This window comes from Staurois parvus, unplaced genomic scaffold (assembly GCF_062004578.1).
Source record: "Staurois parvus isolate SC_StPar_1 unplaced genomic scaffold, SC_StPar_1.0 ptg000574l, whole genome shotgun sequence".
NCBI classification, from domain to species: Eukaryota; Metazoa; Chordata; class Amphibia; order Anura; family Ranidae; genus Staurois; species Staurois parvus.
In genome coordinates, this window is record NW_028318370.1 from 7,325,873 (window position 1) to 7,397,961 (window position 72,089).

The 72,089-nt window shown below is 47.2% G+C and overlaps 1 protein-coding gene across 1 annotated transcript; it reads right to left on the minus strand.

Moving 5' to 3' along the window:
* Positions 1–18,082: 18,082 nt before the first annotated feature.
* On the minus strand, positions 18,083–50,679 carry LOC149450499 (zinc finger SWIM domain-containing protein 5-like). Its single transcript, XM_089691960.1, has 10 exons — positions 50,644–50,679; positions 45,223–45,274; positions 43,642–43,788; positions 40,889–41,026; positions 40,498–40,758; positions 35,266–35,401; positions 28,745–28,902; positions 26,699–26,862; positions 23,570–23,651; positions 18,083–19,384 (listed from the first exon to the last, which is right to left on the minus strand). The coding sequence occupies exons 1-10, from the start codon at positions 50,677–50,679 to the stop codon at positions 18,522–18,524; spliced, it is 2,037 nt and encodes a 678-aa protein (XP_089548086.1). The 3' UTR covers positions 18,083–18,521.
* Positions 50,680–72,089: the final 21,410 nt, after the last annotated feature.

A 72,089-nucleotide genomic window follows, 5' to 3' on the forward strand; every position in this document is an offset into this window, starting at 1 on the left:
TGCAGGGGTCACATCGCGGGAGCGAAGGACAAGGTAAGCTCTGCAGGGACTCCCTGAGCAATGCCGCATGGTAAGCCCGAGTGTAGCTCGGGGTTACCGCTTTTGGTACTGAAATTTTACCCCGAGCTACACTCGGGAATACCGCCAGGGAGGTTAAATTGTTTTATTAGTGATTATTGATATTGTTTTAATTTGTATTTTTTAGGTTTAAATTTAATTTTATTATAATTATAATTTTATATGTGATTTTATATATGTGCATTGTTTGTATGTAAATTTATTTATTTTAGGGTTAATATGATTTTAGTCAATGGTATCTCTATTATGTATTGGAATTTGCTGTCATTTGTTTATTGTGCACAAGATGCCGCTAAGGATTGGCTCTGATTCCCTTGTATACTGGTATCATATTGATCCAGTTGTTTGCGATATGTCCCATCTTGCTGTGGTGCTATGAATATAACTAACCAATGAAAATGTGAGCTGCTCTTTAAGAGCTCGCGCCACCCACTGCTGACCACACCCTCGGACGAAGTCGTGCGACGAAACGCGTTAGAGCGTGATCCAGCAGTGACGTCATCACGCACGCCGTATCACGTGTCCGGACCACGTGACCGCAACCGCGTCATCTGTTGCAGGCTGGTGAGACGCCGCTGTAGAAGCAGGGAGCACTGTGTATAACACTGCTGTGGGAAAGATTTTGATTATAAGGCTTTTGATGTACTGACACAATGTGAGTGCGGTTTTTATGGGGGTTTTCGATGGAATAAATTGTTGAAACGGTATTACGCTATGGAGAGTGTTCTTTATTCTATTCTCATGTAAACTATGGAGTTTACTGGATCCTTCAGGTGGTATACAAGAGGGATAAGCTGTGGAGTGTATTACATCTACTGAGTTTATAAAGGATATGCTGTAGTTCAGCAGTATCTGGTGAGTTTGCACTTTGATGGGGTGTTGAGCACTGGAATATTTATTGGTGAAGGCAAAGATTCTATAACTTCATTTGACTGAAGATCATATACATGATATGTGGACTTTATTGAATGGACTTTAATGAGGATCTATTATTTAATTTAATATAATTATTTTTCCACATATTTTAATTTGTTTTGATGGTGGAGTAACAATATTATTATAATTATTATTTATATATTTATTTATATATAGTATTGATTATATTCTGGGAGCGCTATTATTTGTGGTTATATTTTATCATCGCATATTGGATAACTAATGTTTCATTGGCTAAAACAAAAACGCTCAAGCCTGAGAATGCGTGAAAAACACGCGTGCAGATGCACAAAAAGAAAAATCGCCTGAAAATGCTCACGCATTGGTGGTTGAGGCGCTAGGTGTGAATGAGCTCTACCTCCCATCCTGCTTGTTCCAGTTTAATGAGGTCAGAGGATCAGCATGAAAGCCCTGGTACCTGCGCCTTTAAAAACAAGTGAACAATTGCAGCTCCTCTATTTCTACCAGGGGCGGACTGACAACTCATGGAGCCCCCGGGCAATAGGGGATCATGGGGCCCCTGTGTCCTTGCCCAAACTCAAAAAAGCCTATGAAAAAGGTATCAGGGGCATCTCATGGGGCCCCCTACTGACCCCGGGCAGTGCCCGAGTTTCCAAATGGTCAGTCCGCTCCTGATTTCTACCCTTACAAGATCACTATTGTTCACACGGGCCGTGGTAAGAATAGCTGGTTTTACTGCCCCCGTCTGCCCATCTAAAAGACTGCATGCAGTTGCTTGGGCATACCTCCCAACTTTTTGAGATGGGAACCAGGGACACCTATTAACAAATGTATGTAGTCATAGGACACCCCCCCCCCTGCCATGCCCCCTTAAAGGACCATTAGAGCAAAAAAAAAAAAAGATTAGTTTAACCTTTGTGCTTTTTTTTTTACCATTACTATTCTTTTATATTGGTTTATGGAGTTTACAAATGCAACAATTTAGAAATTGGATGAAAGGTTTAGCACTTGGAAACACTTTTTGAAAGATAAATAGTGCATTTTATATACAACTATATACACTTGCCAAAAGTATTGTTCTGCCTGCCTTTCCACGCACATGAACTTTAATGGCTCCCCAGTCTTAGTCCGTAGGGTTCAATATTGAGTTGGCCCCGCCCTTTGCAGCTATAACAGCTTCAACTCTTCTGGAAAGGCCGTCCACAAGGTTTAGGAGGGTGTCTATGGGAAGGTTGGACCATTCTTCCAGAAGCGCATTTGTGAGGTCAGGCACTGATGTCGGGGGAGGAGGCCTGGCTCTCAGTCTCCACTCTAACTGATCCCAAAGGTGTTCTATGGGGTTGAGGTCAAGACTCTGTGCAGGCCAGTCAAGTTCTTCCACCCCAAACTCCCTCATCCATGTCTTTATGGACCTTGCTTTGTGCACTGGTGTGCAGTCATGTTGGAACAGGAAGGGGCCATCCCCAAACTTTTCCCACAAAGTTGGGAGCATGAAATTGTCCAAAATGTCTTGGTATGCTGACGCCTTAAGAGTTCCCTTCATTGGAACTAGGGGGCCAAGCCCAACCCCTGAAAAACAACCCCACACCATAATCCCCCCTCCACCAAACTTTACACTTGGCACAATGCAGTCAGCCAAGTACCATTCTCCTGGCAACCACAAAACTCAGACACGTCCATCAGATTGCTAGACAGAAGCATGATTGGTCACTCCAGAGAACACGTCTCCATTGCTCTAGAGTCCAGTGGCGGCGTGCTTTACACCACTGCATCCAACGCTTTGCATTGCACTTGGTGATGTAAGGTTTGGATGCAGCTGCTCAGCCATGGAAACCCATTCCATGAAGCTCTCTACACACTGTTGTTGTGCTAATCTGAAGGCCACACGAAATTTGGAGGTCTTTAGCTATTGACTCTGCAGACAGTTGGCGACTTAGCAGACTTCACAGACGGTTGGCAAATCCACTCTGTCATTATACGTGGCCTACCACTTGGTGGCTGAGTGACTTTTGTTTCCAGTTGCTTCCACTTTGTTATAATCCCACTAACAGTTGAGCGTGGAATATTTAGTAGCCAGGAAATGTCACAGATGGACTTATTGCACAGGTGACAACCTATCACGGGACCACGCTTGGAGTCACTGAGCTCCTGAGAGCGACCCATTCTTTCACAAATGTTTGTAGAAGCCATCTGCATGCCTAGGTGATGATTTTATACACCTGTCACCATGGAGGTGATTGGAACACCTGAATCCAATGATTTGGAAGGCTGGACCAATACTTTTGGCAATATAGTATAGATCAGACCAAAATGAGGGACAAATGAGGAGGAAGGAGGGAGAGAGGGACTTTGTTCCAAATCAGAGACAGTCCCTCGAAATTAGGGATAGTTGGGAGGTATGGCTTGGGCACTGGTGTATTTAGGTTTCGTGCTGCCCTAGGCAACAAAAAAATTGGCTTCCCTCCCCACGGAGAGACCCTGACACCAACCAACACCCCCCTCCCCCATAAAGAGAGTCTTACATTGACCAACAACACCCCAGCCCCCCCCCCCCCCCACCCCAGCAAGACATAAGAAGACAGTCATCTTCACAGCTCCGGACATCCCCAGGAACAAGGGTCTGCATACACCATCAAGCAGCGCGCAGCCTCTCTCAGATCCCACCTGGTCCCCATGCTGCTTGTGTCCCTTCTTTCTTTCCTTCTGTCAGGGGACAGTGCTGCCCCCTGAAAAATGCCGCCCTAGCCAAATGCCTTGTTTGCCTTGTGGTAAATACACCCCCTTGGGGTCTTACACATGCCGCATATGGCAGGCAGCATCACTGCCAAACATGACCGAGTGAAGTAAAGAGGTCTGTACCGCATTTGGCTCACGGTTGTGGTGCATTGTTTAAATAATAAACCCCCATTTGGCATTTAAGGGGTGGCAGTATCGCAGTCAGTGCTCTGTCACCCTCTGAAAAGCAATCGGCCGCAGATGGCTTTTTTAAAGGGGCAGTAGAGGCCTTCACAGGTGTGAATGAGCCCCTAAAAATTTTCCATGACAGCAGAGATATGTTTTAGAAATGGATGTGTGCAAACGTATGAACGCTGCCATAGACTCCAGGTTTTAAAGGATGCAAAGGGACAATTGTTTGCGCTCTCCATTGTCCCGGAGCCGCCATGCGGTGTCACAACAATAGCGCAGGCAGGGAAAGGATGTCTCCCGGCGGCGTCAGCTGCCATAATGTGTCCAGAGAGATTCTGCTTCGCTGTAAGTACATATTGGCCACAAAGATAGTGATCAGGGAAAATAACTCTCATTTCGCTGTTGTCGCTGGGATGTTTATTGATTTTTTGACGGCCAAGCAATTTGCACTCCCGACAAAATATATCTTCTATGGCGCATTTAATGCCTCCGCCATTAACGCCCTGAGTGCCGGCATCCATGATCATGCCGCTCAGGCACATGTGTCTGACACTTGAAGGGAATCTATAATGTTTTCTTCAGGCTTTTCAGATAAACATTTGAAGTGACCAGCTGGATTTAACCACTTGCCCTCCAGAGGAATTACCCCCCTTCCTGGCCAGGCCATTTTTTGCTGTTCGGTGCTATTTCAACTACGCGGTCGTGCAATGCTGTACCCAAACGAAATTTACGTCCTTTTTTTTCACACAAATAGCACTTTTCTTTGGTGGTATTTGATCACCTCTGCAGTTTTTCATTTTTGCGCTATAAAAAAAAAAATGCAAATTGTGAAATTTTGAGGAAAAAAAACTATATTTTTCACTTTTGGCTATAAAAAATATCCAATAAACTCAAAGTTAGTCATAAATTTAGGCTGAAATGTATTCTGCTACATGTCTTTGGTAAAAAAAACTCAACACATGTATATTAATTGGTTTGTGTGAAAGTTATAGCGTCTACAAACTGTGGTATATATATTGGAATTTGCGTAGCTTTTATTTTCTGACTGCCTATCACATTTCTTGAGGTGCTCAAATGCCAGGGCAGTACAACCCTCCCCCCCCCTCAATAACCCCTTTTTGGAAAGTAGACACCTGAAGGATTTTGCAGAGAGGCATGTTGAGTCCATGGAACATTTTATTTTTTGCCACAAATTTTTTTGAATAAGACAATTTTTTTTTTTACACATAGTTGTCACTTTAATGATATGTTGCTCATGCATGCCATGGTTATGTGAATTGCACCCCAAAATACATTCTCCTAGTTCTTCCGAGTATGGGGGTACCACATGTGAGAGACTTTTTGGCAGCCTAGCTACATTCAGATCCCCAAAATCCAATGACCAGATCCAGGCTTTGAAAGGGCATATTTCCTCATATCACTTCCGCACTACCTATTACAGTTTCGGAGGCTCTAAAATACCAGGATAATACAAACACCCCCCCCAAATGACCCCTTTTTGGAAAGTAGACACCCCAAGGAATTTATCATCAGATTTGGCGTTTTGTTTCCCCACTTTTTGTGTCATCCCAATACAAAAAAAAGAAATAAACATGAGAATGCCTAAACATTTGTAATTGCAACAATTTTCTGGGCAAAGTGGTGTAGGGGTGTTCAATTTTTATCGCCCGACGCCCGGGACATGCAGTTCTGGATGCCGGGCAGGTAGTTTTTTTTACCTTTTAGCATCTGCTGCGGGCAAGCAGCAGGGCTCACCTGTCAGGTGAAAGCATTCGGGCGGCAGTGCTGCTGCCCGATTGCTTCCACACAGCCCACTATGGTGCCAGCCTCCGGTCCTCTGCCCGCTGACTCCCGGACTCCGCTTGTCCATCTGTGGGCCCGAGACCAGTCAGTGGCGTGTATAGGGGAGGGAGGAGAGCAGCACATCCACTCCCTGCCCCTTCTTGTACTGATGCGGAAGTGATATGACATCACTTCCAGGTCCCTATTGACAAATTCCTGACCATAAAGGCCAGAAAACAATGTAATGCAGCGTGATGTATGCTGCAGTACATCCAGTGGTGCACATGGGAGACATGCAGGGTCTGGACTGCAATGGAACTTCTAACGTATTATCGATGGTGCCCAAAAGAGACCAGAAGGCACCTGCCCAGGGTCATATGAAATGGAGTACGCCAACTCAAAACCGAGTGACTAAAGCACCCTCGGTTGGTAGACTTCAGAATAAAGCTTATACCCAAAGGACTTGAAAAACAACCAAAAAGAACCTCAGGTCTCGATCCTTCTAGACTCCCACCATCATGTAGGATGTAATATAACCAGTAAGATTTGGTTAGATTACATCCTACATGATGGTGGGAGTCTAGAAGGATCGAGACCTGAGGTTCTTTTTGGTTGTTTTTCAAGTCCTTTGGGTATAAGCTTTATTCTGAAGTCTACCAACCGCGGGTGCTTTAGTCACCCAGTTTTGAGTTGGCTTACTCCATTTCATATGACTCTGGGCAGGTGCCTTCTGGTCTCTTTTGGGCATCTTTGATAATACATTAGGAGTTCCATTGCAGTTAATAGACGTTTGTGAATGTCCCTGCTTTGGCATGGATCTTGACGAAGCGATGTGAGTGAAACGCGTTGATCCTGCACGCATATTTTCAACACAGTGGCATAGCGATCTATTGTATATGCACAAACTGATATCACCTGCTATCATATCGAATATTGTTCTGCAGATTACGTTTTTAATGTTTTTGTGATACTATGTCTTGTAATAAAATTTCATTTTTTGTTTTTAATTATTACAGTATATGGTTGTATTTAAATTGCACACAAAAATCCTGTTCTCTGTACTCCAGCCCCCCTGTTTAAGGAGGCTTGGTAGTATTATTACATTTGCCATTGTTTATGGGGATTGTGCCTGTTTATAGATTGTAGGTCCTATCCACATCTATTTTTTGATACCCCTATAGTACACTACAGCGTACACAGTGGCTGCATAAATATGTAGTGGAAATAGAGAAAAAGAGTTGTGGATTATATCCTATGCAGTAGAAGTCATTGGTTTGGCCTAAAAAAAACTATTTACGATGATATGAAACCTGGAATTCTACTTTAATCGATAAATTACAAATATTTATTGCATTATTTTTGATAGCCAGTCGGTGGTGGTATGGTAGAGATGTCCTGGACATTGAGCAATGCTCCCATTTATCTTTGATTAATGTGTTACTAAACTCCAGACCCTGCATTCACTATATCTGGTCTGCCCAGTCCCTGCATTCACTATATCTGGTCTTCCCGGACCCTGCATTCACTATATCTGGTCTGCCCAGTCCCTGCATTCACTATATCTGGTCTCCCAGGATCCTGCATTCACTATATCTGGTCTCCCCAGACCCTGCATTGACTATATCTGGTCTCCCCAGACCCTGCATTGACTATATCTGGTCTCCCCGGACCCTGCATTCACTATATCTGGTCTCCCCGGACCCTGCATTCACTATATCTGGTCTCCCCGGACCCTGCATTCACTATATCCGGCCCCCCCCAGTCCCTGCATTCACTATATCTGGTCTCCCCGGACCCTGCATTCACTATATCTTGTCTCCCCAGATCCTGCATTCACTATATCTGGTCTCCCAGGACCCTGCATTCACTATATCTTGTCTCCCCAGATCCTGCATTCACTATATCTGGTCTCCCAGGATTCAGCATTCACTATATCTGGTCTCCCCGGACCCTGCATTCACTATATCTGGTCTCCCCGGACCCTACATTCACTATATCTGGTCTCCCCAGACCCTGCATTCACTATATCTGGTCTCTCCGGACCCTGAATTCACTATATCCGGTCTCTCCGGACCCTGCATTCACTATATCCGCCCCCCCCCCAGTCCCTGCATTCACTATATCTGGTCTCCCCGGACCCTGCATTCACTATATCTGGTCTGCCCAGTCCCTGCATTCACTATATCTGGTCTCCCAGGATCCTGCATTCACTATATCTTGTCTCCCCAGATCCTGCATTCACTATATCTGGTCTCCCAGGATCCTGCATTCACTATTTCTGGTCTCCCCGGACCCTGCATTCACTATATCTGGTCTCCACGGACCCTGCATTCACTATATCTGGTCTCCCCGGACCCTGCATTCACTATATCTGGTCTCCACGGACCCTGCATTCACTATATCTGGTCTCCCCGGACCCTGCATTCACTATATCTGGTCTCCCCGGACCCTGCATTCACTATATCTGGTCTCCCCGAACCCTGCATTCACTATATCTGGTCTCTCCGGACCCTGCATTCACTATATCTGGTCTCTCCGGACCCTGCATTCACTATATCCTGTCTCCCCAGACCCTGCATTCACTATATCCTGTCTCCCCAGACCCTGCGTTCACTATATTCGGTCTCCCCGGACCCTGCATTCACAATATCTGGTCTCCCTGGACCCCGCATTCACTATGTCTGGTCTCCCCGGACCCCGCATTCACTATATTCGGTCTCCCCGGACCCTGCAGTCACTATATCTGGTCTCCCCGGAACCTTCATTCACTATATCTGGTCTCCCTGGATCCTGCATTCACTATATCTGTTCTCCCACAGTACACACAACAAGGAAATGCAATTATTTTAGTAAATATAAACTGCTAAATACCTTTTCTCATCAGCAGTATATAACAGTCTTGTGACTTCTATCAGTGTCCAGCTGAGCACTAGCTAAAGCTTGTAGGAGGAGCTCTCTTTCTGCTCTAGTTGGATGCAGAACCCCTGACCACTGTCTGGACAGTGCTGATTGGCCCTGTGCTGATCACATGCACTCTCCCAAGAAAAAAAAAAACAACACCTCTCTAGCAATACACACCAAACTGAGCATGTGCAATATGCCTACGGTTCAGTCTGTCTTATCAGGAAATAAGAGGTGGTCACTTGAACAAGGGGAGGAACAGAGCAATCAGGATCAATGGCCTTTTTACACAATGCAGAGGATTAACCCCTTAGGTTCCACAGTGAGTATAACAAGCATGCTTTACTGCATATACAGACTGATTGTACTGTTGTGGGTTTAGTAACACAAGAGAACGGGTCACTTCTTGCAGTTGCAGGAGACACCCGTCCAAAGCATCTTCTATATACCTGGGAGCGCACATTGTCCACTATACTGTGTACATAGAAGGAGAGTGAGTCATGTTTACCTGCAATGCATGAAAAACAGAACACAATAAAAACACTACCGGTACCGGATGCCAAAATGGTGGCTGATCACAGCACTCCTCTGCTGTCATAAAAACCTCAGAGTCCATATTTGTACTACCCTTCCCGGGTGTGGCACCTCTTGGGCCTGGCCACGTATGAACATTCTTATGAAACCTTTCAGTACATTGGATGCCTTGATGAATGTTTCAAAGTAGTTCAAATTTTCATTTGTTTTTACCCCCTTCCTGCCCAGGTCCAAGAATGTCAGCACAGTACAGATATCCCCCAAATGTCAGGACAGTACAGATATCCCCCAAATATCAGGATGGTACAGATATCCCCCAAATATCAGGACGGTACAGATATCCCCCAAATATCAGGACGGTACAGATATCCCCCAAATGTCAGAACAGTACAGATATCCCCCAAATGTCAGAACAGTACAGATATCCCCCAAATGTCAGAACAGGACAGATATCCCCCAAATGTCAGAACAGTACAGATATCCCCCAAATGTCAGAACAGTACAGATATCCCCCAAATGTCAGGACAGTACAGATATCCCCCAAATGTCAGGACAGTACAGATATCCCCCCAAATGTCAGGATAGTGCAGATATCCCCCAAATGTCAGAACAGTACAGATATCCCCCAAATGTCAGAACAGTACATATATCCCCCAAATGTCAGGACGGTACAGATATCCCCCAAATGTCAGAACAGTACAGATATCCCCCAAATGTCAGGACGGTACAGATATCCCCCAAATGTCAGGACAGTACAGATATCCCCCCAAATGTCAGGACAGTACAGATATCCCCCAAATGTCAGAACAGTACAGATATCCCCCAAATGTCAGAACAGTACAGATATCCCCCAAATGTCAGAACAGTACAGATATCCCCCAAACGACCCCTTTTTGCAGAGTAGACAGTCCGACGTACTTCATAAGAGGAATGGCGAGTTTTTTGAAGTTGTAATTTTTTTGTCCTAATTTTTTGGAAAATGAAGAAATTAAAAAAATGATTTTCACTATTTTTTTTTACATACTGTCACCAGTGCAGTACAGCGTCATCATATAACTGGCATGGCGGTGATCAGGGACACTGACTGGTGACAGTACAAAAAAAAAAATTGAAATTTTTTAATTTTTTAAAAAAATTTTTATTATATTTTATTACATTTTTTTCTCTTTTTTTAAGATTTTCTTTTCATATTTCACTATGACCAAAGTAGCACAATGTTACCATAGTAACATTGTACTACTTTGGGGAAGTGATCAGTATTTTTTTTTTTTTTAGCAATTTGCTTATAGCAAAGAATTACTTTGCTATAAGCAAGCATTTACCTGAATGAAATCGATTCATTCAGGGATTTTTTTTTGTGATTAGCTGTGATTTGGCCACGGCTAATCACATGACACGGCTGGGCTGCGATTGGCCCAGCTTGTGCATGTGATCGCTATGACCATTCACAGCTAGACACACTTGTATACTATGGATGGCATGAAAGGAAGCCATCCATTGTATACAACTGTCATGTGACCTGCTGTGATTGGTCATAGCAGATCACATGGTACCGGCAACAGGGCCGGTACACAGATCTGTCATTGGCCGTGTCCGAGGTTCACGGCCGGTGACAGACCTCACAACAGCGCGGCCCTGTAGGCATGCCCAATGCGCGTTCCGGAAAGGACGCATATGGCGTCCACCCGGAGGGACGAACTGTTCGCCCCGGCCGTCATCTGGCTATAGGCTGGGAGGCAACTGGTTAAACTATGGTTGACACCAAATGCAATTTCAAAGTCGTGTGATTTGGTCCAAAAAAAAAAAACCCGGAAAATTTGGTGTGACCCAGGGCTAAGGCTGCATTCACACTTCAGCGTTTTGCAGCTTGAAGCTCAAAGCTCCAAAAAGGATCAAACTCAAAAAATCAATTGTTCTCTATGGTGCCTGTTCGCGCGCTCAGGTGTGAACAGGCACCATAGAGAACAATTGATTTTTCAAGTGTGAGCTTTTTTTGGAGCTTCAGGCTACAAAATGCTCAAGTGTGAACACAGCTTTAAAATCAGCAGCTACAGTTTTTGTAGTTTACACCGCCGCCACCCACTTTTGTAACTTTTCCCTACAGGTAAGATTATAATAAAGCTTTCCTGTGGGTAAAATGAAAATCTCCTAAACGTGCACCCTTTAGGAGATAAGGAACGCATACCGAGACTCCCACGTCTATGCGCGGGAGTGACGTCATCGTGGCTCGGCCAGTCAGAAGGACATATGGAAGCTCCGCAAGTGGTGACAGTGCGCCGATGGAGGGCTTCGTTTTAAGGTATGTCTTTCATAATGTGCTAATTATTTGATGCATACAAGCAGATTATGACAATACCTTGCGGAGGGATTTTTTTTTTTTTCAAGTTGCAGTTTACTACCGCTTTAACCACTTGCCCTCCAGAGGATTTCACCCCCCCTCCTGACCAGGCCATTTTTTGCGTTACGGCGCTGCGTTACTTTAACTGACAATTGCGCGGTCATGCAACGCTGCACCCAAATGAAAAATTTACATCCTTTTTTTCCCACGAATAGAACTTTCTTTTGATGATATTTGCCTGTGCGCTTTTATTTTTTACACTATTAATACCCAAAAAAAAAAAGACCGACAATTTTGAGAAAAAAAACAATATTTTTTACTTTTTGCTATTAAACAGTAAAAATTTTTTTTAAAAAAATCACATTTCATCATAAATTTAGGCCAAAATGTATTCTGCTCCATGTCTTTGCTAAAAAAAATCCCAATACGTGTAAATTAATTGTTTTACGTGAAAGTTATAGCATTTACAAATGGCGGTACACAGTATTTTTACAGTACTTCCAAAGCCCCTATAGGTCATCAGTATAGTGTACAGAGGAGGTCTAGTGCTAGAATTATTGCTCTCAGTCTGGCATGCAGTGCGATGTGTAACATGTGTATCGCATTTAACATTTTCATGCGTAGGCACCCCAATGTGTGCGTTTACGTTCGTACATGCATATATGTAATGGTAGCGGTGGGGCTCAAAATTTTGAGATGGGAATGTTATGTGCTTGGGTGTAACTTTATTTTCTTTTGTTTACAAAACTTTTTTTTTTTAGACACATAGGGGACACAGAGTCCACTATGTGATGATTTTATGCTGACCTGTTCTCTTTATTGAGACCTGTAGGGTCTAAAAGACCCCAATGTCATCCCTGGACTCCATTAGATGTATTGCAATGCAAAGCCCATTGTAATACATCTTTACCCTCCGGGAAAGTGACAGCGGTGACGCTGTGGACGTCACCTTCCAGGTCACACAAAGAAGGGGAGGGGACAGGGGCGGACTGACAACTCATGGGGCCCCCGGGGCAATAGGGGATCATGGGGCCCCTGTGTCCTTGCGCAAACTCAAAAAAGCCTATGAAAAAGGTACCAGGGGCATCTCATGGGGCCCCCTACTGACCCCAGGCCCTCGGGCAGTGCCGAGTTTCCAAATGGTCAGTCCACCCCTGGGAGAGGAGCGAACGGTCATCCACTCCCCTTTAGTAACACCTCTATATTAGTCTTGTTCAAAAGAGTAGACCGCAGGAATAATGGGTTTAGGATATACAACCCCAGATTATACATAAAAATAGAACACTGGTAAAATAGGAATAATCAATTAGCAATGTTTAGCAAATTATACAGTTATGAGTAGTAAGCTTCAATTATTAAACTTCAACACCAGCAGTAAGAGGGGAAGAAAAGGCTTGTTGACTTATCAGCTATCTCCAGACCACCAGCACTGCAATGGTGGATGCAGAGCAGGGGCGGACTGACAACTCATGAGGCCCCCGGGCAATAGGGGATCATGGGGCCCCTGTGTCCTTGCCCAAACTCAAAAAAGCCTATGAAAAAGGTACCAGGGGCATCTCATGGGGCCCCCTACTGACCCCAGGCCCTCGGCCAGTGCCTGAGTTTCCAAACGGTTAGTCCGCCCCTGATGCAGAGTATACTCCGATATATATAGATATTAATTTGAATAACAATGACCTTAGAAGAGAGGGTCCCTTTTAACTAGAGATTGCAATTTGAGTCCTGTGATGTTTAAAGTTCCTGATATGGTGGTATCTGCTAGCAATGGTGGGGCCCATCAGCATTAGTGAATACTGGTAATTCAATTAAGTTAAACAGATAAGCCGTGCACTGCTCAAAGCAAAGGTCTCTTGATACTGAGGTGTAAAGGTGTCTGCATGCAGTGTCTCTAGAGTGATGACAGAAAGAGGTTGGGCGTCCGCCCGCTCACCAATCCCATGGATGGCGTGGCCTCCTAGGTACAAGAGTTCTTGCGCAGGCTCTTGGCTGTTTGCAGGGATGTGTAGATTTACCACCTGACAACCTGTCAGCGAGGTGAGCAGAGATGTCTGTGTGAAGATCGGACAGGGACATTCCAGATGCAGACTCTGGTGTGGCAATCAGCATCACCGCAGTGCTGAACTGATGTGCAGAGTCCCGCAGCAGTAGGCCAGCAATCTGTCTCTGGAGGAAAATGGCAGTCCCCCTGTGTTCAGCTCCATATCCCGTGCCAAGAGAGAGTGAGCAAGTCCCCTGCTGTAGAATATATCTGCCCACCCAGCATCCTTCTGGTTTCCCAGCTCTCTGGTAGTTGTAGTTGAATTAGCACTCAGAAATACAGGATGTATTGGCTATAGGACTACAAGTCCCATGATCCTTTACTGTCAGAACTGGATCCACACCGCTCACAGGAAGTGATGTAGCAGTCCCAGTACTGGGCACTAGGGGAGAAATGGATTAACCCTGGTGTCATCTGTAAATGTCCCTAAAAGGCATAATGATATAGCCGACTGCATTTGTTTTCATTTTTGGGGTTTTTTTTCCTTTAAAACCAGAACATGCTGTGGAAAACCCGCGTTCAGTGCTTGTTTCCTGTTTCCAGTTGCGATTTGCAGCGGGTATCAGTGTTAGGACAACCCAAACGCAGGTTTCAAATGCAGTGTGTTTGCCTGCACTGGATTGCAGGGTACAGAAGTACCATACAATCCGGTTGCAGTGTGATTCCAAAAGTAGAGCAATACTTTTGGTGCGGTGAGGTGTGGTGCAGTGAATGAATGGGCTCCAATTGCACCGCACTGAACCCCATGTGAAGCACACATGAATGCACCTGTATTATCACCTGATGATTCAGCCAGTAAAGGCTAGTACACACGGGCCGAATGTCGGGTGGCATCAGTTGTTTCGATAGAAACTGTCAAATGGGCATGACCGAAAAAGGTCTGCCAATCGGCTCTTCTCTCTTTTTTTTGGATTCTATGTCATTTAAGTCATTGGACCATCATTTGGTCAATTGGTGAGGAGGTGCCAGCGGAGTGAGGTGCAGAGCAGGAGGTACAACTAGGTCCTTGGGTGACCACAAAGCACAATATGACTTTTCTTGTTGTATAACAAGGAGGTCAATGGAATCTGGTGAGTGAGGAGAGTTTCCAATCACTGGTGGTGGAACACTTCACAGTGGGATCGGTGGATAGAGCTTTTCTTTCATCTCCTATGGACTTTCTTTTTATTCAGTTGTGTTGGAGTTGATGGAAGCACACATTATTTGGGACTCCGCACTTGTAATTGTTTTGAGGAACTATTTTGGACTTCGCACTTATTAGTGGATATGAGGATATGTTTTTTTGAGCACATTTACAGTCATGGCCGAAATTGTTGGCACCCTTGATATTTTTCCTGAAAATCAAGTATTTCACACAAAAAAGGTATTGCATTAACACATGTTTTGCTATACACATGTTTATTCCCTTTGTATGTATTGGAACAAATATAAAACAGAGGCAGAAAAGCAAATATGACATAATGTCACACAAAACCCCAAAAATGGGCTGGACAAAAGTATTGGCACCCTTAACTTAACTTAACTAGAATGGTTAAATATTGCCAGCATACCTACCTGAATATTTCTTTATATTACCGTATTTTTCGCCGTATAAGACGCACTTTTTCTTCCCCAAAACCGGGGGGGAAAAGTTGGTGCGTCTTATACGACGGATAGAGAGAGAATCCGTGAGGCGTGGCCACGGCCGTAGGAAAGGCCGCGGCTTTGGCCTATCTCTGGAGCGGTCGGCCATCTTAGTACACCCGGCGGTGCGCGCTGACGTCATCACCCCCTCTGCTCGTGGATCCTACCATAGCGCGGATCTACAACAACAGGTGAGGAGCGGGGCAATGCAATGTTACTGGCTATTATTACTATGTTGGGGACAATGTTACTGGCTATTATTACTAATGTGGGGGCAATGTTACTGGCTATTATTACTATGTTGGGGGCAATGTTACTGGCTATTATTACTAATGTGGGGGCAATGTTACTGGCTATTATTACTAATGTGGGGGCAATGTTACTGGCTATTATTACTAATGTGGGGGCAATGTTACTGGCTATTATTACTAATGTGGGGGCAATGTTGCACTGGAACAGTGATGGTGATGACGAGTGGGGGGCAATGGTGGACTTTACAGTGATGAGTGGGGGCAATAGTGGACATTACGTGATGAGTGGGGGCAATAGTGGACATTACGTGATGAGTGGGGGCAATGGTGGATGATGTATTAAACAAAAAGACAAAACGTACCGGTATGTTTGTCTTGTTGTTTTTTTTTACTGATCCGAAAAAGATCCGATCCGTGATTCCTGATCCGTGGAACGATCCGAACCGTGAGTTCTTTCATTTCTGGATTTGTTACATGGTTGGCATAAAATTGTTCTTAAACTGCTGTTAACTTTATACAGTTAATTAGCAGATATTTGTGTGACTTGCGAGCCAATATATATCCACCCAGTATTAACCCTTTAAACCATCAAAAATTGGACACACACTGTCCCAAATGTTAATAGGATCGCAAACACTCAACACACTACTACCTCTGTGTCAATAAAGTTATTGATTCATAATGTGTTGCGCTCCCAGTGAGAGTGTCAAAAATATTAATTCTATTTACCCTTGGTAAACAAATAGATACTCAAGTGATGTGCAAAAAATGCAAAATGAAAAAATATATATAGTGATAAAAAATAAAAATATATTGATAAAAAAATAAAAATATATTATCCACTAAAATAAAGATGTGGAAATATATCCTCAAGAACCATAAGTGATAAAAATATAAATAAATCAATATACATCATAATTACTCAACAAATGTGAATCAATAAAATATATATATATATATATACTGCCAATTAATTTGTGATAATAATGTCCTTTAATTTCAGTGACTAGGGGTGGGGCTGCGTTGTCACTCGGAGAGAGCCGGAGTGTTTGATAGACGGCAGGTGCAGGGCTGGACGGCTGGCGGATCATTTTGAGCTGAGCAAATTCATCCTATACTGCACATTATCCATGTGAGTGTATCTATTGGAAAGTAATAAAGCGGAAACCTTTTTATAAGGATAAAACACTATGTCTGGCAATTTGTTCCCACATATGGAAAAACGCATAAGGGCTAATTGAGGATAACGGATATCCACGTTTCTACAATCTGTAAAGGAGGAATTCCATCTAAATAGGTTCCATAGGAGGTGAACCACAAGTGTGTATAGCCTAATTGCAGGCTAATAAGGAGGTGAGCATACATCTTCACTAACTAAGGATTCAAAGAAAGTCACGGATTCACAATAAGTCACCAAATCAAGATTTATTCAAGCACAAAGTCACTGAAATTAAAGGACATTATTATCACAAATTAATTGGCAGTATATATATATATATATTTTATTGATTCACATTTGTTGAGTAATTATGATGTATATTGATTTATTTATATTTTTATCACTTATGGTTCTTGAGGATATATTTCCACATCTTTATTTTAGTGGATAATATATTTTTATTTTTTATCAATATATTTTTATTTTTTATCACTATATATATTTTTTCATTTTGCATTTTTTGCACATCACTTGAGTATCTATTTGTTTACCAAGGGTAAATAGAATTAATATTTTTGACACTCTCACTGGGAGCGCAACACATTATGAATCAATAACTTTATACAGTTGATATAAAATATTTTACTACAGTATTGGGTTCAGAATCTTTTTTTTCTAGATTTTCCTCCTTTAAAATTGGGTGCGTCTTATATTCCGGAGCGTCTTATATGGTGAAAAATACGGTAGCTTCATGTAACACCCTGCACAACACCACTCAGAATGGGAGAGGGAAAGTAAGTGAACTCGGGAAATCAGACTCTGCTGCATTGCACAGTGGTTTTAATCTAAAACTGGCCACATTTATTATCGGTCTAATCCATCCATCCTTCCAACGTCTATCCATCCAATAACCATCCATCCAACGTCTCTCTAATTATCCAATAACCATCCATCCAACATCTATCCATCCATCCAATAACTACCCATCCATCCAACGTCCATCAATCCATCCAATATCCATCCAATATTCATCCATCCAACGTTCATCAATCCATCCAATATCCACCCAACTTCCATCCAATATTCATTTATCCAACATCAATCAATCTATCCAATATTCATCCATCCATCCAACGTCCATCCATTATTCATCCATCCAATAACCATCTATCCATCCACATATCTTCCTCAACCTTACCTTTACCACAGAGGAACCCTTGAAATATATTTTGGGTCTCAGGGAACCTCTGAGAATAATTACTGTATCTACAGCTCACAGAACATCAATCCATCCAATATCCTTCCAACTTCCATCCAATATTCATCCATCCAACTTCCATCCAAAATTCACCTATCCAACATCAATCAATCTATCCAATATCCATCCATCCAACGTCCATCCATTATTTATCCATCCAATAACCATCTATCCATCCATATATCTGCACAGACTTCCTCAACCTTACCTTTACCACAGAGGAACCCTTGAAATATCTTTCGGGTCTCAGGGAACCCCTGAAAATAATTACTCTATCTACAGCTCACATAACTTGATTTGCTGCACCCCCCCGCCTGCATCCGGCCCTCAAGGACAGCCGTTGTTCTTCAATGATGAGGCGTCTCGCCAGCCCTCAGGGTTGGAGAAAAGGAAAATGGCGATTTCTGGGGTGAGGATCCCAGATTTTGGTGCAACTCCATCACCTGGTCACGGCTAGACTCTCTATACACAGAGACGGCCGCTGCTCCCCCTACTGGAGAGGACAGGAACTGGCACCCGGCAACATACTGCGAATGTGGAACAAGATGGCCGCGGTCCCGTCACCCCTGGCTGGCTCTGTGTAGATGAAGGAGGTTGTAGATTCAAAGTGCCTCCCCCCCACCCCCGCCCCCAAAGAAAGACATGAAATGTTTGGCAGGTGGAATGAAAAAGCTCCTGCATACAGTCCTGTCTGGGGCCCTCGGGGGCCCAGTGTGTTTGACGCTCAGAGAGACAACTGTGGCGGGAGGGCAGCCTCAGCCGAACCGCTCCCTGACCAGCATCATCAGCTTCTTCTTTCCTTTGTAAATCTGTTTCAGGTTGTCTATGAACTGAGCGAACTGCAGCAGCCCGTCCTGGCCGAGCAGAAAGGTCTCCCGGGCTTTGCTGAGGAACTCGATGAACTCCCCGTAGTGTCTGGGGCTAATGTGCGTGAGGCGGGAGTGGGTGGTGTTAATGTAAGCGCCGACCGCCGCGTCCAGCAGCTGGCGCAACGGCGGTTTGTCCGTTGACATCAGTTTCCCGGAGTTCCGCCTGCCCGGAATCCCAGCCAATCCCGGCGCGGTCAGCGTGCATCGCCTGAGGATGTCTGACAGTACAGTAGCGCAGTGCACACTTTTCACCACCAGGGGCACCAACGCCGCCAGTTCGTTTTTTCCCAGAGAGTGGCTGAGAGAGCAGGCCCATAGGACGTCGTTAATGGCGGGGTGCGTGTCCTGGTTGTACGCCAGGTTCAGGTGGCTCATGGCCAGGGAGCAGAGTTTGAACGCTCGCAGCGGGTAGCCTCTGTGCTCCATGTAGCGGGCGATGGTGAACAGCTGGGAGTAGGTCATCCCCCCGGACGCGGCGTCCACGGCGATCTGGTAGGCCGTCTCAAACGCGGTGTGATCCTTCTCGCACAAGGTGAGCGCGGACAGAGCGCAGTTCTGAGGGTCCTTCATGGCGCACTGCAGAGCCAAGGTCCGGGCGCAGCTGGCTAGCTCCTCCCGCTGGGCGTAGTCCAGGTTCAGCCGCAGCACCGTGGTGTGAGACGTGGCGGCCGCAGCGACAATGCTCGTGGCTTCTGTAGGCGTGAAGAGCGTGTACCAACTCTGCAGGATACTGACGAGAGCGCGGACTCCTGAGGAGGAAGAACACAAAACCGCGTTCAGTACCATCACTGGGGTGGGCGGGGCGGGGTGGGGCGGGGCAGGGTGGGGTAGGGTGGGGCGGGGCAAGGTGGGGTAGGGTAGGGTGAGGCGGGGCAGGGTGGAGCGGGGTGGGCGGGCCGGGGCAAAATTCAGGGCATAGTCTCTGCAGGGAACTATATTGTACCCCTGTGGTCTGGATCGCGTGTATGGTCCTCGTACGCTTTGTACATCGCTCCGATCGTGTGTGCGACATTCCCCATGTGTAGGACGAGGACTATACGCAGGGAATGGCGCACACACGATCGGAGCGATGTACAAAACGTGCGAGGACCATACACTACATCGCTCCGCTCATCTGTGCGCCATTCCCCGTGTAAGGTCCTCGTACGCTTTGTACATCGCTCCGCTCATGTGTGCGCCATTCCCCGTGTATGGTCCTCGTACGCTTTGTACATCGCTCCGCTCATCTGTGCGCCATTCCCCATGTATGGTCCTCGTACGCTTTGTACATCGCTCCCATCGCGTGTGCGCCATTCCCCGTGTATGGTCCTCATACGCTTTGTACATCGCTCCGCTCATGTGTGCGCCATTCCCCGTGTATGGTCCTCGTACGCTTTGTACATCGCTCCGCTCATGTGTGCGCCATTCCCCGTGTATGGTCCTCGTACACTTTGTACATCGCTCCCATCGCGTGTGCGCCATTCCCCGTGTATGGTCCTCGTACGCTTTGTACATCGCTCCGATCGCGTGTGCGCCATTCCCCGTGTATGGTCCTCGTACGCTTTGTACATCGCTCCGATCGCGTGTGCGCCATTCCCCGTGTATGGTCCTCGTACGCTTTGTACATCGCTCCCATCGCGTGTGCGCCATTCCCCATGTATGGTCCTCGTACGCTTTGTACATCGCTCCGCTCATGTGTGCGCCATTCCCCGTGTATGGTCCTCGTACGCTTTGTACATCGCTCCCATCGCGTGTGCGCCAATCTCCATGTATGGTCCTCGTACGCTTTGTACATCGCTCCGCTCATGTGTGCGCCATTCCCCATGTATGGTCCTCGTACGCTTTGTACATCGCTCCGCTCATGTGTGCGCCATTCCCCGTGTATGGTCCTCGTACGCTTTGTACATCGCTCCGCTCATGTGTGCGCCATTCCCCGTGTATGGTCCTCGTACGCTTTGTACATCGCTCCGCTCATGTGTGCGCCATTCCCCGTGTATGGTCCTCGTACGCTTTGTACATCGCTCCGCTCATCTGTGCGCCATTCCCCATGTATGGTCCTCGTACGCTTTGTACATCGCTCCCATCGCGTGTGCGCCATTCCCCGTGTATGGTCCTCATACGCTTTGTACATCGCTCCGCTCATGTGTGCGCCATTCCCCGTGTATGGTCCTCGTACGCTTTGTACATCGCTCCGCTCATGTGTGCGCCATTCCCCGTGTATGGTCCTCGTACACTTTGTACATCGCTCCGATCGCGTGTGCGCCATTCCCCGTGTATGGTCCTCGTACGCTTTGTACATCGCTCCGATCGCGTGTGCGCCATTCCCCGTGTATGGTCCTCGTACGCTTTGTACATCGCTCCCATCGCGTGTGCGCCAATCTCCATGTATGGTCCTCGTACGCTTTGTACATCGCTCCGCTCATGTGTGCGCCATTCCCCATGTATGGTCCTCGTACGCTTTGTACATCGCTCCGCTCATGTGTGCGCCATTCCCCATGTATGGTCCTCGTACGCTTTGTACATCGCTCCGCTCATGTGTGCGCCATTCCCCGTGTATGGTCCTCGTACGCTTTGTACATCGCTCCGCTCATGTGTGCGCCATTCCCCGTGTATGGTCCTCGTACGCTTTGTACATCGCTCCGCTCATGTGTGCGCCATTCCCCGTGTATGGTCCTCGTACGCTTTGTACATCGCTCCGCTCATGTGTGCGCCATTCCCCGTGTATGGTCCTCGTACGCTTTGTACATCGCTCCGCTCATGTGTGCGCCATTTCCTGTGTATGGTCCTCGTACGCTTTGTACATCGCTCCGCTCATGTGTGCGCCATTCCCCGTGTATGGTCCTCGTACACTTTGTACATCGCTCCGCTCATGTGTGCGCCATTCCCCGTGTATGGTCCTCGTACGCTTTGTACATCGCTCCGCTCATGTGTGCGCCATTCCCCGTGTATGGTCCTCGTACACTTTGTACATCGCTCCGCTCATGTGTGCGCCATTTCCTGTGTATGGTCCTCGTACACTTTGTACATCGCTCCCATCGTGTGTGCGCCATTCCCCGTGTATGGTCCTCGTACGCTTTGTACATCGCTCCGCTCATGTGTGCGCCATTTCCCGTGTATGGTCCTCGTACGCTTTGTACATCGCTCCGCTCATGTGTGCGCCATTCCCCGTGTATGGTCCTCGTACACTTTGTACATCGCTCCGATCGTGTGTGCGCCATTCCCCGTGTATGGTCCTCGTACGCTTTGTACATCGCTCCGATCGCGTGTGCGCCATTCCCCGTGTATGGTCCTCATACGCTTTGTACATCGCTCCCATCGCGTGTGCGCCATTCCCCGTGTATGGTCCTCGTACGCTTTGTACATCGCTCCGCTCATGTGTGCGCCATTCCCCATGTATGGTCCTCGTACACTTTGTACATCGCTCCCATCGTGTGTGCGCCATTCCCCGTGTATGGTCCTCGTACGCTTTGTACATCGCTCCGCTCATGTGTGCGCCATTCCCCGTGTATGGTCCTCGTACGCTTTGTACATCGCTCCGCTCATGTGTGCGCCATTCCCCGTGTATGGTCCTCGTACGCTTTGTACATCGCTCCGATCGCGTGTGCGCCATTCCCCGTGTATGGTCCTCGTACACTTTGTACATCGCTCCCATCGTGTGTGCGCCATTCCCCGTGTATGGTCCTCGTACGCTTTGTACATCGCTCCGATCGCGTGTGCGCCATTCCCCGTGTATGGTCCTCGTACGCTTTGTACATCGCTCCGATCGTGTGTGCGCCATTCCCCATGTATGGTCCTCGTACACTTTGTACATCGCTCCCATCGTGTGTGCGCCATTCTCCATGTATGGTCCTCGTACACTTTGTACATCGCTCCCATCGTGTGTACGCCATTCTCCATGTATGGTCCTCGTACACTTTGTACATCGCTCCCATCGTGTGTACGCCATTCCCCGTGTATGGTCCTCGTATGCTTTGTACATCGCTCCCATCGCGTGTGCGACATTCCCCGTGTATGGTCCTCGTACGCTTTGTACATCGCTCCGCTCATGTGTGCGCCATTCCCCGTGTATGGTCCTCGTACGCTTTGTACATCGCTCCGCTCATGTGTGCGCCATTCCCCGTGTATGGTCCTCGTACGCTTTGTACATCGCTCCCATCGTGTGTGCGCCATTCCCCGTGTATGGTCCTCGTACGCTTTGTACATCGCTCCGATCGCGTGTGCGCCATTCCCCGTGTATGGTCCTCGTACGCTTTGTACATCGCTCCGATCGCGTGTGCGCCATTCCCCGTGTATGGTCCTCGTACGCTTTGTACATCGCTCCGATCGTGTGTGCGCCATTCCCCGTGTATGGTCCTCGTACGCTTTGTACATCGCTCCGATCGCGTGTGCGCCATTCCCCGTGTATGGTCCTCGTACGCTTTGTACATCGCTCCCATCGTGTGTGCGCCATTCCCCGTGTATGGTCCTCGTACGCTTTGTACATCGCTCCGATCGCGTGTGCGCCATTCCCCGTGTATGGTCCTCGTACGCTTTGTACATCGCTCCGATCGCGTGTGCGCCATTCCCCGTGTATGGTCCTCGTACGCTTTGTACATCGCTCCGATCGTGTGTGCGCCATTCCCCGTGTATGGTCCTCGTACGCTTTGTACATCGCTCCGATCGCGTGTGCGCCATTCCCCGTGTATGGTCCTCGTACGCTTTGTACATCGCTCCCATCGTGTGTGCGCCATTCCCCGTGTATGGTCCTCGTACGCTTTGTACATCGCTCCGATCGCGTGTGCGCCATTTCCTGTGTATGGTCCTCGTACACTTTGTACACTTTAGGGGGGTGGGGTTCTGAGAATACAGATATTTTACCGCCCTTTTCCAGTCATTATTGAACTGTGAGTGATTGGCCCCCGCTGAGGCAGGGGGAGGAGTTTGGTGACAGGGGGGAGGAGTTTGGTGACACATACCGACTTCAGTAGCACAAGTGACCAGCCAGCGCACCATCTCCCTCCGCCTCCAGTTCAGCGTGCTGAGCGTCATTCTCATCACCTGGAGAAGAAGAATCATCAATCACATTTTAGGATCCATATATTTTGCCGCACATAAATGAAAACTAAAGCAGACGCCTTACAATGGAACTTCGCACCCAATCAACACTCATTAACCCTTACTCTGCCAGCATTGGTGAAGGAGGCGGGGATTATATTTACTTGGTTTAGATTTCTTCAGTTACTTCCTGGTTTCTGGCCTAGGCAAACGATGGCCTACATTCCAGGAGTCTTCATGGGAGGAGGGACTTTGTCAGCTAAGCATGCCTGAGCTAAGGGCAGATGGATTCCAGAAACTGCTATAGGAATCATTTGCCCTTACTCAAAATGGCCACGGCTAAAAATGCTGGGGGGGGGGGGGTGTTCTTCAAAATAATTTCTCAGCTAAAGCACGGAGACATGAAGGAATGGGGGGGGAGGGATGGATGGAGACATGGGGGGGGAGGGATGGACGGAGACATGGGGGGGATGCATGGACGGAGACATGGCGGGGATGCATGGACGGAGACATGGATGGACAGAGACATGGAGGGGATGGATGGACGGAGACATGGAGGGGATGGATGGACGGAGACATGGGGGGGATGGATGGGGACATGGGGGTGGAATGGATGGAGACATGGGGGTGGGATGGATGGAGACATGGGGGTGGGATGGATGGAGACATGGGGGTGGGATGGATGGAGGGATGAATGGACGGAGACATGGGGGGGATGGATGGATGGAGACATGGGGGGGATGGATGGGGACATGGGGGTGGAATGGATGGAGGGATGGATGGACGGAGGCATGGGGGGATGGATGGAGACCGGGGGGGGGATGGATAGACGGAGACATGGGGGGGATGGATGGGGACATGGGGGGGATGGATGGGGACATGGAGGGATGGATGGATGGGGACATGGGGGGATGGATGGATGGGGGGATGGAGACATGGGGGGGGGGATGGAAGGAGACATGGGGGTGGGATGGACGGAGACATGGGGGTGGGATGGATGGAGGGATGAATGGACGGAGACATGGGGGGGATGGATGGGGACATGGGGGGATGGATGGACGGAGACATGGGGGGGATGGATAGACGGAGACATGGGGGGGATGGATAGACGGAGACATGGGGGGGATGGATAGACGGAGACCAGGGGGGGATGGATAGACGGAGACATGGGGGGGATGGATGGGGACATGGGGGGATAGATGGACGGAGACATGGGGGGATAGATGGACGGAGACATGGGGGGATGGATGGATGGATGGAGACATGGGGGGTTGGATGGATGGATGGAGACATGGGGGGATGGATGGGGACATGGGGGGATGGATGGATGGGGACATGGGGGGATGGATGGATGGAGACATGGGGGGATGGATGGATGGATGGGGACATGGGGGTGGAATGGTTGGAGGGATGGATGGACGGAGGCATGGGGGGATGGATGGAGACCAGGGGGGGGATGGATAGACGGAGACATGGGGGTGGAATGGATGGAGGGATGGATGGACGGAGGCATGGGGGGATGGATGGAGACCAGGGGGGGGATGGATAGACGGAGACATGGGGGGGATGGATGGGGACATGGGGGGATAGATGGACGGAGACATGGGGGGATGGATGGAGACATGGGGGGATGGATGGGGACATGGGGGGATGGATGGATGGGGACATGGGGGGATGGATGGATGGAAACATGGGGGGATGGATGGAGACATGGGGGTGGAATGGATGGAGGGATGAATGGACGAAGACATGGGGGGATGGATGGGGACATGGGGGGATGGATGGGGACATGGGGGGATGGATGGGGACATGGGGGGATGGATGGATGGGGATATGGGGGGGGGATGGATGGGGATATGGGGGGGGGATGGATGGGGATATGGGGGGGATGGATGGGGACATGGGGGGATGGATGGGGACATGGGGGGATGGATGGATGGATGGAGACATGGGGGGATGGATGGATGGAGACATGGGGGGATGGATGGATGGATGGAGACATGGGGGGATGGATGGAGACATGGGGGGATGGATGGAGACATGGGGGGATGGATGGAGACATGGGGGGATGGATGGAGACATGGGGGTGGAATGGATGGAGGGATGAATGGACGAAGACATGGGGGGATGGATGGGGACATGGGGGTGGGATGGATGGGGACATGGGGGTGGGATGGATGGGGACATGGGGGTGGAATGGATGGAGGGATGGATGGACGGAGGCATGGGGGGATGGATGGAGACCAGGGGGGGGGGGATAGACGGAGACATGGGGGGGATGGATGGGGACATGGGGGGATAGATGGACGGAGACATGGGGGGATGGATGGATGGATGGAGACATGGGGGGATGGATGGGGACATGGGGGGATGGATGGGGACATGGGGGGATGGATGGGGACATGGGGGGATGGATGGATGGGGACATGGGGGGATGGATGGATGGAGACATGGGGGATGGATGGATGGATGGATGGAGACATGGGGGGATGGATGGATGGAGAGATGGGGGGATGGATGGAGACATGGGGGGATGGATGGAGACATGGGGGTGGAATGGATGGAGACATGGGGGTGGAATGGATGGAGGGATGAATGGACGAAGACATGGGGGGGATGGATGGGGATATGGGGGGATGGATGGACGGAGACACGGGGGGATGGATGGAGAGATGGGGGGATGGATGGGGACATGGGGGGATGGATGGATGGAGACATGGGGGTGGAATGGATGGAGACATGGGGGTGGAATGGATGGAGACATGGGGGTGGAATGGATGGAGGGATGAATGGACGAAGACATGGGGGGATGGATGGATGGGGACATGGGGGGATGGATGGATGGGGACATGGGGGGATGGATGGATGGGGACATGGGGGATGGATGGATGTAGACATGGGATGGATGGAGGGGATGGATCATATTTTTTATTCTGCCCACTCACTTCGAGTTCACACAGTTACACACTGCATCCCACATGATGACGTTTTCCACAGACCGCCTCCACCAATGGGGGAGGGTCGTGGGAAATGAATGTGCCGGGCCCTACCTGCAGCCCCAGTTCCAGGGCCACGTTCAGCAGCGTGGTGTCGGAGCTGTTGTCAGCCGGAGTGGCGATCTTGAACGCGTCTTGCGCCAGTTTGAAGATGAGGGAGGAGGAGTGGATGTTCCGCTGAATGGCTTCCAGCACGGTGCGTAGTCGCAGCATGTCACCTGGGCGGAGGAAGGACTTAGATGAGCGGGGGCGGGACGATACAGAAGAGGAGGGGAAAAAAAGAACAAGAAGAGTAATAGAAAAGAGGGGGTGGGGGGGAGCAGATCCCGACAACTGGAGTTTGCATGTTCTCCCTGTGCCTGCGTGGGTTTCCCCCCCAAAGTCATGTTGGGAGGTCAATTGGCTCCTGTCTAAAAAATTGCCCTTAGTATATGCATGTATGAATGTGAGTTAGGGACCTTAGATTGTACGCTCCTCGGGGGCGGGGACTGAATGTACAATATATATGTGGGCGTGTGTAAAGCGCTGTGTACCGGAAATAAATAAATAAAATGATACTCGCCTAAGTGGACAGAACCTCGATCTGATGCTTGGCTCTGCAGTGAGAACTGAGTGGTCAAACACAGCCGATCGCTCAGTTCTCTGCTCTGAGCAGAGAGCCGGGATTGTCAGTCTCCACTCTGTGCTCTGCCCCTCCAGCACTCACTGGAGCACCGGGCTGTGCAGGGGGAGGGGAAGGCTGGCTCAGGCTTTCCACGGATCATGGAGTCAGGTGCCGGTCCGGGATTCTGGGGGACCCCTACCCACATGGTCCGAATCTTTTCAGAACCTGGACCGGCTCTGTGATGTTAGCCAATAGCGGCCTTCGGTCTGCTGACAACGGGCCGCCGGAGTGCGATCCATATCAGAAGTCCATCCAAAATAGCTTCGGCTGCACTTTAACCGCCTCCCACCCGCCATATAAGGAAATGACGGGCGCAAGGCGGTTCTCTCGTTCTGGGAGGAGTCATATGACGTCCTCCCACTCTAACCGCACATGCGTGGCTCCGGGAGCACGCAGCGCGGCGATCGGTGGTGCGTTGTGTCCATCGCACACAGCGGATCATCGATCAACGGAAAGAGCCGATGACGTCGGCTCAGTCATGTGATCAGCTGTGTCCAATCACAGCTGATCACATGTAAATAGGGAAACGCCAGTTATCGGCATTTCTCTCCTCTCGAGCCGTCACGCTGACAGAGGAGAGGAGCGGAGAGCCGGCAATCGGCATTCCTCGGAGGGGACATCTACACTGATGATCAGTGTAGCCCTATCAGTGCCACCTGTCAGTGCCACAAATGTCTCCCGCTCCGTGTCTTCGCTAAAAAAAATTGCGATATGTGTAAATTAATTGGTTGACGTGAAAGTGATCGCGTTTACAAATGGCGGGATAGAGACGGGGATTTTTGTTTTTATTTTACCAGTAATGGCGGTGATCAGCGACTTATAGCGGGACTGCGGAGGGCATTCTGACACTGGGGGAGGGGGGACGGGACTGACTTGGTATCACTGACATCCCCAGTGACACCAACACAGTGATCAGTGCTAATAAAAAGCCCCGACACTGTACTAATGGCACTGGGCAGGAAGGGGTTAACATCTGGTGCTATCAAAGGGTTAACTGTGTGCTGTGTTACTAGGGAGACATGCTGTGCAGAGATACAAAGCAGCATGTCCTTGCTGGCAGCAGAGACACCTGTGTTGTGTGCATACAGACCTCTCCCCGACGATCGCTGGGTGTCAGCCAGGAATCGCCAGCCAGGACCTGTGATGGACATCTCTAGCCGCCAATAGCTGCGCGGGTAGGGTGGTGTCTGCCGTTTTTTTGTGTTTTTTTTTTTTTTTTTGTGGAGGGGGCTGTTTAGGGGGTTTTTGTATGTTTTTTGGGGGGGGGTGTTTTTTTGTTTTTGTTTTATTAATATTTTTGTCTGAGTGTAGATCTATGCTTGTCAGGGTGCAGGAAATGGCCACGAGATTCTTCCCTGAGAACACGGATGTACATCACACAGCCGGCCATCAGAGGGCGCCCCTAGTCCCGCCCACCACGGGGCACAATGGCGTACCTTTGGCTGCGGTCAGCATGGTGGACGCCAACTCGCACTGCTGAGACTCCAGGTGTCCCAGTGTGAACCAGCGGGGGTAGCGGCTCGGCACCACGGACACAATGTGATGGGGGTGAGACACGTCTCCTGAGGGGGCGCTGCTCTCCAACACTGGCAACCTGGAGGAGGAGAGAGGACAGAGGATGTAATCAATAGGGATCAATACTCCATCAATAATAGGGATCAATACACCATCACCTGAGTATATACAATAGGGATCAATACACCATCACCTGAGTATATACAATAGGGATCGATACACCACCACCTGAGTATATACAATAGGGATCGATACACCATCACCTGAGTATATACAATAGGGATCAATACACCATCACCTGAGTATATACAATAGGGATCAATACACCATCACCTGAGTATAATACAATAGGGATCGATACACCATCACCTGAGTATATACAATAGGGATCAATACACCATCACCTGAGTATAATACAATAGGGATCGATACACCATCACCTGAGTATATACAATAGGGATCGATACACCATCACCTGAGTATATACAATAGGGATCGATACACCATCACCTGAGTATATACAATAGGGATCAATACACCATCACCTGAGTATAATACAATAGGGATCAATACACCATCACCTGAGTATATACAATAGGGATCAATACACCACCACCTGAGTATATACAATAGGGATCAATACTCCATCACCTGAGTATATACAATAGGGATCGATACACCACCACTTGAGTATATACAATAGGGATCAATACACCACCACCTGAGTATATACAATAGGGATCAATACACCATCACCTGAGTATATACAATAGGGATCAATACACCATCACCTGAGTATATACAATAGGGATCAATACACCACCACCTGAGTATATACAATAGGGATCGATACACCATCACCTGAGTATATACAATAGGGATCAATACACCATCACCTGAGTATATACAATAGGGATCGATACACCACCACCTGAGTATAATACAATAGGGATCAATACACCACCACCTGAGTATATACAATAGGGATCGATACACCATCACCTGAGTATATACAATAGGGATCAATACACCATCACCTGAGTATAATACAATAGGGATCAATACACCATCACCTGAGTATATACAATAGGGATCAATACACCATCACCTGAGTATATACAATAGGGATCAATACTCCATCACCTGAGTATATACAATAGGGATCGATACACCACCACTTGAGTATATACAATAGGGATCAATACACCACCACCTGAGTATATACAATAGGGATCAATACACCATCACCTGAGTATAATACAATAGGGATCAATACACCATCACCTGAGTATATACAATAGGGATCAATACACCATCACCTGAGTATAATACAATAGGGATCAATACACCATCACCTGAGTATATACAATAGGGATCGATACACCATCACCTGAGTATATACAATAGGGATCAATACACCATCACCTGAGTATATACAATAGGGATCAATACACCATCACCTGAGTATATACAATAGGGATCAATACTCCATCACCTGAGTATAATACAATAGGGATCGATACACCACCACTTGAGTATATACAATAGGGATCAATACACCACCACCTGAGTATATACAATAGGGATCAATACACCATCACCTGAGTATATACAATAGGGATCAATACACCATCACCTGAGTATATACAATAGGGATCAATACTCCATCACCTGAGTATATACAATAGGGATCGATACACCATCACCTGAGTATATACAATAGGGATCGATACACCACCACCTGAGTATATACAATAGGGATCAATACACCATCACCTGAGTATATACAATAGGGATCAATACTCCATCACCTGAGTATATACAATAGGGATCAATACACCATCACCTGAGTATATACAATAGGGATCAATACTCCATCACCTGAGTATATACAATAGGGATCGATACACCACCACTTGAGTATATACAATAGGGATCAATACACCACCACCTGAGTATATACAATAGGGATCAATACACCATCACCTGAGTATATACAATAGGGATCAATACACCATCACCTGAGTATATACAATAGGGATCAATACACCATCACCTGAGTATAATACAATAGGGATCGATACACCACCACTTGAGTATATACAATAGGGATCAATACACCACCACCTGAGTATATACAATAGGGATCAATACACCATCACCTGAGTATATACAATAGGGATCAATACACCATCACCTGAGTATATACAATAGGGATCGATACTCCATCACCTGAGTATATACAATAGGGATCGATACACCATCACCTGAGTATATACAATAGGGATCAATACTCCATCACCTGAGTATATACAATAGGGATCGATACACCACCACCTGAGTATATACAATAGGGATCAATACACCATCACCTGAGTATATACAATAGGGATCAATACTCCATCACCTGAGTATATACAATAGGGATCAATACACCATCACCTGAGTATATACAATAGGGATCAATACTCCATCACCTGAGTATATACAATAGGGATCGATACACCACCACTTGAGTATATACAATAGGGATCAATACACCACCACCTGAGTATATACAATAGGGATCAATACACCATCACCTGAGTATATACAATAGGGATCAATACACCATCACCTGAGTATATACAATAGGGATCAATACACCATCACCTGAGTATTATACAATAGGGATCAATACACCATCACCTGAGTATATACAATAGGGATCAATACACCATCACCTGAGTATAATACAATAGGGATCAATACACCATCACCTGAGTATATACAATAGGGATCGATACACCATCACCTGAGTATATACAATAGGGATCGATACACCATCACCTGAGTATATACAATAGGGATCAATACACCATCACCTGAGTGTATACAATAGGGATCGATACACCATCACCTGAGTATATACAATAGGGATCAATACACCATCACCTGAGTATATACAATAGGGATCGATACACCATCACCTGAGTATATACAATAGGGATCAATACACCATCACCTGAGTATATACAATAGGGATCGATACACCACCACCTGAGTACATACAATAGGGATCAATACACCATCACCTGAGTATATACAATAGGGATCGATACACCATCACCTGAGTATATACAATAGGGATCGATACACCACCACCTGAGTATATACAATAGGGATCAATACACCATCACCTGAGTATATACAATAGGGATCGATACACCACCACCTGAGTATATACAATAGGGATCAATACTCCATCAATAATAGGGATCAATACACCATCACCTGAGTATATACAATAGGGATCAATACTCCATCAATAATAGGGATCAATACACCATCACCTGAGTATATACAATAGGGATCGATACACCACCACCTGAGTATATACAATAGGGATCAATACTCCATCAATAATAGGGATCAATACACCATCACCTGAGTATATACAATAGGGATCAATACTCCATCACCTGAGTATATACAATAGGGATCAATACACCACCACCTGAGTATATAGAATAGGGATCGATACACCACCACCTGAGTATATACAATAGGGATCAATACACCATCACCTGAGTATAATACAATAGGGATCAATACACCATCACCTGAGTATATAGAATAGGGATCGATACACCACCACCTGAGTATATACAATAGGGATCGATACACCATCACCTGAGTATATACAATAGGGATCAATACTCCATCACCTGAGTATAATACAATAGGGATCAATACACCATCACCTGAGTATAATACAATAGGGATCAATACACCATCACCTGAGTATATACAATAGGGATCAATACACCATCACCTGAGTATATACAATAGGGATCGATACACCATCACCTGAGTATATACAATAGGGATCAATACACCATCACCTGAGTATATACAATAGGGATCAATACACCATCACCTGAGTATATACAATAGGGATCAATACACCATCACCTGAGTATATACAATAGGGATCGATACACCATCACCTGAGTATATACAATAGGGATCGATACACCACCATCTGAGTATATAACAACAGGGATCAATACACCATCACCTGAGTGTATACAATAGGGATCGATACACCACCACCTGAGTATATACAATAGGGATCGATACACCATCACCTGAGTGTATACAATAGGGATCGATACACCACCACCTGAGTATATACAATAGGGATCGATACACCACCACCTGAGTATATACAATAGGGATCGATACACCACCACCTGAGTATATACAATAGGGATCGATACACCACCACCTGAGTATATACAATAGGGATCGATACACCACCACCTGAGTATATACAATAGGCATCAATACACCATCACCTGAGTATAATACAATAGGGATCAATACACCATCACCTGAGTATATACAATAGGGATCGATACACCATCACCTGAGTATAATACAATAGGGATCAATACACCACCACCTGAGTATATACAACATTGAGGTCAGCAGATATTATCTGATTCCTCCAGATGTACACCGAGGGGCCGGCACACCGGGAACAACGAGGTCAGGAGACATCATCATAGATTCCTCCAGATGTAGACCGAGGGGCCGGCACACCGGGAACATTGAGGTCAGGAGATATCAGATTCCTCCAGATGTAGACCGAGGGGCCGGCACACCGGGAACAACGAGGTCAGGAGATATCAGATTCCTCCAGATGTAGACCGAGGGGCCGGCACACCGGGAACAACGAGGTCAGGAGATATCATCATAGATTCCTCCAGATGTAGACCGAGGGGCCGGCACACCGGGAACAACGAGGTCAGGAGATATCATCATAGATTCCTCCAGATGTAGACCGAGGGGCCGGCACACCGGGAACAACGAGGTCAGGAGATATCATCATAGATTCCTCCAGATGTAGACCGAGGGGCCGGCACACCGGGAACAACGAGGTCAGGAGATATTATCATAGATTCCTCCAGATGTAGACCGAGGGGCCGGCACACCGGATACAACGAGGTCAGGAGACATCATCATAGATTCCTCCAGATGTAGACCGAGGGGCCGGCACACCGGGAACAACGAGGTCAGGAGATATCATCATAGATTCCTCCAGATGTAGACCGAGGGGCCGGCACACCGGGAACATTGAGGTCAGGAGACATCATCATAGATTCCTCCAGATGTAGACCGAGGGGCCGGCACACCGGGAACATTGAGGTCAGGAGATATCAGATTCCTCCAGATGTAGACCGAAGGGCCGGCACACCGGGAACAACGAGGTCAGGAGATATCAGATTCCTCCAGATGTAGACCGAAAGGCCGGCACACCGGGAACAACGAGGTCAGGAGATATCAGATTCCTCCAGATGTAGACCGAAGGGCCGGCACACCGGGAACAACGAGGTCAGGAGACATCATCATAGATTCCTCCAGATGTAGACCGAGGGGCCGGCACACCGGGAACATTGAGGTCAGGAGACATCATCATAGATTCCTCCAGATGTAGACCGAGGGGCCGGCACACCGGGAACAACGAGGTCAGGAGATATCATCATAGATTCCTCCAGATGTAGACCGAGGGGCCGGCACACCGGGAACAACGAGGTCAGGAGATATCAGATTCCTCCAGATGTAGACCGAAGGGCCGGCACACCGGGAACAACGAGGTCAGGAGATATCAGATTCCTCCAGATGTAGACCGAGGGGCCGGCACACCGGGAACAACGAGGTCAGGAGATATCAGATTCCTCCAGATGTAGACCGAAGGGCCGGCACACCGGGAACAACGAGGTCAGGAGATATCAGATTCCTCCAGATGTAGACCGAGGGGCCGGCACACCGGGAACATTGAGGTCAGGAGACATCATCATAGATTCCTCCAGATGTAGACCGAGGGGCCGGCACACCGGGAACAACGAGGTCAGGAGATATCATCATAGATTCCTCCAGATGTAGATCGAGGGGCCGGCACACCGGGAACATTGAGGTCAGGAGATATCAGATTCCTCCAGATGTAGACCGAGGGGCCGGCACACCGGGAACATTGAGGTCAGGAGATATCAGATTCCTCCAGATGTAGACCGAGGGGCCGGCACACCGGGAACAACGAGGTCAGGAGACATCATCATAGATTCCTCCAGATGTAGACCGAGGGGCCGGCACGCCGGGAACAACGAGGTCAGGAGATATCAGATTCCTCCAGATGTAGACCGAGGGGCCGGCACACCGGGAACAACGAGGTCAGGAGATATCAGATTCCTCCAGATGTAGACCGAGGGGCCGGCACACCGGGAACATTGAGGTCAGGAGATATCAGATTCCTCCAGATGTAGACCGAGGGGCCGGCACACCGGGAACATTGAGGTCAGGAGATATCAGATTCCTCCAGATGTAGACCGAGGGGCCGGCACGCCGGGAACAACGAGGTCAGGAGATATGATCATTACAGACGGTGATCCATACGCACCTCATCGCCCGCAGAGACAGTTTGTAGGCCAGGTCAGAGTCGTGCGGCAGCAGAGCAGTGAAGAGGTATTTGGCGAACGTATGCATGGGCACGCTCTCCCGGTGTATGATCTCTCCCAGGCCGCTAAAGGGTCCTCCTGCAATACAAAGCATTGTGTCAGCAACATCCCTGCAGTCCGCAGAGTTCTACATGGACAGGAAATCTATAAATCACCGATCACGAGGCGTGGTGCTGAAGATCTGCTGGAACCCTTCAGGCTGGACCCTTCGGCACGTCTCGCTACGTAAGGCACCAACAATCCAGTAATACACTAACCCGTCCTGCTCTGCACATGCTCAGTTGCACTTTATTCTCGGCACTGTGCCTAAAACCAGAGCCACTAAAGGCCGATCAGCTTCAATCCCTTCATGCCGGCGCCTCCCGGCCCTTTAAGAGTTTCGGAAGCAGGGAGACGGGGTGGGGTTTAGGGTCATGTGACACGCCGTCACGGCGGTCACATGATCGGGAAAGGTCCCAATCAAAAGAGGAGATCGTGACCTTTCCGTGAGTACCGGACACGTGTGCTGGGAGCACGCAAGGCATGCGCTCTCAGCACATGTCCTTTTTTAATAGAACGCAAATGTGCGGCCGCTCGACGTCCAGGCCCGGGCGCTGTGAGGACGCACATTTGCGTTCAGCCGGCGTGAAGAGGTTAAATAAGAACTTTACCCATAACAACATTCCATATTAAAGTGTTACTGAACCCCCCGCAGTACAATCAGTCTGTAGATGCAGTAAATCATGCTATACTCACTGTGCAACCTAAGGGGTTAATCCTCTGCACGGTTTGATCCTGTCTTCTATGATCCTCCCCTTCCTCCAGTGTCCCCCCCTTATCTCCTGATAAGGCATATCATGTGGAGTCACTCTGCACATGCTCAGTTTGTTGTGTATTGCTAGAGAGGGTTTTTGTTTTTTTTTCTTGGGAGAGTGCATGTGATCAGAAACAGGGCAAATCAGAACTGTCCAGACAGAGGTCAGGGGTTCTGCATCCTCCTAGGGCAGAATGAAAACTCCTCCTACAAGCCTTAACTAGTGCTCTGCTGGACACTGATAGAAATCACAAGACGGCTCTATACTGCTGATGAGAAAAGGGATTTAGCAGTTTATATTTACTAAAATAATTGCATTTCTATGTTCTGTATACTGTGGGAGAGCAGATATAGTGAATGCGGGGTCCGGGGAGAGCGGATATAGTGAATGCGGGGTCCGGGGAGAGCGGATATAGGGAATGCGGGGTCCGGGGAGAGCGGATATAGTGAATGCGGGGTCCGGGGAGAGCGGATATAGTGAATGCGGGGTCCGGGGAGAGCGGATATAGTGAATGCGGGGTCCGGGGAGAGCGGATATAGTGAATGCGGGGTCCGGGGAGAGCGGATATAGGGAATGCGGGGTCCGGGGAGAGCGGATATAGTGAATGAGGGGTCCGGGGAGAGCGGATATAGTGAATGCGGGGTCCGGGGATAGAGGATATAGTGAATGCGGGGTCCGGGGAGAGCGGATATAGTGAATGAGGGGTCCGGGGAGGGCGGATATAGTGAATGCGGGGTCCGGGGAGAGCGGATATAGTGAATGCGGGGTCCGGGGAGAGCGGATACAGTGAATGCGGGGTCCGGGGAGAGCGGATACAGTGAATGCGGGGTCCGGGGAGAGCGGGGGATATAGTGAATGCGGGGTCCGGGGAGAGCGGGGGATATAGTGAATGCGGGGTCCGGGGAGAGCGGATATAGTGAATGCAGGGTCCGGGGAGAGCGGATATAGTGAATGCGGGGTCCGGGGAGAGCGGATATAGGGAATGCGGGGTCCGGGGAGAGCGGATATAGTGAATGCGGGGTCCGGGGAGAGCGGATATAGTGAATGCGGGGTCCGGGGAGAGCGGATATAGTGAATGCGGGGTCCGGGGAGAGCGGATATAGTGAATGAGGGGTCCGGGGAGAGCGGATATAGTGAATGCGGGGTCCGGGGAGAGAGGATATAGTGAATGCGGGGTCCGGGGAGAGAGGATATAGTGAATGCGGGGTCCGGGGAGAGCGGATATAGTGAATGCGGGGTCCGGGGAGAGCGGATATAGTGAATGCGGGGTCCGGGGAGAGCGGATATAGTGAATGCGGGGTCCGGGGAGAGCGGATACAGTGAATGCGGGGTCCGGGGAGAGCGGATACAGTGAATGCGGGGTCCGGGGAGAGCGGGGGATATAGTGAATGCGGGGTCCGGGAAGAGCGGATATAGTGAATGCGGGGTCCGGGGAGAGCGGATATAGTGAATGCGGGGTCCGGGGAGAGAGGATATAGTGAATGCGGGGTCCGGGGAGAGCGGATATAGTGAATGCGGGGTCCGGGGAGAGAGGATATAGTGAATGCGGGGTCCGGGGAGAGAGGATATAGTGAATGCGGGGTCCGGGGAGAGAGGATATAGTGAATGCGGGGTCCGGGGAGAGAGGATATAGTGAATGCGGGGTCCGGGGAGAGAGGATATAGTGAATGCGGGGTCCGGGGAGAGCGGATACAGTGAATGCGGGGTCCGGGGAGAGCGGATACAGTGAATGCGGGGTCCGGGGAGAGAGGATATAGTGAATGCGGGATCCGGGGAGAGAGGATATAGTGAATGCGGGGTCCGGGGAGAGCGGATATAGTGAATGCGGGGTCCGGGGAGAGCGGATATAGTGAATGCGGGGTCCGGGGAGAGAGGATATAGTGAATGCGGGGTCCGGGGAGAGCGGATATAGTGAATGCGGGGTCCGGGGAGAGAGGATATAGTGAATGCGGGGTCCGGGGAGAGAGGATATAGTGAATGCGGGGTCCGGGGAGAGCGGATATAGTGAATGCGGGGTCCGGGGAGAGCGGATATAGGGAATGCGGGGTCCGGGGAGAGCGGATATAGTGAATGCGGGGTCCGGGGAGAGCGGATATAGTGAATGCGGGGTCCGGGGAGAGCGGATATAGTGAATGCGGGGTCCGGGGAGAGCGGATATAGGGAATGCGGGGTCCGGGGAGAGCGGATATAGTGAATGCGGGGTCCGGGGAGAGCGGATATAGTGAATGCGGGGTCCGGGGAGAGCGGATATAGTGAATGCGGGGTCCGGGGAGAGCGGATATAGTGAATGCGGGGTACCGGGGAGACCGGATATAGTGAATGCGGGGTCCGGGGAGAGCGGATATAGTGAATGCGGGGTCCGGGGAGAGCGGATATAGTGAATGCGGGGTCTGGGGAGAGCGGATACAGTGAATGCGGGGTCCGGGGAGAGCGGATATAGTGAATGCGGGGTCCGGGGAGAGCGGATATAGTGAATGCGGGGTCCAGGGAGAGCGGATATAGTGACTGCGGGGTCCGGGGAGAGCGGATATAGGGAATGCGGGGTCCGGGGAGGGCGGATATAGTGAATGCGGGGTCCTGGGAGAGCGGATATAGTGAATGCGGGGTCAGGGGAGGGCGGATATAGTGAATGCGGGGTCCTGGGAGAGCGGATATAGTGACTGCGGGGTCCAGGGAGAGTGGATATAGTGAATGCGGGGTCCTGGGAGAGCGGATATAGTGAATGCGGGGTCCGGGGAGAGTGGATATAGTGAATGCGGGGTCCTGGGAGAGCGGATATAGTGACTGCGGGGTCCGGGGAGGGCGGATATAGTGAATGCGGGGTCCTGGGAGAGCGGATATAGTGAATGCAGGGTCCGGGGAGAGTGGATATAGTGAATGCGGGGTCCGGGGAGGGCGGATATAGTGAATGCGGGGTCCGGGGAGAGCGGATATAGTGAATGCGGGGTCCTGGGAGAGTGGATATAGTGAATGCGGGGTCCGGGGAGAGCGGATATAGGGAATGTGATGGCATGGGCGGAGGCGGGGCGATGACATGGGTGGAGGCAGGGGGATGGCATGGGGGGAGGCAGTGTGATGGCATGGGGGGAGGCAGTGTGATGGCATGGGGGGAGGCAGTGTGATGGCATGGGGGGAGGCAGTGTGATGGCACGGGTGGAGGCAGTGTGATGGCATGGGGGGAGGCGGGGTGATGACATGGGCATGCATGGCTTCCAGTGGCACTGGGTCATTGGTGGTTATGGATGATGTGACAGAAGCAGCCGGATGAATTCTCCCGTGTTTACAGATATACTGTCAGCCCAGATTCAGCCAAATGCCGCAAAGGTGATTGGATGGCGCTTCACAGTACAGATGGACAATGATCCAAAACACACTGCAAAAGCAACCCAGGAGCTTCTGAAGAAAAAGAAGTGGAATATTCTGCAATGGCCGAGTCAATCACCTGATCTCCACACCATTGAGCGTGCATTTCACTGGCTGAAGGCAAAACTAAAGGCAGAAAGACCCCCAAACAAAGAACATCTGAAGACAGCTGCAGGTAGAGCCTAGCAAAGCATCAGAAAGGAGGAAACCCAGTCTTTGGTCATGTCCATGGGTTCCAGACTTCAAAGCATCAGAAAGGAGGAAACCCAGTCTCTGGTCACGTCCATGGGTTCCAGACTTCAGGCAAAGCATCAGAAAGGTGGAAACCCAGTCTTGTCCATGGGTTCCAGACTTCAAAGCATCAGAAAGGAGGAAACCCAGTCTTTGGTCATGTTTATGGGTTCCAGACTTCAAAGCATCAGAAAGGAGGAAACCCAGTCTCTGGTCATGTCCATGGGTTCCAGACTTCAGGCAAAGCATCAGAAAGGAGGAAACCCAGTCTGTGGTCATGTCCATGGGTTCCAGACTTCAGGCAAAGCATCAGAAAGGAGGAAAAGGGGGCGTGGCGACTCCTAACAGCTGTAATTCCTAAACCCCTCCCCCAATGTGGATGTACATCCCCTCCATTTACACCTGAGAGTGCGCACTGTCCGCCCAGATCCATCATAGAACCATACCTGGAATATGTTTTGGGAAATACCTGAAAACAAACTACAAGTGTGCCTGTGCCCAAATATACGTATATGGACCTGACTGTACAACCCGGAAGCCCTGCAGGAGGAGGAGGAGAAGCGCGGGCATTTCAGATCTCCAGACTGCTGCACGGGCTGCATGGGTACTGACAGCTCATCATCCATGGAGGTAAATACAGCAGGAACCAGTGGGGTGGACAGGGTGTAGGGTGTTCACTTTTTCCATTTGTTCCTATAAATGTGAAGTAACCCTTTAAACAGCTCGATTTAATGTCTTCCTCCAGGTTCAGTTCCCCGCCCCTGAAGCTGCCCGTCTGCCTCTCACCTTCCAGAAGAAGGATGCACTGTTTGCGCAGCGTCTGCACCAGCACCGCGTCCAGCTCCAGTTCCTGTAGCCGAGCAATGATCTGCTCCTCGTTGCGGCACACTTTGTCCTGGGCGTAGAGTCCCTCAGGCATAAGCCGCTGCTGCCCCATACCCATCAGGGCTACCTCCAGTGCTAGCGACAGGTACGACTCGCCGTTCTCCAGGGGGCTGCTGGACACGCACACGTGTTGGTAGTTTGGATGCTGTGATTCGCTGAGCTCTGGGAGGAGAGAAAATCACGCGTGGTTTGAGGACAGGCTAGAGGACACGGTGACACCAAACCCACATCTGCTCGGGGATCCCCCACACAGTTCAGAACGTAACTCTGCTTTACAAGACGACCCTCATACCTGGCCCCTCCATGGCATTCTCATCGTCCACCCGGCAGGCCTCGGTCAGTGTGCTGAACAAACACCCAATGGGGTCCAACGGGTGTCCCACCCATCCCTCCAGATTGGTGATTGTGGTTGTATTTCTCTGAATCAGCTCTGCAAATAGAAGGCGGTGCGATTAACTCAACCTGCACTATAATGACCATCAATCCCGCTGTCTACAGTGAAAAGTATACTTTATGGTGCCGCTCCAAGCTGTGGATGGAAGAAAGATCACCCCAGTGGCAAGAGAGGAGAGGGGAGCATGCGTCTGACCGATTCCAGTGTCAGCCGATACAGGTGACGGGATGGACGTTTCTCAACCAACCCCAGGAGTCCAATGATAAGGAATGGCCTCAGCCATCGTTCCGACCACGGCCCTCTGACTCCTTAGCATTCCTTGGCCAATGGCCGTTTGGCGGCTTCAGATGTGTTCCTCCATTCCGGGTGCACGCCATTTGGCGTGCTCCCGCACATGCGCCGTTTGCGCTAGTGCAGAGCGGCGCAGCAGTGTGATCTGTCGCCGTCCGTGCACCTCGGACACGGCCGATGACAGATCCGAGTACCGGCTCCCGTTGCTGGTACCATGTGACCTGCTGTGACCAATCACAGCAGGTCACATGACAGTTGTATACATGGATGGCTTCATTCATGATGCCATCCATTGTATACTAGTGCCTAGCTGTGAATGGTCACAGCTAATCACATGCACATGTCATGTGATTAGCTGTGACCAAATCACAGTTAAGCACAAAAAAAAAAAAAAGCTGAATGAATCGATTTCATTCAGGTAAATGCTGGCTTATAGCAAACTAATTCTTTGCTATAAGCAAATTGTGTAAAAAAAAAAAAATACTGATCACTTCCCCAAAGTAGTACAATGTTACTATGGTAACATTGTACTATTTTGGTCATAGTAAAATATGAAAAAAAATCTTAAAAAAAATAAAAAAAAATGTAATAAAAAATTAAATAAAATTAAAAAATTAAAAAAAAATATATATTTTTTTTTTTTCATACTGTCACCAGTCAGTGTCCCTGATCACCGCCATGCCAGTTATATGATGACGCTGTACTGCACTGGTGACAGTATGTAAAAAAAAAAAAATAGTGAAAATAATTTTTTTCATTTTTTCATTTTCGGAAAAATTATGACAAAAAAATACAACTTCAAAAAACTCGCCATTCCTCTTATGAAGTACGTCGGACTGTCTACTCTGCAAAAAGGGGTCATTTGGGGGGTATCTGTACTGTCCTGACATTTGGGGGATATCTGAACTATTCTGACATTTGGGGGATATCTGAACTATTCTGACATTTGGGGGATATCTGTACTGTCCTGACATTTGGGGGATATCTGTCCCGTCCTGACATTTGGGGGATATCTGTCCTGTTCTGACATTTGGGGGATATCTGTACCGTCCTGACATTTGGGGGATATCTGTACTGTTCTGACATTTGGGGGATATCTGTCCTGTCCTGACATTTGGGGGATATCTGTACTGTCCTGACATTTGGGGGATATCTGTACTGTCCTGACATTTGGGGGATATCTGTCCCGTCCTGACATTTGGGGGATATCTGTACTGTCCTGACATTTGGGGGATATCTGTACTGTCCTGACATTTGGGGGATATCTGTACTGTCCTGACATTTGGGGGATATCTGTACTGTCCTGACATTTGGGGGATATCTGTACTGTCCTGACATTTGGGGGATATCTGTCCCGTTCTGACATTTGGGGGATATCTGTACTGTTCTGACATTTGGGGGATATCTGTACTGTCCTGACATTTGGGGGATATCTGTACTGTCCTGACATTTGGGGGATATCTGTACTGTCCTGACATTTGGGGGATATCTGTCCCGTTCTGACATTTGAGGGATATCTGTACTGTTCTGACATTTGGGGGATATCTGTACTGTCCTGACATTTGGGGGATATCTGTACTGTCCTGACATTTGGGGGATATCTGTACTGTTCTGACATTTGGGGGATATCTGTACTGTCCTGACATTTGGGGGATATCTGTACTGTCCTGACATTTGGGGGATATCTGTACTGTCCTGACATTTGGGGGATATCTGTACTGTTCTGACATTCTTGGACCTCAAGAAATTAGATTGGCCGTCAGTACTTCAGGATTGATCAATATTCAGATCTATCCCATAGTTTGTGAACTCTATAACTTTCCTACAGATAAATAATACATCCTAATTTGGGTTATTCTCACCAAAGACATGGAGCAGAATACATCTCGGTCTAAATTTATGAAGAACAATTATTTATTTGTAAACTTTTATAACAGAAACAAAGAAAAATGTGGTTTTTTTTCAAAATTTTTGGTCTTTTTTTGTTAATTTAGCAAAAAATAAAAACCCCAGCGGTGATTAAATACCACCAAAAGAAAGCTCTAGTTGTGTGAAGAAAATGATAAAATTTTAGTTTGGGTACAATGTTGTATGACCGCGCAATTGTCATTCAAAGTGTGAGAGCGCTGAAACCTGAAAGATGGCCTGGGGGGGAAAGTGTATTGAAACGGTTAATATTGGACTCGTGGGGTCGGATGAGCAGAGTCCATCCCTTCACCTGCAATGACACGGTCTAGGAATATTTATACCACGTTAGGCACATTCGCCTACTGCCCTGAAGAACCCGGCTGTCCCCTTTACAGCAGGCACATGCCACCCTGGGCCCACCCCAGTCCCTCCATGGCTGACCCAATCCTCACCTTTCTTCTGCTGCTTGTAGATCTCCAACTGCCGCTGCTGCTGCAGTCTCAGGGTGCTGATGATGGCGACGGCCAGGCGTAAAGCTTCTTTGGGGTAACCGTGAGAACGCAGCGCGTCCACTCTTGCGCACGCTGTGGGGACGTGTTCTGAACAGAAAGACACACAGTTTTAGCCACCGTAGTTACAGGAGAAGAATGCAGGTCTTTCCAGCTAGATGCACATCATGTCTACAACATGTCCAACATTTCCGATCATCAATTATCTCAACCAATCAGCTTTATGTGTTACTGCGCCCAGCCCCCACCCCCTGCGTGCATTCACTGACACAAAACAATGACCGGGGGAACAAATGCACACAGAATTCAGGAAGCAGTCAACCCCATCTAGGTGGTCCTGACCACCCTGAATTCACGCCTAGCATGAATCCACAGCAGCGGCCCCCCCGAGGGCTTATGGACACAAGTGTATCTACAGCCATCCACTGACCCAGCCACAGTGGCTGCCACTGAAAGCTTCTATATACTATGTACACAGTCTTTTTTTTTAAAGTCCGCAGAAATGCAAAAAAAACGAAAAACCCGTAAAGTGGACAAAAAACGTGCAAGTGCAAAACACAAACACAAAAAAGTGCACTTAGGGGTGTGCTTTAGTCCACCCCCCGAAGGGGTAGGACCTCTACCCTGATCCCCCGGGGCGCGAGGCTCCTGACAGGGACTGAGGTTTCCACATGGTCCACCTAGCCAAAAGGCCTGACGGACCCCTTTCCTTGTGGCTAGCCAAAGCCGACCACCAATTACTAGGTCGAAGAGAGACCCCCCCCAGGGACAGGGGAGGAAGGAACCTAATGGCCACGCCTCTGCCCCTAGACTTCAAGGCAGGCCCGAGGACCCCCACCCTACCATCTCACTGTACACAGTCTATCTAGTGGCTTCCCCCCCGTGTACATTCTGTATATTATGTATTGACAGCCATCCCTTCACCCAGCCACAGCAGCAGCACTGGGGAGAGTTGTGTACACAGCCATCCGGAACCTGTCCTGAGAGCGTGTATACCAGGGGTGCTCAACCCGAGGAACGCGGAGCCCTCCGATGTGGACCGCCTCATACATCCGCTGAATGCCCGCAGGAGAGAGAGGAGGAGAAGGCGGCGGCTTTCAGCAGGAGAAAAATGGAGAGGATGGGTTCCTGTATATGCCGCCGAAGTGTAAAACACAACGTGACAGGGAGGCCGCACGGGCCCCCCGGAGCACGGAGTGGAGTTGCCATTGTGACCACTGACGCTACACCAGTGGTTGGGGGGTGTGGTAAAAACACATCTCAACTATGGGGTTTTACCACCAAGAAACTACAAATTTAAATGAGCCCTTTCTGCCTCATGTCCACCTCATGTTCTGGGATGGAGGGTCAGCAAGCCCAGATCTCGGGCTGTCAATCCACCATCCCAGAGCATCAGAGCACATGGAGCCGGCGCTGGCAGAGGAGGAAGCCGGAGCCGGCGCTGGCAGAGGAGGAAGCCGGAGCCGCATAAACCGATGCTTCCTCTGTAGCGCCGTCTCCTGTCCCAGGCTGAGCGAAACCAACTGCACTTCACCTGGGACCTTTCTAGCCGCCTGGAGTGCAATGCCAGAAGAAGCTGGAAGAGGAAACAATCAGATTATTAAACACATAGTTTTGCAATGGGCATATTAGTGTTATAAGTCTGCTTTCACACTGGTGTGCTGCGGCTTACCCACACCGAGGGTTCAGCGCAGAGCAACGGAGCCTTTCCTGCAGGTCAGCTGCACTGAGCCATAGACTTGCATTATATCCTGTGGGTTTGGTGCGTGTTCTGAAAGTGCTACACCTGCAAGATATAATAGAAGTCTATGGCAAAGCCCTGAGCTGCACCCCCGATGTGGGCAAACCGCAGAGCATCAGTGTGAAAGCAGCCTTACAGGGGACTCAGGACAGTAAGGGCTCATTTAAATTTGCAGTTTCATGGCGGTAAAACCCCATAGTTCAGCTGTGTTTTTACCACACACCCCCAACCACTGGTGTAGCGTCAGTGGTCACAATGGCAGCTCCACTCCATGCTCCAGGGGGCCCGTGCGGCCTCCCTGTCACATTGTGTTTTACACTTGGGCGGCATATACAGGAACCCATCCTCTCCATTCTTCTACTGCTGAAAGCCGCCTTCTCCTCCTCTCTCTCCTGCCGGCATTCAGCGGATGCAGGAGGAAAATGTTCATTATGCTACTCAAAATTTAACAAAATAAAATCCCTCATAGAACTAGAGATGGAATATGTTTTGGGAAACACCTGAAAAAACTAAAATTGTACCCGTGTCCAAATATATATATATATGGACCTGACTGTACATCCAGCGGCTGCATTGACAGGTTGTGTACACTCTGTATCTATATCCATCCACTCACCCAGCCACAGCGCTGCCCCCAGACCTTCCATACACCCTGTATACAGCACATCTATATACACCGGCTGCCCCCAGACCTTCCATACACCCTGTATACAGCACATCTATATACACCGGCTGCCCCCAGACCTTCCATACACCCTGTATACAGCACATCTATATACACCGGCTGCCCCCAGACCTTCCATACACCCTGTATACAGCACATCTATATACACCGGCTGCCCCCAGACCTTCCATACACCCTGTATACAGCACATCTATATACACCGGCTGCCCCCAGACCTTCCATACACCCTGTATACAGCACATCTATATACACCGGCTGCCCCCAGACCTTCCATACACCCTGTATACAGCACATCTATATACACCGGCTGCCCCCAGACCTTCCATACACCCTGTATACAGCACATCTATATACACCGGCTGCCCCCAGACCTTCCATACACCCTGTATACAGCACATCTATATACACCGGCTGCCCCCAGACCTTCCATACACCCTGTATACAGCACATCTATATACACCGGCTGCCCCCAGACCTTCCATACACCCTGTATACAGCACATCTACAGTCATGGCCGAAATTGTTGGCACCCTTGATATTTTTCCTGAAAATCAAGTATTTCACACAAAAAAGGTATTGCATTAACACATGTTTTGCTATACACATGTTTATTCCCTTTGTATGTATTGGAACAAATATAAAACAGAGGCAGAAAAGCAAATATGACATAATGTCACACAAATTCCTATAACCATCAATAAGCTTCTGACACCTCTCACCCGGAATTTTGGACCACTCTTCCTTTGCAAACAGCTCCAGGTCTCTCTTATTGGAAGGACACCTTTTCCCAACAGCAATTTTAAGATCTCTCCACAGGTGTTCAATGGGATTTAGATCTGGGCTCATTGCTGGCCACTTCAGAACTCTCCAGCGCTTCTTTGCCATCCATTTCTGAGTGCTTTTTGACGTATGTTTGGGGTCATTGTCCTGCTGGAAGACCCAGGATCTTGGACGCAAACCCAGCTTTCTGACACTGGGCCCTACAGTGCGACCCAAAATCCTTTGGTAATCCTCAGATTTCATGATGCCTTGCACACAGTCAAGGCACCCAGTGCCAGAGGCAGCAAAACAACCCCAAAACATCATTGAACCTCCACCATATTTTACCGTAGGTACTGTGTTTTGTTCTTTGTAGGCCTCATTCCGTTTTCGGTAAACAGTAGAATGATGTGCTTTACCGAAAAGCTCTATCTTGGTCTCATCTGTCCACAAGACGTTTTCCCAGAAGGCTTTTGGCTTACTCAAGTACATTTTGGCAAACTGTAGTCTTGCTTTTTTATGTCTCTGTGTCAGCAGTGGGGTCCTCCTGGGTCTCCTGCCATAGCGTTTCATTTCATTTAAATGTCGACGGATAGTTCGCGCTGACACTGATGCTCCCTGAGCCTGCAGGACAGCTTGAATGTCTTTGGAACATGTTTGGGGCTGCTTATCCACCATCCGGACTATTCTGCGTTGCAATCTTTCATCAATTTTCCTCATCCGTCCACGACCAGGGAGATTAGCTACAGTGCCATGGGTTGCAAACTTCTTGATAATGTTGCGCACTGTGGACAAAGGCAAATCTAGTTCTCTGGAGATGGACTTGTAACCTTGAGATTGTTGATATTTTGCCACAATTTTGGTTCTCAGGTCCTCAGACAGTTCTCGTCTCCTCTTTCTGTTGTCCATGCTTAGTGTGGCACAGACAGACACACAATGCAAAGGTTAAGTGAACGTCTCTCCTTTTTATCTGCTTTCAGGTGTGATTTCTATATTGCCCACACCTGTTACTTGCCCCAGGTGAGTTTACAGGAGCATCACATGCTTGTAACATTCTTATTTATCCGCAGTTGTGAAAGGGTGCCAATACTTTTGTCCAGCCCATTTTTGGAGGTTTGTGTGACATTATGTCGAATTTGCTTTCTTTCCTCCCTTTTTTTGTTTTGTCCCAATACACACAAAGGGAATAAACATGTGTATAGCAAAACATGTGTTAATGCAATACGTTTCGTGAGAAATACATGATTTCCTGGAGAAATATCAAGGGTGCCAACAATTTCGGCCATGACTGTATGTCATTTATTTCAGGTACTTATATAGCACCATCAATTTACGCAGCGCTTTACACATATATATTGTACATTCACATCAGTCCCTAACCCTCAAGGGGTGTACAATCTAAGGTCCCTAACTTACATTCATGCATACACATATTAGGGCCAATTTAGACAGGAGCCAATTAACCTACCAGCATGTCTTTGGAGTGTAGGAGAAAACCCACACAGGCACAGGGAGAATATGCAAACTCCAGGCAGGTGGTGCCGTGGCTGAGATTTGAACCAACGACCTGAGTACTGCCAGGCGGAAGTGCTAACCATTTAGCCCCTGTGCTGCCATAAGTTTTTTACACAATACTGAGTATCAGTTAAGCAAGCGCCATCGGCTGTATATGGTAAAGATCATTACCTGTATTTATTGTATATGCATTTGGAAATGTCTTCTAAACGCATATAAACAGTGCAAGTGTGAATGATGCCTAATACAGAAATGCAGCCCATAGATTATGCAATTTATTTCCCTCCACCACAGGTTGCAGGAAAGAAAATTGCTCGATTACCCCATCAATACAGTCAGTGTTGAGGAATCCCCCATCTCCCCACTGGCAGAACACGATTACTTCTGGTGGCTACACCTGCTGGCAGTGACTGCTTTAAAATAGTCAATAGATCAACTTCAGTACAAATAGCCTGAGAGGAATTTACACTGCTCAAAAAAATTAGATCACAATGGAAAAGAATCTCCTGCTGGATCTCTATACTGACATGGACTCGGAACGTGTCGGAATGTAAGGATACCCCATCGTCTGATGGAAATGAAAATTATCAGCCTGCAGAGGACTGAATTCAAAGACACCCCGAAAATCAAAGTGAAAAAATGATGCAGCAGGCGAGTCCATTTTGCTGAAATTTCATTGCAGCAACTCAGAATGGTCCTCAGTAGTTTGTATGGCCCCCACGTGCTTGTATGCATGCCTGACAACGTCGGGGGAGGCTCCTAATGAGATGACGGATGGTGTCCTGGGGTATTTCCTCCCAGATCTGGACCAGGACATCACTGAGCTCCTGGACAGTCTGAGGTGCAACCTGTCGGCGTTGGATAGACTGAAACATGATATCCCAGAGGTGTTCTATTGGATGCAGGTCAGGGGAGCGTGGGGGCCATTCAATGGTACCAATTCCTTCATCCTCCAGGAACTGCCTCCATACTCTCACCACATGAGGCCGGGCATTATCTGCACCAGGAGAAACCCAGGACCCACTGCACCAGTGTATGGTCTGACAATGGGTCCAAGGATTTCATCCCGATATCTAATGGTAGTCAGGGTGCCATTGTCTAGCCTGTAGAGGTCTGTGTGTCCCTCCATGGATATGCCTCCCCAGACCATCACTGACCCACCACCAAAACGGTCATGCTGAACCATGTTACAGGCAGCATAAAGTTCTCCACGGCTTCTCCAGACCCTTTCACGTCTGTCACATGTGATCAGGGTGAAGCTGCTCTCATCTGTGAAAAGCACAGGGTGCCATTGGTGGACCTGACAATTCTGGTGTTCAATGGCAAATGCCAATCCAGCTCTATGGTGCCGGGCAGTGAGCACAGGGCCCACTAGAGGACATCGGGTCCTCAGGTTACCCTCATGAAGTCTGTTTCTGATTGTTTGGTCAGAGACATTCACACCAGTGGCCTGCTGGAGGTCATTTTGTAGGGCTCTGGCAGTGCTCATCCTGTTCCTCCTTGCACAAAAGAGCAGATACTGCTACAACCACTTTAAAGCAAAACACCATCTTTTAGGATACCCGCTTCTCCCAAGGCATTTTAAAATAAAAAAAATACAATACATACCTCTTTTCAGTCTAACAGGTCTGAAGACGTTAGTAGTATTTTTTTCTTCTGCCAACATTGGCAGGGAAGGAGGAAGGGGTGGGCAGGCATCCTTCCAAAACTAGGTGGTGCTCATATAATGACCTGTAAGCGAAACTCAGTCCAGGATTACTGTGAGCCCAGCCTGTGCGATGATGCGCCCCCTAGGGACAAGAGCACAAGTGACAGCCTGGGCTCACAGGAAACGGGCAAAACGATGCAGGTGTCGTTCTGGCCGAAAATGACTACTGGCCCTGGACCGAGAAAGAAGTCAATGACGGCAATGGAGTGTGAAGACGGTACGTAGAGATTGACAATTCTTTTTTTTTTTTTTTAACAGAGGGGTAATTATTTATTAAATAAAAAATCTTGGATTTCCACTTTAAGCATCCTGTACTTTCCCACTAATAATAATGTAAAAGTCGAAGTTCCCCTTTATTGAGCAGGGTAGGCGGGGGATGGGATGCTCAGTATGTGCAAAGTACATGATCACTTTAAGCAGTTACTTTCCACATTCATGGTGTTCTCAGAGTGCTGGAGAGAATAGGAAAGAACAACAATAGGGATGCCTATGACCGGAGCAATTCCATGAAATTGTGTCCGCATACACACTTCTCACCTGGAAACAGAAAGGCGGGCAAGTGAAGTAAACCATTGCTGAACAAATACTTTCACTGTGTGTTGAGGTTAATAACAGGAGTGCCTGGAGCCGTAAATGTAGGCGGTGACCGCAAATCCTCCGAGTCATTTGTAAAGGAAACGAGGCATTTTCCATAAATCGTTCTATCCACCAACAGACTGAAACTCAGGAGACTGTACAGAATTGAAGGGAAAGCTATTTGCCTATATTATCCACAGCGGCCAATCAAATGCCACCTATCACTATTTATTATTTCATTTTGGAAATGGTCACGCTGCTGTGAAAACACTTCATACCAATATGGGCAGCACAGTGGTTAAGTGGTTAGCACTTCTGCCTGGCAGTACTCAGGTCGTTGGTTCAAATCCCAACCAGTGGCGGACTGACAACTCATGGGGCCCCCGGGCAGTAGGGGATCATGGGGCCCCTGTGTCCTTGCCCAAACTCAAAAAAGCCTGTTAAAAAGGTACAAGGGGCATCTCATGGGGCCCCCTACTGACCTTGGGCAGTGCCCAAGTTACCAAATGGTCAGTCTGCCGCTGATCCCAACCACGGTACCACCTGCCTGGAGTTTGCATGTTCTCCCTGTGCCTGTGTGGGTTTCCTCCGGGTACTCTGGTTACCTCTCATACTCCAAAGACATGCTGGTAGGTTAATTGGCTCCTGTCTAAATTGTCCCTAGTATGTGTATGTATGAATGTGAGTTAGGGACCTTAGATTGTACACCCCTTGAGGGTTAGGGACTGATGTGAATGTACAATATATATGTAAAGCGCTGCGTAAATTGACAGCACTATATAAGTACCTGAAATAAATAAAAACCAATAATCAACAGACCACTATAAATAAAATAGGTCATGCAGTCTCACCAGCAGTCCCTTAAGGTTCAGGCAAAGATGCCAAACTGAAGCCACAACCCCTTTTCCCGGTTCATGATGTGCACATTTAGGGGATTCAATGCTCAACAGTCACCCGCTTGTCAAATCACTGCCATTGTCGCTACTCCTGTCAGCCTTGTAACAGACAGAAGGTGCCCCCATCCCTAGAGCAAACCATTGCACCCAGGGCAGCTGCCCCTTCCGCCCACCCCTTGTCCAGGCCCTGCACATAACGTACACACTAGTGTCCCATAAGGAAGAAAATATATTTAAAAAATATGCTTCCCAAATATATTAACATATATTTGAAATGCTACAATTTTGCCCATATTCAATATATTTCAATATATATATATATATATATATATACAATCTTGTCCCTGACATCCTTGGACAGCTCTTTGGTCTTTGCCATGGTGGAGAGTTTGGAATCTGATTGATTGCTCCTGTGGACAGGTGTCTTTTATACAGGTAACAAAATTAGATTAGCAGCACTCCCTTTAAGAGACTGCTTCTAATCTCAGATTGTTACCTGTATGAAAGACACCTGGTAGCCAGAAATCCTGCTGAATGATAAGGGATCAAATACTTATTTCCTCATGAACATGCACATCAGTGCATAATTTGTTAGACATGCATTTCTTTTGAATTTTTTGTTGCTATTCTGTCTCTCAGAGTTACAATACACCGAACATTCGATTTTTAGACTGATAATTTCTTTGTGAGTGGGCAAACATTCAAAATTAGCAGGGGATCAAATACGCATTTCCTTCACTGTATATACTGTATGTTTTTATTACAAAATATATGAAAAATATTTTTAAAAATACATTTTCAAATATACTGTATGTCTTTAAAAATACAAATCTACATTTTTGGAATGCATTTACAAATATATGTTAAGATGACTTTTATATGTCTTTAAAAATATATTTTTTTTAAATATATTCTTCAGATTTTTTTTAACATATAAAAAAGTCATTTTGACATATATTTGTAAATACATTCTTAAAATGTAGATTTGTATTTTTAAAGACATACAGTATATTTGGAAATGTATTTTTAAAAATATTTTTCATATATTTTGTAATAAAAACGCATTTCAACATACAGTATATACAGTGAAGGAAATGCGTATTTGATCCCCTGCTGATTTTGAATGCCCACTCACAAAGAAATGATCAGTCTAAAAATCGAATGTTCGGTGTATTGTAACACTGAGAGACAGAATAGCAACAAAAAATTCAAAAGAAATGCATGTCTAACAAATGATGACTGATTTGCATGTTCATGAGGGAAATAAGTATTTGATCCCCTATCATTCAGCAGGATTTCTGGCTTCCAGGTGTCTTTCGTACAGGTAACAAGCTGAGATTAGAAGCAGTCTCTTAAAGGGAGTGCTGCTAATCTCATTTTGTTACCTGTATAAAAGACACCTGTCCACAGGATCAATCAAACCATCAGATTCCAAACTCTCCACCATGGAAAAGACCAAAGAGCTGTCCAAGGATGTCAGGGACAAGATTGTAGACCTACACAAGGCTGGTCTGGGCTACCAAACTATCGCCAAGCAGCTTGGTGAGAAGGTGACAACAGTTGGTGCAATCATTCACAAATGGAAGAAACACAAAACAACTGTCAGCCTCCCTAGGTCTGGTGCACCATGCAAGATCTCACCTCGTGGAGTGTCAATGATCATGAGAACAGTGAGGAATCATCCCAGAACTACACGTGAGGATCTTGTCAATGATCTCCAGGCAGCTGAGACCACAGTCACCAAGAAAACAATTGGTAACACACTACGCCGACAAAGACTGAAATCCTGCAGTGCCCGCAAGGTCCCTCTGCTCAAGAAAGCACATGTCCAGGCCCGTGTGAAGTTTGCCACTGAACATCTGAATGATGCAGAGGAGGACTGGGTGAAAGTGTTGTGGTCAGAGGAGACCAAAATCGAGCTCTTTGGCATCAACTCAACTCGCCGTGTTTGGAGGAGGAGGAATGCTGCCTATGACCCCATATTTTGAATATATTTAATATGGCCAAAATGTTAGCATTTCAAATATACTGTATGTCAATATATTTGGGAAAAATATTTTTCAAATATATTTCAAATAGATTTTTCTTCCATGTGGAGTGCCCCATACGTGAGCTCAGCAATAGGGGGATTCCAGCTATAATCACATTGGGGTCTAGTAAGAAACACTGTTCCCCCAGCAGTCCTTGAGATGTACAGTCTTAAGTAGGGTTTCTCAACCAGGGTTTCATGGAAATGTAGGGTTCCTCCAGAGGTTGTTAGGGGTGCCTTGAGCAATGGACAATTTTTACCTGTCAGATAAGTTCCCTCTGACACCTTTGACCTGTTTAGCTATCTGTAAGGGGGTAATTCTTCCCAATGACAACAAAAGTAAGGAGCATTCTTCCCATCATGAGATCCCCATCTATTATGAGTTGTAGATATAGTCATTTTTAGCAGGTGTTCCCTGAGACCAGAATGTTACTTCAAGGGTTCCTTTGTATTGAGTAAGGCTGCTGTACTTTTGGTTAGTGCCCTGCAATGCAAGGTAGTGGTGTGAACTAGGCTCACTGGTATATATAGCTTTTCACTGTATGTGTTGGGAATGTGTTTAGGAAAGCACCCGACTGCATCTAGTGGGAATTACCCTTATCACTTGTTCACACTTGACTTCTTCCGATAAGCCCCTATAGCATTACACAGGCATTTTACAAGCCCTATGCCCAGTTTTGAGACTTTTTTTAGGCATTTTACAAGCATTAAAACTGCATCACAAATGCCTATAATGAACGTAATGGTATTAACGGCTCGCAAACGCCTGCCAGGCATTTGAGGAGCATCAACATAGACTTGAATGGGAGGCTTGAAAGACTTCAACTCCTCCTGACTCAACATAAGGCATCAATTTTGACGCCACATCATGAATGATCCTCCAGCTGAGGGTAGGGGGGGCAGAGGGGAGGAAGAAAGGACAGAGGAATATACCTGGTGTCTGGAGCCAGTGTAGCAGCTGAGCTGCTGCTCCTTCCAGTGTTCCTCTCAGACTCAGTCTCTTACTGCAAGCCGGCTGGTGGCTGCTGATAACTGTGGCGTTCCAGCGCATCTCTTCCCATTTATCAGCGGAGGCGGAGCTGTGCCTGTGGAGGAAGGTAATGTCTGACTCTGATGTCTCGTGTCTGTGTGAGTGTGACCCAGCCAGCCAGGCATCACATGTGCAATGTGTCAGTGAGTGATGACATCATCACCATCCTACAGACTGCTCTTCTAGTGCCTGCTGGGCCTGCTGATCTGTGTCAGTGTTGGTGGTGGTGTGTTGTGTCAGATCTGTCACTGTGTGGGATCGCTCAGTTTAGGTGTTCTCTGTGTGTGGGCTGGGCTACCTGTTGTCACAATGTTTTATCTCCCCCCATTGCCTGGGGAATTCCAGCCTGGGATCTGTCAGAGTGTGGATCCATCATCCTCCACTCACTGCAACTGTCACCCTGCCACTGCTAGCCACAGATACAGTCCGTCCGCGACACTGATTTTGTCTTTAATATTGGTGATGGTGGCATCTTATGGCACTTATTTTTGAAAATTAAAAGAAATTTAGCAGTTTCATGTTTTGTTTGAATATTTTCTACTGTTTTTAAATTTTTTATTTTTTTTTTTGAGGGGGGGTTCAAGTAGCTGGTCTTGCTTAGGGCGCAAAATTGTCTAGCACCGGCCTCGGATGCAGGGGCTGCATGGACACACCTGCTGGTCCCAGTATGAAGGCGTAAAACTGAACAGCTTGTAAAAATGCCCTTTTGGTCCTTTCTTCTATAGTCTATTCTAAAGAATTTGTTCCTCCAGTACAGCCCCCCAGACATAACAAGCATTAGAGCCTTAATATCCACTAGCCCTCTGGAAGATCAAACCCCCCTTCATGACCAGGCCATTTTTTTGCAACGCGGCGCTGTTTTACTTTGACAATTACGTGGTCACGCAACGTTGTACAAAGATGAAATTTCTGTAATTGTTTTCCCATAAATAGAGCTTTGTTTTGGTGTTATGTGATCACCTCTGCATATTTTATATTTTGGGCTATAAACAAAAAAAAACAAGAATTTTGAAAAACAATATTTTTGACTTTTTGCTATAAATCATATCCAATAAAAAAATTAAAAAATAAAATTTCTTCACAAATTTAGGCCAAAATGTATTCTGCTACATGTCTTCGGTAAAAAAAAAACCCAATCTGTGTAAAGTACTTGGTTTACATGAAATTTATACAGTGATCGTACCCTTGAAGACATGCATGCGCACAAAATGCGCCGAAACGAAATGTCCTCCCCGCTCCCTGCTTGTGCGCACTCACTGGGAGCGTGCAGCACTGCGATCCGGTGCCCACTGTGTCCTCCACTGTGACCAATCAGTGATCACATGAAGAGTAGTAAGCAAGATGTCACTTCTGACATCATTGCTTACTACGTGTGAAATCTGTGAATGATCGCATGATACAAGGCTATTCACAAGAGCCTTGTACCATGTGACAAGCTGTGACCAATCACAGCTCACACAGTATTTCTCAATGGCTGCAAGAATGCAGCCAGAGAGAATGAGAATGGTTGCTTTTACAGCCTTTATGGGTGTAAAAGCAATCAGTGTAAAAAAAATCTTCATCACCCCCCTCAGGTAGTACAGTGTCACTATGGTGACACTGTACTGCTAGGGTGACAGTATGTAAAAAAATAATAAATACAAAATAATATTAAAAAAATGTAAAAATAATAATAATAATATAAAAAAACAAAAAACATAAATAATAATATACAAAAATAAAATACATTTTAAAAAGAATTTTGAAAAATTATAATTTTTGGTTAGAAACGAATTTGGGTTATTTTATTTTTTTTTACTAAAAAGATAATTGAATACATTTTGGTCAAGATTTATGAAGAAAGATTATTTATTTGCAAAATTTTATAAGAAAAACACTTTTTTTTTCAAAATTTTTGACCTTTTTCATTTATATAGCAAAAAAAAAATTCCAGTGGTGAATAAATACCACCAAAATAAAGCTTAATCTGTCTCAAAAAATGCTAAAAAATTCATATAGGTACAGTGTTGCATGACTGCGCAATTGTCATTAAAAGTGTGATAGCGCTGAAAGCTGAAAATTGGCCTGGACAGGAAGGGGGTGAAAGTGTCTGGACTTGAAGTGGTTAATCAGCACCAGGGAAGGTACTTAGTGTGTCCCTTGTGCTGGTGGCTGCTCTATTTGTTGAAATCTTAACTTCTCTGCCCACCCTGGATACCCCCGCAGTGGTCATTTTCTAGTTCTGCAGATTTTAATACGAGTCTATGGATGTGTGTCATAGGCACTCGTCAAAGGTTCTGCCCCCCTGCATATGGGTAGAGTGTTGCATGACCGTGCAATTGTCATTCAAAGTGTGATAGCACTGAAAGCTGAAAATTGGCCTGGACAGGAAGGGGGTAAAAGCAGGGGTGGACTGACAACTCATGGGGCCCCTGGGCAATAGGGGATCATGGGGCCCTTTTGTCCTTGCCCACACTCAAAGCACACCCAAAAAAGCCTATAAAAAGTACCAGGGGCATTTCATGGGGCCCCCTACTGACTCTGGGCCCTCGGGCAGTGCCAGAATGCTCAAATGGTCAGTGCGCCCCTGGGTAAAAGTGTCCAGAATTGAAGTGGTTAAGTGGATACAGAAGGAGGAGCTACCAAAAGGGCATTTGTACAAGTTGACCAGAGTTCAGCTTTAAAACAAGCCCTCTCTGACCTCTGCAGCTACAAGCATTATGGAGCAATTTGTCCTCAAACTTCACAGCAGAAGCACTGAAGCCATTCAGGTCATTCTCTAAGCAGCTCAGTGTTGTTCCAGATCAGCGACTCAGAAAGTACTGAAGCCAGAGAAAGCCAGGCAGTTAGCATTTTCAGAAGGAAGCCGGAAAAGGCAATCCCTGTACTTTTCTCAGGACTGTTGCACTTTGATGCAAAGGGAAGATTTTAGTTTTAGTTGGGCATGGGAATAGGAGTTGTAGGAGTCACCTGTTCACCCCAGCTCGTGATCTAATCTCGGATATACTACGCAATCATCTGTAATTGCCTATTTAAGCTCTGCAGAGGCTCATAAATTCACTATAATATTTTATGGTCCATTAGTACGTTGTATGTTCAGACACGCTTGTGTTTTAAGGCACCGGCCTCACTACTCCTGCTTCCAAAAGCAGAACACGGCTCAAAACATGTTCACATCATTTGGTTTGGCCCGAGTCCCACGTTTATTCTTTGGCAGAGTCAGTTTGGCATTTTTCCCTTCTAGAATAAGTATTCGGTGAATTGCCTGAACTGTGCCCTCCGCTGTCATTACCGCTGGAAGATCTAGGGTGTGCTCTTAAAGGGAAAATATAAAGGCTCATGGGAAATGTTATTATATTTTTTGTTTAGCCTATAACTGTTTTATAGCCTTCGTTTACTATGATATAAAATTTTTATCTTACCAATAAATGAATGAATACAAAGTACATCCATTACACTGGTTTTGTAGAGCATTCTGTTTTTTTTTTTTACGTGTATCTAAATGGCTGGTGAAGGGTTAGACTGACAACTCATGGGGCCCCCGGGCAATAGGGGATCATGGGGCCCCTGTGTCCTTGCCCAAACTCAAAAAAGCCTGTTAAAAAGGTACAAGGGGCATCTCATGGGGCCCCCTACTGACCTTGGGCAGTGCCCAAGTTACCAAATGGTCAGTCTGCCGCTGATCCCAACCACGGTACCACCTGCCTGGAGTTTGCATGTTCTCCCTGTGCCTGTGTGGGTTTCCTCCGGGTACTCTGGTTACCTCTCATACTCCAAAGACATGCTGGTAGGTTAATTGGCTCCTGTCTAAATTGTCCCTAGTATGTGTATGTATGAATGTGAGTTAGGGACACTCAAAAAAGCCTATTAAAAAGGTACCAGGGGCATATCATGGGGCCCCCTACTGACCCCGAGCCCTCGGGCAGTGCCCGAGTTTCTAAATGGTCAGTCTTCCCCTGATGAGGACCAAAAGGGGAAGTTCCGCTTTAAAGACTGGCTCCCCATTAAGGATTGGCACCTATGGGGAGGGGGTACCCGAAACTGACAGGTACCCGTGATTTAGTGAGGACTAAGTGTCCGGTGATTATCTGCTCCTGTCCTAATTTATCTTGCTGGCTCTGTAGTGCACGCACTTGAAAGAAAACCCACACTGACACCAGTTCAGTCTGTGAATACTTCTAATTTATTGAAATGAGAAAGTGAGTTTATATATACACGATGATGCAAAAGTCACGTGAGAGCAGCATTAGCATTATATTAGTCTTTGATTGGTCATTTTACACGAAAACAATCTTCTTTCAGAATATAGGCGTGATCTCCTTCTAAGTCTTATCTTGGAAAGAAATATTTTCTTTGTTCTCAAGTTTACTCGATGGGAGGGGTTGCTGAGCAGACATTTTTGAGCAAGGAGAACTACAAAAATCAGCAGACAACAGATATACATACAACACATATATACAGTGAGGATCGAAAGTTTGGGCACCCCAGCTAAAAATTTGTATTAATGTGCATAAAGAAGCCAAGGAAAGATGGAAAAATCTCCCAAAGGCATCAAATTACAGATTAGACATTCTTATAATATGTCAACACAAGTTAGATTTTATTTCCATCATTTACACTTTCAAAATAACAGAAAACAAAAAAATGGCGTCTGCAAAAGTTTGGGCACCCTGCAAACTTCGGGGGCCCTGTGAGTTGTCAGTCCGCCCCTGCACCGCTGTACTCTGACATCATAGAGCCTAAGGAATATGTAAACCCAACATTTCATATTTCTGATTAGTGCTGCTCTACCATGTACAGGCGTACCTCGGTTTACGAATTTAATGCGTTCTCCGGGATGTTTCGTATTGCAAAAAATTTGTAAACCGAAACGCGATTCCTATAGAAATGCATTGAAAACCAATTAATCCGTTCCAGAGGTCAGAAAAAAGTAGAAAAAAGTCTTTTATCTGTTCAAAACTCTTTTAAAGTGCAGTTTAAAGGCATAAATATTGTACAGGGACATGATTAAAAATTTCCAGAATGGCTCCAAAATTCGATGCAAAAACCGCTCCAACACCTTCACACTCGATGCCACGTGCTACCCACAGACTCCAGCATGCACGGGGCCAGCGCTATAAACCTCTGAGGCGCAATGCATCCTGTGGAAAATTGCTTCGTATAGCGAAAAAAAATTGTAAATGCATTGAAAACCAGTTGATCCGCTCTGGAGGTCAGAAAAAAGTAAAAAAAAAAGTTTTATCTGTTCAAAACTCTTTACAAAGTGCACTTTAAAGGCACGGGGCCGGTGCTATAAACCTCCCAGGCGCAATGCATCCTGGGGAAAATTGCTTCGTATTGCGAAAAAAATTCGTAAACCGAGTATTCAATGGATTTTCATTTGTAAACCGAACATTACTTTAACCAAGGTGTTCGTAAACCGGGGTACCACTGTACTTGTATGCAGACGTCTCCTGTTCTCTTTGTATTATTATTATACAGGATTTATATAGCACCAACAGTTTGCTCAGCGCTGTACAATATAATGGGAGACAATACATTTACAATATGTTTCATTACAGAAGGAATAGGAGTGCCTTGCTTGTGGAACTCACAATCTAAAGGGAGGGGGAGGAGGTACAAAAGGTGATAGCTGTAGGCGATGATCTGATGGAGGTGGCTCAAGTACAGTTCTTAGGTGGAGGTGGGGTAGGCTTACCTGAATAAGTGAGTTTTCAAAGATCGTCTAAAGGCAGATAGGGTGGGGGCTGACCGGACATACTGAGGTAGGGAGTTCCAGAGGATAGGAGAGGCTCTGGAGAAGTCCTGGAGGCGAGCGTGGGAGGAGGTGATGAGGGAGCTAGAGAGCAAAATGTCTTTTGGAAGAGCGGAGTGGGCGATTTGGGCGATATCTGTGGATGAGATTGGTGATGTAGCTAGGGGCAGTGCTGTGGATGGCTTTCTAAGCTGTGCTTAGTATTTTGAATTTTATTTATGCACACATGTGTTGTCATGTTTCACATGACTGTCATATGCCTTTTAAATGTTCTCTCAGGGGCGGACTTTCCATTTGGAAACTCGGGCACTGCCTGAGGGCCCGGGGTCAGTAGGGGGCCCCATGAGATGCCCCTGGTACCTTTTTCATAGGCTTTTTTGAGTTTGGGCAAGGACACAGGGGCCCCATGATCCCCTATTGCCCGGGGGCCCCATGAGTTGTCAGTCCGCCCCTGTGTTCTCTATATTTTGTCTCTGCTCCTCCCTTTCCTTTGGTTTAGTTCATGCTGTATAGATAGCCCTCCCCTTTTCCCAGTAATGCATTGCAGCTTCTAGCCTCATGTCATGAAGCAGATCACATTATGATCTTTTGACCTATCCGATGTTCATTGTTGTAAGATTGTCTCAGTTTATGGAATAAACTTCACAAGATCTACAAGATGTCTTCTGAATTGAGTCACTGCCTGTGTTATTCAACTAAGATTGGAGTTATCGCTATCTCATCACAATTGTAAGTTACGGAGATCACACTTTCAATGCTTAGATTGAAGAGACAGAACATGTATGTTCATGCACACACAGACATATAGAGGCATAAGAAGCCCCCCACTGCCAGCACGTCCAAGAGCAGCAGGGTTTTGGCAGAAAAAAAAACACTTGGCGCTTGAAAATGCGTCCAAACGCATCTAAATGTGCGTTAACTAGGTGCAATAAGTGCTTGAGCGTTAATTTTATTGCCCTGGATAAATGATTATTCTGGCCATTGAAATTAAGGTCAAAGCGTTGAAGCTGCTAAAGGTGTCTAGATGCATTCACACACGTCAAGCGTTCTTTTGTTTTTTCTGCCAAAAAAAGAGAAAAGGCATTAAGGCGTTTTCAGAAGAAGTGCAGGGACTTCCCTGCATGTCCCGGGGCACGGGAGTCCATTCAAATGAATGGGCTCTCATTCCCGCGCAAAACGCGGACCGTAGGAACGCAGATATGTGAACCAGGAGTTAGGAAAGCTGGGCAAACACGCTGTGTTCATGAGGCCGAGGAGTCCTATTATTCTCAATAGGCCCGTTCACATTGTCGCTTTTGGCCCCTGTTGCTTGAAGCGCAAAAAAGTACATGAGTCTCTTTGGGGCCAAATAATACCTTATGGCTCCATAGACTTTCATGAGAGTGCCTGAAAAATGCGTTTTTCTGACAATCTCATTTAAAAGTACATGGGGCTAAAAATGCAAAAAAAAAAGTCACTTAAAAAATATGCAAAAAATAAATCGCCTGGCTATGCTCACGCTTAAGTCCCTGGTCATACCGGTGCGACTTGTCATGGGATTTGATCGTTTCAAATCACATGACAAGTCGCACCCTATTATACGTTATAAAAATGCCAGCAGTGTTAGCAGTAGAATGCTGCTTTAAAAACATGAGTTTTGTTGCTTTTTTAAAGTTTTTCAGTATTAGTGCGATTTAAGATGCGATGTGCGAATTGAAATCGCACCTGACCAAGTGTGATTTCCATTATATTCTATGTATGTGAAATCACAACAAAACAGAAGAAAAAGTAATGCAAGAGTTTCTTTAGAAATCCTGCTGCAGCAAATCGCACGTTAACACACTGACATTCATTACATGCGATTTCAGGTGCAATTTCAAATCGCAAATTGCACCTGAAATCGCACTGGTGTGACCGGTGGCTAACACCCTGGTCACATCGGGTGCGACGATTTGCATGCCATGCGACTTGCAAATAGTATGCCAAGTCGCACTTTATTGTCCGCAATTACAGCGGTCATATCGATGCGGATCTGACTTGGTTGGAGCCGTACCGATTTCTAAAGTAGTGCATGTACTTTTGGTGCGATTTGCATAGACATCCGAGTCAGATGTCTTGCAAATGGCACCTGAAATCGGCATCTCACCCGATTTTGAAATTGTACGACTTCACTGTAAGTCGCACGATTTCAAAGTCAGGCTTGATGTGACCGGGGTGTTAGTGTGGATCCCCTCTGCTGAAATGTTTTTAAAAGGTTGGATTTAGTCACCGGTCACACCGCTGCGATTTCAGGTGCGATTTGCAAATTGAAATGGCATCTAATGAATGTGAATGTCAGTGTCTTAAAATGTGCGATTTGCTGCAGCGTGATTTCTAAAGTAGCTCTTGCATTACTTTTTCTGCAGTTTTGTTGCGATTTCACATACATCGAATATAATGGAAATCGCACTGCAAATTGCAAGAAATTGTTGAAAATCTCCACAAGTAGCAATAAAGTCTTCAGAAATCGCACCTGAAATCGTGCTGAAATTGCACACATGGGAGAATGTCATCAGCACACAGAGGATCACCAATATGGGTCCAAAAGGTTTAATAAACGATCACATAGTTACAGCAAGGCAACGTTTCGGAGTCTCACAGGACCCCTTCATTAGGCAACGTTTCAGAGTCTCGCAGGACCCCTTCATCAGGCAACGTTTCGGAGTCTCACAGGACCCCTTCATCAGGCAACGTTTCAGAGTCTCGCAGGACCCCTTCATCAGGCAACCTTTCGGAGTCTCGCAGGACCCCTTCATCAGGCAACGTTTCGAAGTCTCGCAGGACCCCTTCATCAGGCAACGTTTCGGAGCCTCGCAGGACCCCTTCATCAGGCAACGTTTCGGAGTCTCGCAGGACCCCTTCATCAGGCAACGTTTCGGAGTCTCGCAGGACCCCTTCATCAGGCAACGTTTCGGAGTCTCGCAGGACCCCTTCATCAGGCAACATTTCAGAGTCTCGCAAGACCCCTTCATCAGGCAACGTTTCGGACTCTCGCAGGACCCCTTCATCAGGCAACGTTTTGGAGTCTCGCAGGACCCCTTCATCAGGCATGTGAGACTCCGAAACGTTGCCTTGCTGTAACTTTGATCATTTATTAACCTTTCGGCCCCATATTGGTGATCCTCGGTGTGCTGGTGACATCCTCCCTTGCTGATTCTGTTCGGTTCCAGCCGACGGTCGCTGCAGCACCCACTTATACACACCGCCATTTTTAACGCAGGAACGCGTGCGTTTGGATTGTACACTTGAAATTGCCCACAAATCGCGTGACTTTAAATCGCAGCGGTGTGACCGGTGACTAAATCTCATTTTAATATCCTTCAAATCAGGGAAATACAAAGCGATAGCCGGTGTTATAACTCACCATTGTGCTGGCAGATAAGTGTAAAGACATTTTATTTCATTTTCGTTTTTACATTTTTAAAACATTTTTTTCTTTGTTTTTTTCTACAAATTGATGTGTATGTGCAATATGTCATTGTAGCGCCTGAAGAGTCCCAGAATGGAGATTTTACTGCAGATCAGCAGGTTACATAAATGCTTGAAACAATGTATCGGAAAGTGAAGCGCACCATGTGACCAGCAGTATCTTACTAATGTCTGCTAAAAGGTGTGGCGGAGGGGAGGGGCCCCAGAGTCCAAGACAGCCAGAAACCGAGGACAAAAGAAGGGCTGTGATTGGCTGATACCTGTGTGTCTGAGTGAGGAAGAGAAAAGGAAGCAGGGAGGGGACATTTCACTTGGAGGTTCCTTCTTGGTTAGAGCTGATAGTCCTGTGTGCTCCTCTGGGATAGCCGGACCCCACCATGAATACAAAGGGAGCGGTCATCAGCTACCTGTGTGCAGGTAAGTGCCCCTCCCCCATCCCTGTCCTCCCACTTCCAGCTCAGGGTGCTGGGAGGGAGTCCCCGGCTATCAGTGTTTGCTTGCTGGGTCAGATATTTTCTTATCATCATTATTATTTATACAATATAGATTGTTCCAGAATTTACACATCGCTGATAATATTTATATCCACTATACTATGGCGGACGGCGCTGCAGGCGGGAACCTGTCTTCTAAATATTTGCTGAGATGTTCCTCCTTCTGGGTATTTAACAACAAATAGATTTAGGGAATTATTATTATTTATTTTTTTCAATTAGGATACAGTAAGGGAGGATTATAACTCCCTCTCTGTGTCCCCCTGGGCGGGATTTCTCTTTACTTCCTGTCCCACCGCCAAAATGCAAAACCACCTAAGCGAGGGAATCCTTGGTTGTCACCAGAACCTGGGGCCCCAATGGAAGATTTCCCCTTCATTCCTGTTCTGGTGACAACCCAAAATGTGGGTTTTTTTCTGTTTTGGTGTAACGGTCACCAGAAGGAATAGATGGGGTGAAGCTCCCTTTAGGGGGGTACAGGCTGTGATAAAAACCTGACAGGGGTTCTAATCTCCTTCCACTCTGTGTGTATTATGCTTTAGATTGACCAAAAATCATATAATATGAGGTCAAAGCTAAACAACACTTTCAATTGTATCCAATCAGGCAGGCCCTTGTGCTACATAGTTTGAAGGTAAATCTAAAGGCAATTGAACAGAAAATTGTATAATGTATGGCCAGCCTAAACCTTGTAATTTAAAAAAAATAAAAAGAGAAACTTTTCCCTGCAAGGCAATGTCATAATGTGTCAGTATGTCGCCGGCAGGGGGGCTTGCATCGTCACCCGGCGGCAGGGGGGCTTTCATGGTCGCCGGCGGCAGGGGGGCTTTCATGGTCACCCGGTCGGCGGCGGGGGGGCTTGCATCGTCACCCGGTCGGCGGCGGCGGGGGGGCTTGCATCGTCACCCGGTCGGCGGCGCTTGCATCGTCACCCGGTCGGCGGCGGCGGGGGGGGCTTGCATCGTCACCCGGTCGGCGGCGGCGGGGGGGGCTTGCATCGTCACCCGGTCGCCGGCGGCGGGGGGGGCTTGCATCGTCACCCGGTCGCCGGCGGCGGGGGGGGCTTGCATCGTCACCCGGTCGCCGGCGGCGGGGGGGGCTTGCATCGTCACCCGGTCGCCGGCGGCGGGGGGGGGGGCTTGCATCGTCACCCGGTCGCCGGCGGCAGGATGTGGCATCGTCACCCGATCCCTCTTCTGGGTTCACAGGCTCTGGCGGCTTGAATGGCCAAGCTGCGATGACGTTAATGCCCATGCATGCGCGTGGGAGTCCCTTTTTGTTGCACACAGCGCTAAAGGAACAGCACGGGCATGCCGTTCCTTCAGAGCATGTGCGCCGGTGCTGCTTTTACAAGTAAATGTCTCCTCACGGCGCATGTTTAGGAAATACTTCCAGTTCCTTTTTATTCTAGGCTTACCTGTAGGTACAAGTAAAAAAAAGACTTTACTACCGCTTTAAGACTGGAATTACACATGCGTTTTTGGCATGAGTACTGATGCACGTTGACCTATCGTAATGGGTGTTATGACATTGGTGACATTCAATACATTTTGCATTGCGATGCACATTGAAAGAGTAACGCACATTGACATGCGTTTTAGATGCCTTTCTGTTGATTTCCATGGAAAACGTCAGAGGGAAAAACGCATAGATGTGACTCCAGCCTTCTATTTATACATAGGTTAATTAGGTCCTGTCTAAATTGGCCCTAGTATGTGAGATCGGGACTTTAGATCGTAAGCTCCTTGGCAGGGGCGACCTGACCATTCGAGAACTCGGCACTGCCCGAGGGCCCGGGGTCAGTAGGGGGCCCCATGAAATGTCCCTGGTACTTTTTTTTTTTTTTTTTTTTTTTTTTTTTTTTTTTGAGTGTGGGCAAGGACAGGGGCCCCATGATCCCCTATTGCCCTGGGGCCCCATGAGTTGTCAGTCCGCCCCTGCTCCTTGGGACAGGAATTGATTTGAATGTACAATATGTAAAGTTTTGCTGTCATTTAAATACCTGCGATGAATAAAATAATCAGCCGATCATTGGATTGTGTTTTGTTCATGTCTGTGGGATCATCTGCCCAAGAGATCTCAAAGGGGTATAGGAAGTTTGAAAACTTTATCTGATTTGCTGCTGAAATTCCAAAATGATCCTGCCTTTGGAGGCATGTTCATGGGCTTTCCTTCTTATTCAAGAACATAAATATGTTTAGTCGTTCAGCCAAGCAAATGTTTATACCTGAAGGACGTTTTCTTAAAGGATAAGTTCACCTTTTTAAAAAAAGAAAAAAAAAATACACATTTTATGCAGCTGAAAAAAGAAACGTGCATTTACAATTACAGGCGTAGCTCGGTTTACGAACTCCTCAGTTAACGTAATTTTTGGTTTACAAATGAAAATCCATTGAAAAGAATGCCACGTTTTTTTTTGTTTTTTTTTGCACTACGAACGGATTAATTGGTTTTCAATGCATTTACAATTTTTTTTTTTTTTTTTTGCCTTTTTAAAGTGCACTTTCTAAAGAGTTTTGAACAGATAAGTCCTTTTTTTTTTTTTTTTTTTTTTTTAACTTTTCTCTGACCTCCTGGAACGGATCAATTGGTTTTCAATGCATTCCTATGGGAAACCACGTTTCGGTTTACAAAATTTTCACAGTACGAAAATCCCGCTGAACGCGCTAAATTCGTAAACCGAGTTACGCCTGTGTTATTTTTATTATTAAATATATATAATCTTGTGGGGTTGTGTGTAGTGTGGTGGTTTTTCTTTTTTTTTGTTTTTGTTTTCCTTTTGGAGCCTGTAAAGTATTGTATCCACAATCAGCAGATTGTGGGTGCAATGTCTGACTCCTGACTATCGGTGTACCTGTCTGCCTGTATCTCCAAAAATGCTGCTGCCAGGAGGAAAGATGCTTAGGAGAGCCTTGTTGCCATCCTGCTTATGGCTAGCTGAAAGTGTCACTATAGGTTCCTTTCTTTTCCTTTCTTTTCCTTTCTTTCCCTTTCTTTCCCTTTCTTTCCCTTTCTTTCCCTTTCTTTTCCTTTCTTTTCCTTTCTTTTCCTTTCTTTTCCTTTCTTTTCCTTTCTTTTCCTTTCTTTTCCTTTCTTTTCCTTTCTTTTCCTTTCTTCCCCTTTCTTTTCCTTTCTTCCCCTTTCTTTTCCTTTCTTCCCCTTTCTTTTCCTTTCTTCCCCTTTCTTTTCCTTTCTTCCCCTTTCTTTTCCTTTCTTCCCCTTTCTTTTCCTTTCTTCCCCTTTCTTTTCCTTTCTTCCCCTTTCTTTTCCTTTCTTCCCCTTTCTTTTCCTTTCTTCCCCCCTGTCTGTGTCCCCATGCAGGAGATCCACTCTCTAATTGCCTTGACCACCAATGTCACTGGAGATGAGGCTCAGTTCACACCTACACTAATGCGTTTCCACACATTCATTTCAATGGGTTGCCCTGCATTACAGAGAGAATAGAGAGGATATCCCTGACTCTTTTCTAAAAATGCGCCAAGCCAAACTGTATAAACCATGCAGTTTGGTGTGCGTTTTGCGGACAAGTGGGGGTGCCATTAATAAATGGCACCACCACGTGTCTGCTAAAGAGCAACGCGTTTCTCTGCGTGTCAGGATCCTCGCACGCAAAGATCTGGACCTAGCCTAAGATCGATGGGCAAATACAAAGCTGTGAGTTGCCACCAGATCAGGAATAAAGAGGAAATATTCCACTGGGGACACTTGTTCCTGTGACAACTGCTTAAAACTAGCTAGCCCTGACAGTGGAAAATAATTCTCGCTTCCTGCTGATTGGACAGGAATTGAAGAGAAATATCACTAATGCCCCCCCCCCCCCCCCCCCACACACACAGCGGTTTTAGCACTCCCCTACTCTATCCAAAATGGGGGTGGGGGGTGGCTTTGGATATCCTTTTAATCCTAAGAACAAACAAAGCCGCAGTTAACCAGTCCTAAGGTGTGGTGGCTGCGTTCGTTTTCCTTTATTTTTACCTGGTGATCCTGCCAGTTACACACTTCCTGTCCTAGGGTGACAATGCTTACCTGCTGTACTGTATCTATGAAGGGGCAGTGTTGTCTCCAGGACAGCAGAAGACCTCTTCCTCTCAGTCTCCATACCATTAGGGGGAGGTGTTCTGTAGTCCACAAAACTGGAAATAAACTGTTAATTCATCACAGGAAATTAGGAGCTCACTGGATCTGCGGCAGGATCAGTAGGTTTTTGGTTTGTTTTTTTGGGGGGTTTTTTTTGTACATCTCAAACACATGAAGCAAAACTGTTTTGAAACGTATATTTAACAGACCAAACTGAGCGAGGAAATTCATTTTATTGTTAGGGTCTCGTACACTTTAGGAGTTGCTATAAGACCTCAGTCAACTGATGGTTCCTCCTCCTGATCCCTATGTCACCAATGTGTCCTATAGTTACTTATCTGCCAGTAGGAGGAACCACTGGGGACCAGCCATAACACCTGGAAGTGTTTTGGATCCTGATGAGTTTTCATCTGACCTTCCTCTCGAGCATTCAGGTATTCCCGTATATAAGAAACAAAAAGCGGGTGCAGGGGTCTAGTGCATTACCTTTTTAAAAATGAGGTTTATTATAAATGGTAAAATACTCTCAAGAGAAATCAAATGGAAAGCATGTCACAAGGGATGCAATGTGGTCCAAAACCCCTGGAAGTGGCCCCGGTGGGGGACTGGAGACCTCTAGATAGCTGTTACTGACGCGTTTCGAGGTTGTACCTCTTCCTCAGAGGCTGTGTGTGTGTGTGCAGCCTGCGGACACACGGGCTCTGAGGAAGAGGTACAACCTCGAAACGTATCAGACACCAGCTATCTAGAGGTCTCCAGTCCCCCACCAGAACACTTTCGGGGGTTTTGGACCACATTCCATCCCTTGTGACGTGCTTTCCATTTGATTTTATTTCTCGTGAGTATTTATTTTACCATTTTATAATCTAATTTTTAAAGGCAATGCTCTAGGCCCGTGTGCCCTCTTTTTGTTTCTTATATACAGTTCTCTTTGGATTTCCTTGGTCCGTTGAGGGCAGCAAGGCTTGCATTCCTTTCATGCTCAAGTGGGGATTTTGACATTGTGGAGTCCACTGTCCAGCGCAGGAGTACATGCGTTCGGTTGCTTTATTCTACTTTCCATTCAGGTATCCCCACCCAGGGGCAGACTGACCATTTGGAAACTCGGACACTGCCCGAGGGCCCGGGGTCAGTAGGGAGCCCCATGAGATGTCCCTGGTACCTTTTTCATAAGCTTTTTTTTGCGTTTGGGCAAGGACACGGGGGCCCCATGATCCTCTATTGCCCGGGGGCCCCATGAGTTGTCATCAGTTCGCCCCGGTCCACACCCATCGGAGAGGTAAATATTAAGGACCAAGACACCCTTTTGCGTTGCTGTAACATGCTGCATGCGTTGGTGCAATGTGGTGACTTTAATTGTCTGACACCCTTGCATTGTAATGTACCAGAATGCACTGCAGTGCGTTGAAAGAAAAGGACCAGGTCCAATTATGGACACGCTTGGGGGGGCTGCTGCTTTAACGAAACGCATACAAGCACAACATAAAATGCGTTCACACTGCACAAATGGAAATGGACCCTTCTAGCATTTTAGAGTCGATCATGAGTTACATTTACATATATTCAATTTTCTAAAGGTTGTTGTATAATCATTATGATCCACCTTATATCTAGCAACAGCTATGGAGTCCAAGGACCTATCTGATTGGATACAAGTTGTATGGTGGGGTTTAGGTAGGCCTTCACTTTACATAAATTTTGGTAAAGGATCTGATTTTTTTTTTTTTTTTTTTTTTTTTTTTTTCTCCTGTATCACTACTATAGTACCTGTACTCTACAATGTGTAAGTTAAATGTTGGGTGGATATCAGGGGATATAAGTTGTAAGTCTTAATAATGCATTTCCTGTACAATGCTGTAAATGACTATGACTTATTGGTGAGTGAATTATGCATCTGCACAGGACGGGTGTCACGCCTTTCTGTATTCACATCATTTCACAGCATGTCCTTGGCAACTGGCTGACTACTGGAATGTAAATGGCAGCAGACGTCAGACGAGCCAATGCTTTTAAACTTGTGCAGATCTGAAATGAAAGGAATGTAGAGGATGCCAGCGTGACCTTCCACTGTTAATTCTGAGGCTGTTGTCCCGAAAACCTGACTGCTTGCTATAGGCAACCACCCAAGTGATGGTTTCAGCCCAAATACCTGGAACTGAAGGTGCTTTAGACAACCTACCTCTTGAACAGAGTGTAGTTAGGAATTGCCACCCACCAGAGAGAGAAATCTTAAGAGCCGCCCTTGTGTGAAGATGCTGGAATGGTGACTTATCTGAGGTCTAAAGATGCAGAATTGGGGGACGGGCTGAGGTCTGAAGGGTCGGGAACTGGGGGACGGGCTGAGGTCTGAAGGGTGGTCGGGAATTGGGGGACGGGCTGAGGTCTGAAGGGTGGTCGGGAATTGGGGGACGGGCTGAGGTCTGAAGGGTGGTCGGGAATTGGGGGACGGGCTGAGGTCTGAAGGGTGGTCGGGAATTGGGGACGGGCTGAGGTCTGAAGGGTGGTCGGGAATTGGGGGACGGGCTGAGGTCTGAAGGGTGGTCGGGAATTGGGGGACGGGCTGAGGTCTGAAGGGTGGTCGGGAATTGGGGTACGGGCTGAGGTCTGAAGGGTGGTCGGGAATTGGGGACGGGCTGAGGTCTGAAGGGTGGTCGGGAATTGGGGGACGGGCTGAGGTCTGAAGGGTGGTCGGGAATTGGGGGACGGGCTGAGGTCTGAAGGGTGGTCGGGAATTGGGGGACGGGCTGAGGTCTGAAGGGTGGTCGGGAATTGGGGGACGGGCTGAGGTCTGAAGGGTGGTCGGGATTTGGGGGACGGGCTGAGGTCTGAAGGGTGGTCGGGATTTGGGAGGGGGGGGGTGGTCTGAGGTCTGAAGGGTGGTCGGGAATTGGGTGGGGGGTGGGCTGGCTGACCTGGAAATTGGGGATGGGCTGAAGGTGCAGGAAATGGGAATGATATCAGTGAGGTTAACTTGTCATTAGCAGTACAACCATGAGTGATTTTTGTTCACTGGCTCATCTAATGGTTGTAAATTGACACTTTAAAGTGGATGGTTAGTTTTAGGTCTACCAACAACTATGACGTCCAAGAACCTGTTGGATTGGATACAAGTTGTATGGGGTTGTTTAGGCAGGCTGTCACATTTTTAGAGTTTTCTTAAATTTTAACTGAGATTGTACAGTTAAATTGTAATGTGTATGTGCATCTTCAGTCTCGTTCGTTGAGCTTTAGATTTTTGTTCTTGTTTTCATAGTGGGGTGTGTGTGTGTTGTGTGTGTGTGTGGTGTGTTTTTTTTTTTTTTTTTTTTTTTTTGTATCCCTTTCTAGTACATGTATGGGTGTTGAAGTACATGTTGAGTGTTGGGAGCAGATTGAGGATATACATAGTTTTTTGCATTTCCTGTGTTGTACCATGGTGTATATGACTTGATTAGTGAGCGGATTATGCGTTTTCACAGGACGCGAGTCACTCCTCTTCCAGCACGTCCTTGGCAACTGGCTTACTACTGGAATGTAAATAATAGTAATAGCTACAGCATGTCTGTATTCTGCTGCTGGGCTCATGCAGATCTACAGTGAAAGGAATACAGAGGCTGCTACAGCTGACCTTCCTCTGAAAATATGAATTGCCTGGCTTTTTTTAAATTATTAGACAGGATTTATATAGCGCCAACAGTTTGCGCAGCGCTTTACAAAATGA

Bases quoted from the DNA above. Each gene is read 5' to 3' on its own strand.
- LOC149450499 (XM_089691960.1), bottom strand. From the start codon at position 50,679: ATGGTTTACTTCACTTGCCCGCCTTTCTGTTTCCAG. The intron at 41,027-43,641 runs GTGAGGATTGGG...TTCTATTTGCAG, and splicing joins CTACAAGCAGCAGAAGAAAG to AGCTGATTCAGAGAAATACA. The intron at 23,652-26,698 runs GTAGGGCCCGGC...CTTCTTCTCCAG, and splicing joins CCCTGGAACTGGGGCTGCAG to GTGATGAGAATGACGCTCAG.